Source organism: Molossus molossus, unplaced genomic scaffold (genome assembly GCF_014108415.1).
Source record: "Molossus molossus isolate mMolMol1 unplaced genomic scaffold, mMolMol1.p scaffold_m16_p_1, whole genome shotgun sequence".
Lineage (NCBI taxonomy): Eukaryota > Metazoa > Chordata > Mammalia > Chiroptera > Molossidae > Molossus > Molossus molossus.
Window position 1 is genome coordinate 55924787 of NW_023425344.1, and position 60948 is coordinate 55985734.

A 60948-nucleotide genomic window follows, 5' to 3' on the forward strand; every position below is an offset into this window, starting at 1 on the left:
TTTAAATAAATAGTTTAAGATCATGCCTCATTATTATTTCATTTGGGGGAATGTTAGTCTTTAAAGTTGTCTAGTGGATGATTTAAAGAGTAAAATTAAATTAAGATAAATTTTATTTTAGGGAAATCGTTTTAAAAATATGATTTGAAGCTATTTATAGTAGATAAAATAAAGGGGAACATTGTGGGGAGCCTCTATTGTATGCCAGGGACAGTGGTAGGCACTCTCATGTCTTCCTTCCTCTACAGTAACCCTGTCATCAAGGTACTATTATCCCCATTTACATTTGTAAAAAACAGGGTGAGGCTCAGATTAAATCGTTTGCCCCAAGATCACAAAGCTAGTAACTAAACAGATATAGATTCCCACTTAGGGGCTCAGAAGTTGAGAAAAAAGAAAGTGGTTTTCAGTGCTGGCCTGTTTGCTCAGCGGTTAGAGCATCGACCCTCAGACCAATGAGTTTCGGTTTTAATTCCGGTCAAGGGCACGTCCCTTGGTTGCGGTTCGGCCTGGGCCCTGGTTGGGTCATGTGGGAGGTAACCTATCCATGTGTTTTGTTTCTCTCACATCGATGTTTCTCTTTCCCTTCCTCCTTCTTCCTCCCTCCCATTCTATCTGATGATACATGTAAAAATATCCTTGGGTGAGGATTAAAAAAAAGTGTTTTTCATTTTTATATGATTACCACATCCTGCTGTTTCACAAAGCTGGTTTGAGAATCTCAGATGCACTGATCACTGAAATTCATTGAATTGTTCTATTTAGAATCCCCATTTCTGATGTCCTCTAAGTTACAGTCTTAATAAATCCTGGGAGCTTGACTACCTTAGCCACTGTTGTAAGAGCTTTACACGTGCGAACTCAATCCTCACAAAACCCTATGAGGCAAGTGCTTTATTTTTCTCATTTTTACCAATGAAGACACCGGGACAGAGATTGGCTGATGCCCTGAGGCAGTACAGCTAGTAAACTGTAGAGCCAATCCGGACCTCCTGGAGCCAAAGTTCATGCTCCCCCCACCCCTCCTATTGGCTCTGACACCGAAACAAAGGGGAATAATCAGTTTGAATTTTGCATATATATGAAGTGGTTTAGAGAAGCTTAAAGAACATTTAAGCAATTGTCCCCCACCAACAGAAACCTGTCAGCCTGACTACTCAGGTTTAATTTACTCTATAGTTATCACAAGAATTTTAAAGAAAAATAATGAAAACAGACAGATATTAAATGATCCACCCCAGTATATGCACAATTATCTAGGTATTTTTGCTTCTATAGTCACTGAGATGTCTTACGACCTTGACAAAGTCTGGAACTTTTCTTGTCAAATTTATTTCATTGAGATGATCAAAAGTGATGTCTGAAGAACACATTTTAGGTAAACGTTGGCTTGATTTGGTATGAAGAGCAGTAAAAGTATGATACAGGGTTAATTTGAATCCTGTTTGTCTGTCTCAGTCCTGTGTCATATATTATCAGGACCACAGAAAGAGAAGTCCAACCATTCTGGATCTGGGTCTGTGGATGAGTCTGGTGTGTGTCCTCCAATTCCAGAGACTGAACATAAATTCAGCCAACATTTGGATAGCTCCTTGTAAACTACCACGCTAGGAGCAAAGACCTATAGTAAATGATTTCTTGCCCTCCAATGGCTTAAATTCAATGATAGACTCAACCTACAGAAGGCAGGGTTCCTAGCTCCACCCATTCACTACCAGGAGTTCAGCAGGTTAAGGACAACTGTCAAGCCAGCAGGGAGCAGACACAAAAGAGGCTAAATCAAATGAATGTATTGCACCTGTTCAGGCTGATTCCCAAAGACGCCTAGGAGGATGTGATGGGAAGGAGCGTGCTCACCCAGGTCAGGTTTAAAGGAGTAAGGTTTCATAATTTTGACTCCAGATGTATTCCAGGGGTAGCAGGAGCACATTAAACATCTTACCCAGCCAAATGCAATTTGCTCACTGGGACAAAAATCCTGTGAAATGCTTTATGGAGGCTACACTCTTCATCTTAGTTCTCAGGGGAACACCCTCATTGGAAAAGCACCAGGGTGAACAACTCACTACTCATGTCAGAAGGAAAAATGGGGGCCATCTCATTTTCTGAAGTAAACAGGACAAGAATAACAGAAATGGAGAAAGCATGTGACCTCTATATGACTTCAAACTTGTGTTTGTAACAAATATTTTTTATGCTTAGAATAGAGTAAGGAGTGCAACCAACTTATGGATAAACCAGGCAGTTTCTGAACCAATATTCCTCTCACGCTTCCTTTGTTCTAGGCATTTGACTAAATATTTAATACTTGTCTTGTCCAATAAGGTAGCCACCAGCCAGAAATGGCTAATGAGCAGCTGAAATGTGGCCAGTCCAAATTGAGATGTGCTTAAATTTCAGACTTAGTATATATATGTTAAAGAATGTAAAATATCCCATTAATACTTTTATGTCAATTACATGTTATAATAATGTTTTCATACATTGGGTTAAATCATATACATTATTAAAATTAATTTTAATGTTCCTTTTTACTTTGCAAAATATAACTACTAGAAAATTTAAAATTATATATATGGCTCACATTTGTGGCTTGCATTATATTTTGATTGGAGAGCATAGCTTTAGATTATCTCCGTACTGCATCCCCATAACAACCTATTTTTATAACCTTATAACAGCCTATTTTTAGGTCTGTTTTATTGAAACTGCTGAGGTGTAGAGACTGCAAGTGACTTGCTAGCCTTATTAGGTGGTGGGGTTGTCATTCAAACTCAGGTTGGTCCTAGCCAGTATATTATATTGCCTGTTCAGCTTGTTGTGAGTCAATATTTTTTCTCAGTGACTCAAGCATAGAACTCTGGACCAGAATGTGGTTTTCTTAATAACTGTTTGATGAGCTTGAGTGATTGCTTTAATCTCCTCATGTCATTAGACATGAGCCTAACAAGTCTAATAAGTCAATAACACATTATTGTTTTATTTGAATCGGGTCTTTGGCTTCACAATCTATGGAAACAAAGATTCAGTACAACTTAATGTTTCTTTAGCACACTATGTACAATGGGGAAAAAAAAAGCCCAAATAAACACAATCAAATGTTAATTCCTGAGAGGGAGTTCATTATGTTTGGAGTAACACCAGAATTAATGAACAAAACACACTTTAACTTCTCCATTTGTAAAATGAGAAGAGCAATGTTCACTTTTAGCTTAATGGATAACAGATACAATATAATTTCTAAATGATATTTATTATATTGAGGGCTCTACATATGATTATTTTTCAAGTAGTCTTACAAACTTTTCCACAAAGAACCTTCCAGAACTTGAATGATTTTGGATCAAGAAACTCATACCAACTCTAACTATAAAAACAAAGTAAAATAAAACCTGGTGCCTGGCTGGTGTGGTTCATTGGACTGACCTTTGTCCCATGGCCTGAGAGGTCCTGGTTCAATTCCCGGTGGCGGGGGGTGGTGCGTGCAGGAGGCAGCCGATAGATATACCTCTCTCATATCGATGTTTCTCTCTCCCTAACTCTTTCTCTAAAAATATCAATAAAAATATATTTTAAAAAAAAACACACACAAAACCCAAACTGGTGCCATGGTTAAGCATTTCTTTGCTGTTGCCTTATTTCAATTTTAATTCTCACACTGGTGAGAATGCAAGTCATTGTTTTCCAAATGCTCCTTGTTTCTAATTTTTTAGTGCATATATTGATTATAGTCTGAGCCCCATTTTAGAAAGCAGCTTGCCCTTTGAGGACATAGTTGACCTTTAAAATCATGAAGCAGGGTTTTTTGCTATCACTTATATTCAGTTGTGAGACTACAAGTCATAATCTCAGCTCATATCTGAGTGCAACTGACAAGAACATCAGAGGAACTAGAATCCTCTTCAACGTGGCTCACGTAAAACTGCCACAGAACGTCAAAACACCCCTGCTCCGTCCAGTACCCGTCATTAGCTCTGGCTCCTTGCCTCCCCATCTGCCCCATGTTCTTGTTACTACTGCAAACTAACTTGGTTGGCTTTGGGGCAGTCTTGTTTCATAATCCACAGTGTGTTCTTTGAAATTATGTCTCAGTGCCATGTAGTAGTTATTTTTCTGGCAACTTTTTTTTCAACTTCAGATACAGCACACTGGTTAGCCTGATTCTTGAATTCATGGCACTCCATTATCCATTGGGTGTACAAGGCCCCTGGTTATTCATTCATTTATGCAATGCTTTCATCTCCTCCTCTACTTCTATTCCTCTGCCTTCTCCACAGGCAATCATTTTCAAGTGTTCTCTGCATGAGTTCTCGTAAAATATATATTTTTGTTTGTATGCATGCATTTTTAAAAATGTATCTTTATGTTGAAAATATTGCAGATGTCCCTCCTTTTCCCCCCCATTGACATCCTCCTCCCTGCCCCCCCGCCACCTTCATTGCACTGTTGTCGGTGTCCATTAGTTATACACATATGCATAAGGTTCTTTGGTTTATCTCTTCCTGTTCCCCCAACCCCCTTTCCCTCTGAGGTTTGTCAGTCTGTTCCCTACTTTCATGTCTCTGGATCTATTTTTTTCATCGGCTTATTTTGTTCATTATACTCCACAAATAAGTGAGAGCATGTGATACTTGTCTTTCTCTGATTGGTTTATTTTGCTTAGCATAATACTTTCCAGGTCCCTCAACATCGTCTCAACAGGTAAAAGATTTTTCTTTATTGTAGCCGCATAGTGTTCCATTGTGTACATGTACCATAACTTTTTTATCCACTCATCTACTGATGGACACTTGGGCTGTTTCCAGATCTTAGCTTTTGTCAATAGCATTGCTGTGAACACAGGGGTGCATATATTCTTTCTGATTGGTGTTTCAGGTATGTATGCATTTTTAATTTATGCAAATCATATTATTGCAAAAATCTTATTCTGTTTCTTCACTCAGCACTGCATTTTAAAAACTCTAACCATGTTTCTGAGTATATATCTAGACTGTTGCTTCTAATGGATGACTAGTAATCCACCCATTTTTACCTATGCACATCACAGAAATGGACATGCACACTGTCTTCAACTCACCAATACTACTAATAATACTGCTACAAACATCTATATTACATCTTTCCTTATGGGTGAGAATTCCTCTGGATTCCTTTGCCAGGCAGTAGAAATGCTGGGTCATAAGTAACATGAATCAATCAAGCTCCTACCTAGAAAACAAAAGCCACTCTGTACAACTGAGGGGCTTTAATGCAGGGAATAGGTTACAGATGATGGAAGAGCTGAAAGCAAACAGGGGAGCTGAGGTAACTGAGAGATCAGCAATAGCAGGAAAGCTCTACCACATCAAAACTGCAGGAATTAGCTGTAGCAGGAGCCCGAGTCTGATGCAAGCTGGAATCGTGTGGGGGCTGCCTGATGGGAAAAGAAAGAGAAGAAAGAAATATAGATATCCCTATAGAAAGAGAGGGAGAAAGAGAAATACCCTGACTTTTCCCTTCCCCTATCCCCCGTTTCTATTGGGGCCTCTGGTAGCTGAACCCACCCTCCAACGCAGCCTACAGGCTTCAGGGCTTTCCTTTGGGCTTACTTGGCTATTTTTCTAATTTGTTAAGTTGGATTCTTAGCTCATTAATTTTCAACTTTTTTTTTACAACTATTAAAAATTGTGGCAAAATACATACAACATAAATTTGCCATTTTTATCATTTAAGGGTACAATTCAGTGGCATTAATACTTATAATGTTATGCAACCATTACCACTATCTATTTCCAAAAATGTTCATTATTCCAAAGGTAAACTCTGTATCCATTAAGCAGTATCTCCCTCTTCCTTCTCCCCCAAGTTCCTAGTCACATCTAACTTATTTTCTGTTTCAATTAATTTGCCTAATCTAGTTATTTCAGATAAGTGGAGTCATACTTGTTCTTTTGCATTTGGCTTATTTCACTTAAAATGTTTTCAGATTTCATCATGTTGTAGCATGTATCCCAATTTCATTCCTTTTATGGCTGATTAATATTCCCTTATATACATATATATTTTTTGTTTATCCATTTGTCTGTTGATGAACACTTGGGTTGTTGCCATCTTTTGGTTATTATGAATAATGCTGATATTAACATTGATGAACAAATATTTGAGCCTCTACATTTTGACATATTCTTAGAAGTGGAGTTGCGGGGCCATATGTTAAATCTATTTTTAGCTTTTGAGGACTGACAGACTTTTTCACAGCAGTTCTATCATTTTACATGTCCACCAGCAGTGCACAAGGGTTCCAATTTCTCCAAATCATCACCAATCCTTGTTGTTTTGTTTATTATAGTCATCCTAGTTGGTGTATATCCATTCTGTGGTTTTAATTTGCATGTTCATTATTCCAGAACTAGTGACTAATGCTATTGAGCATCTTTCAATATGCTTACTGGTCATTTGTATATCTCCTTTGGAGAAATGTTTATTCAAGTCTTTTGCCTATTTTTTTAACTGCATTGTTCAGTATATCTAATATACTGACTGGTTGAGTCAGTATATCACTTTGAATAGTATTGTCATTTTAATATTAAGTCTTCTAATCTCTGAACATAGGCTGCATTTCCATTTATTTAGATCTTAATCTTTCTTCTTTTATAGTTTAATGATTTAAGGTCAATTCATTCTAAGTATCATTTTAGCTGCATCTCACAATAATTTATATTTTTAAATTTATTTATTTATTTATTTATTTATTTATTTATTTATTTTCATCCTCACCAGAGGACATTTTTTCCATTTTTTGCACAGATAGAGTGGGAGGGAGAGAGAGGAAGAGAGAGAGAGAGAGAAACATCGACGTGAAAGGGACACATCGAGTGGCTGCCACCCGCACGACCAACCAGGGCCGGGGACAAACTGCAACCGAGGTACGTGCCCTTAGTGGGAACTGAACCCGGGTCTCTCCGGACCGCAGGCCGACGCTCTAACCGCTGAGCCAAACCGGCCAGGGCTTTTCCATTTTTTGTTTTTGTTTGTTCAGGTAGAGTGGGAGGGAGAGAGAGAGAGAGAGAAACATCGATGTGAAAGGGACACATCGAGTGGCTGCCACCCGCACGACCAACCAGGGCCGGGGACAAACTGCAACCGAGGTACGTGCCCTTAGCGGGAACCGAACCCGGGTCTTTCGGGACCACAGGCCGATGCTCTAACCGCTGAGCAAACCGGCCAGGACTTAAATTTATTTTTTAATTTCCATTTTGATATCTTCCTGAGCCACAAATTATTTGTGTTTTGTTTTATTTTCAAATAAATGCTTTTAAGTATATTACTGATATTTAACTTAATTGCATTGCGATCAGGGTGTGTGAGTTAAATGATACCAGTTAAGATGTGCTGAAACTTGTTTCATGAACTTGCAAATATAATTTTCTACATGGTCTTGCAAAGAATGTGTTTTCTGTAATTGTTGGATGCAAAGTTCTACATATATCCATTAGCTCAAGCTTTAAATCCTTGATCCTTACTGATTATTTTGATTGTTTGATATGTTACTAAGAGTTGTATGAAAATATTCCTATTAGAATAATGTATTAATCAATTTCTCTATGTGGATTTATCAACTTTTAAAAAATATATTAATATATGTTATTAGGTGCATATAAGTTTAGAATTGTATATCTCTGGGTAGTGTTAATGCATGTGTGTGTGAATTAAACCTCTTACCATTAGTCACACTAATTTTTTTTTCTCCAGAAAAGGCCTTCCTGAGGAGTCATCAGAGCATTGATCCGAGAGGGTGATGTGCTGATATCAGAGGGAAGAGTGTTTTAGGCAGAGGGAACAACAAATACATGCACCTGGGCCTGGCCAGGTGGCTCAGTTGGTTGGAGCATCATCCCATACACCAAAAGGAGGCAGGTTCAATTCTGAGTCAGGGCACATACCCAGGTTATATATGCTTACGCTCGACCCCAGGTGGGGGCACATACAAGAGGCAAACAATTGATGTTTATCTTTCTCTCTGTTTCTCTCTCCCCAAAATTCAGTTTACAAAAAATGCATGGGCATGGGCCTGTAATGGACACTCTCATGGTTTTGCCCATATGCCTCAGGTTACCATTTTATTTATTTTAATTAATTAATTAATTGATTGATTTTTATTACAGATGTTTCTCCTTTTTCCCCCATTGATATACCCTCCTCCCCACTCCCAGCTGCCCCCCTCACAGTACTGTTGTCTATGTCCATTTGTTATGCATATATGCATATAAGTTCTTTGATTTATCTCTTTCTACCCTCCCCCCACTTCCTCTGAGGTTTGTCAGTCTGATTTCTACTTACTTCTATGTCTCTGGGTCTATTTTGTTCATTATACTCCATAAATAAGTGAGATCATGTGATACTTTTCTTTTTCTGATTGGCTTATTTTGCTTAGCAAAATACTCTCCATGTCCCTCTATATCATCTCAAAGGATAAGAGATCTTTCTTTCTTACAGCTGCATAGTGTTCCATTGTGTACATGTACCATAACTTTTTTATCCACTCATCTACTGATGGACACTTGGGCTGTTTCCAGATCTTAGCTATTGTAAATAGCACTGCTATGAACATAGGGGTGCATATATTCTTTTTATTGGTATTTTATGCTTCTTAGGATATATTCCTAGAAGTGGGATCATTGGGTCAAATGGTAGTTCAATTTTTAATTTTTTCAGGAAATTCTATATTGTTTTCCATAGTGGTTGCATAGTCTGTGTTCCCACAAACAGTGTGGAGTCCCCTTTTCTCCACACCCTCTCCAGCACATAATAATCTTTAATGATGTTTATATATCTCTAGTGTTTTTTTTGCCATAAATTTTATTCTGTCTGATATTAATATAGCTATATCAGGTTTCTTTTGGTTAATATCTGCCTGGTACATCTTCTCTTATACTTCTCTAATCAATATATTTATCCTCTTCTCAATTAAATAAAATATTCAGCATTTCAGAAAATTACTTTGTTAATTTCCACTAATTAGATGTTATTATTAGTTTATATAATCCACTTTTTAAAAGAATACTTATATATTTACAATTTTCCTTTTTTCAACATTCTATTGTATTTTATAATACTTATTTTTTCCCTTTTACCTGAAGTGCAACCTTAAGAATTTTCTCTACTTTTGTTCTGTTGATGATAAATCCTGCCATTTTTGTTTTTTTGTCTGAAAATATTTTTGAGCCCTATTATTGAAAGATAATTTTTCTAAATATACAATTCTAAAATGATGGTTCTTTTCATTCAAACCTTGATTACTATACTGTGTTTGGCTTTATCATTGATTTAGACATTAGCTTTTAGTCTATTTACTTGTTCCTTTATAAGTAATTTATCTTTTCTGTTGGCTACTTTTTTTTTTTTTTTTTTTTTGGTACATGCCCCTAGTGGGAACTGAACCCAGGACCCTCTGGCCCGAAGGCTGATGCTCCAACCGCTGAGCCAAACTGGCCAGGGCTGTTTGGCTACTTTTAATGTCAGTTATTTGTCTCTCGTATTCATGGTGAAATGCTATATGATATTTTACTCTTATTTTATCTTTTTTTGTGGTCCATTGTTCTTCCTGAAACTGAAAATTTCTACCTTTAATGAAGTCTGGAAAATTATCAGCCATTGTATTTGAAATTATTGCCTCTCTCCCATTCTCTCTGCCACCTTTTTGTGGAAATCTGATTAGACGTATGTTAGACTTTCTTACTCTTTCTTCCATATCTTCATATTTCTTATCTTCCATATTTTTTATTTCATTACTTATTTTGCTGTATTGCAGGCATTTATTCAGAGCTATCTGTGTTTACTAATTTTCTACTGAGCTAATTTAATCTATTGTAAACCAGTCCACAAAGTCTTTAACTGCAATGATTATATTTTTTATTTCTATAAATTCTATGTAGTTCTTTTTCAAATCTATCTTTAAAAAATAATTTCTTATACTTTGCTTACATTTTCAATTCCCTCTAATATTTCTTTTTTTTTTTTGTACAGACAGAGTGGGAGGGAGAGAGAGGAAGAGAGAGAGGGAAACATCGATGTGAAAGGGACACATCGAGTGGCTGCCACCCGCACGACCAACCAGGGCCGGGGACGAACTGCAACCGAGGTAAATGCCCTTAGCGGGAACCGAACCCGGGTCTCTCCGGACCACAGGCGGACGCTCTAACCACTGAGCCAAACCGGCCAGGGCTCCCTCTAATATTTCTTAAACACATTAAGCATGTTTTGCCCTGGCCAGTTTGGCTCTGCAGTAAAGCATCAGCCCACGGACCAATGAGTCTTGGGTTTGATTTCAGCCAAGGGCACGTACCTCGGTTGCGGTTTGTCCCCTGCCCTGGTCAGGGTTGTGTGGGAGGCAACCAGTCAATGTGACCCTCTCCCGTCAATGTTCTTCTCTCTCTCCTTTTCTCTCCCTCTTTTTCCCTCCCACCCACTCTATCTGAAGATAAATAGAAAAATATCCTCAGATGAGTATTAAAAAACAACAACACGCCCTGGCCGGTTTGGCTCAGCGGTTGGAGCGTCGGCCTGCGGTACAGAGAGACCCGGGTTCGGTTCCCGCTAAGGGCACGTACCTCGGTTGCAGTTTGTCCCTGGCCCTGGTTGGTCGTGCGGGTGGCAGCCACTCGATGTGTCCCTTCACGTCGATGTTTCTCTCTCTCTCTCTCTTCCTCTCTCTCCCTCCTGCTCTATCTGAACAAAAAATGGAAAAATGTCCTCGGGTGGAGATAAAAAAACAAACAAACAACAACACGTTAAGCATGTTTATTTTATGTATGCAAGCATATATGCTTATATGTAACTAATCACATGTATTTATATTCTGCATCTGAACATTCCAATACTTAAAGTTTCTATAATCTAATTTTGTTTTTTGTTGTTTCTACTGACTCTTAGTTATTGTGTCGTTTCCTCATGGATTTTGTTATTTTTCTTGGCAAGTTCATGCCAGTTTGAATTTATCAGTAGAAATTCTGTGAGAACTGGGTTGAAGGTAAGATTGTCTAGGCTCGCCTTGGCCGGTTTGGCTCAGCAGTTAGAGCATCGGCCTGCGGTCCAGAGAGACCCGGGTTCGGTTCTCGCTAAGGGCATGTACCTCGGCTGCAATTTGTCCCCGGCCCTGGCTGGGGTTGTGCGGGTGGCAGCCACTCGATGTATCTCTCTCACATCGATGTTTTTTTCTCTCTCTTTTCCTCTCCCTCCCTCCCACTATACCTGAACAAAAATGGAAAAGTGTCCTTGGGTGAGGATAAAAGATTGTCTAGGCTCAGTGTAGTCCCGCAGGGAGGATTGATCACACTTTGTCTGGATGCCAAGGGTTTCTACCAATGCAAGACCACTTTATAATTTCTCAGTTTAAAGTTCTGTTGTTTTTGTTGTTCAAATGCTTTTTTTTTTTGGAAAATACTGTGTACTAAGTATTGTGGAGTATGTTATGAAAGTTACAGAGAGAGTAATTAGTCCTTGAGTGGGAAAGATGCAGTAATAGTTTTCGGCAACCCTGTTATAGGTATTTGAGTAATCTTATTTGGAAATGAAATGGTCACATTACTTGTCAATAATGCTAGAAAAACAACTGGAACATCCTCCTCCTCACTATTTGACATCTACTCATTAGATTACATGTAACACATTTTACCTTTGTGTTGTAAGAGAGAGAAAGAGAGAGAGAGAGAGAGAGAGAATGAATGAAAGACTCTATGGGTAATGACTATAATTAAGGTATGGAATGTGGTAAAATAAAAATAATGTTAGTTGTCTCCTACCAGATATAGAGACAAAATTACTACATGGAGCAAATATTAACTTGTGAGAATGCAAAAGTCATGAAAATAGGTGTGTCCTTCTTAATCCATGCAAATTAAGTACCAAGATGACAAGAACCAAGTCTGTTTACTCTCCATTGCCTAGCATCTCGAGTGCCTCACATGGTCATAACAGACAATGGTTGTTGAATGAGTACCTACTGCGTGCCAGGCACAGTACTAGGAGCAAGATGGACATGATCCTAACCCTCAGTCTTAAGGAGAAATCCTACTTCCTCAAAGTAATTAAGCTTGAATTTGCAATCAATCAAACTATATCAAAGATATTATCAAAGATAATAAAAACAGCCCTGGCTGGTTTGGTTTAGCGGTTGGAGCATCGGCCTGCAGACCAGAGAGTCCTGGGTTCGGTTCCAGCTAGGGGCAGGTACCAAAAAAAAAAAAAAAGAAAGAAAGATAATAAAAAGAAGTAATTGGGCTCCTTATAATGGTTACATTTATACCTTTCTCTGTTAACTGACTCCTGTAACAACTCTATGAAGTAGGCAGGGCAAATACACCTATTCCCAGTTCACAGCTGAGACAATAATAATATTTAGCAGGGATTCAATATTGCCAGCATTGAATCCCCCAATACCACTATAGACAGACACTATTATTTTCCCAATTTTCAGGCTAGGAAATCAATGAAGCTTAAAAATGTTTTAAGTGACTGTGCCCAGGAGTGCACGATTACTAAGTGGCAGAACGAGGACTCACCTAAGGGGGGGAACTCCAGGGCTCTCCACTGTGCACAGAGAAAGCAGCTGAAAACACACAAGTGAAGATGCTGAAACTATTACCACTCGAGGCACTTTTAATACTATCCAGATATTTAATAGATTCCCAAGGGTAGACCTCATTTATTCCCAGAGAGTGTGAAAATGAGAAGACATCTTTAAATGACTACAAAATTATTCTCCCATAACAGACATAATTTAACTACTGCAATAATTTTGAGACAGGAGAATTCCTTGCTATTTTCTCTGGAAGCAATACTTAATAGTTAAATCAGAAACACTTCAGAAGTAGCAAGAGAAGTTAGCAAAACCAAAACATCCTCATGCAACCCATATATACATGGGCATCTGCCTACCAGGGCTAACTGGATGGTAACTTCACTGCTGGAAGTGGGTCAAAGCAACAGAATCAAATAACACACAGGCTGGAATGGATTCTGGAAATCAGCTGGCGACTAGGCACACAGCCCACAGCTACAGAGGCTGTGATATCCAGGCAGTTCCAAGACCTCCAAGAAAACATTTCATGCTAAAAAGCCTTCTCACCATTAGACATCAGTCTATTCCTTTCCCTCTCTTTCCATTCTCTTTCTCTTGCTATCTTTCCAGCTGCCTTCTTCCTTTCTTTCCTTCAACAAACATTATTTTTTAAAAGCATTGAGAGCCCTGGCCGGTTTGGCTCAGCAGTTAGAGTGTTGGCCTGCGGTCCAGAGACACCAGGGTTCGGTTCCTGCCAAGGGCACGTACCTCAGTTGCAGTTTGTCCCCAGCCCTGGTTGGTCGTGCGGGTGGCAGCCACTTGATGTGTCCCTTTCATGTTGATGTTTCTCTCTCTCTTTTTTTCTCTCTTCCTCCCACTCTATCTGAACAAAAAATGGAAAAATGTCCTCAAGTGAGGATTAAAAATAAATAAATAAAAGCAGTGAGAAAAACAGACATGGCCCAGCTTACAGTAAATTTCAGTGGGAAGATGGAAACATCTTCCCAACAGATTAAAACAATGAAACCAATGCCACTTCTGATAAGGGGTTAATTTCCAAAATATACAAAGAACTTATACAACTTAACAAGAGGAAGACAAACAATCCAACAAAAAAAATGGGCAAAAGGCCTGAATAGACACTTTTCCAAAGATAACATAAAGATGGCCAATAGACATATGAAAAAATGCTCAATGTCACTAATTATCAGAGAGATGCAAATAATAACCACATTGAGGTATCATCTTACATTTGTCAGAATGGCTACCATCAATAAATCAACAAACAGGTGCTGGCAAGGATGTGGAAAAAAGGGAATGCAGACTGATGCAGCCACTGTGGAAAACAGTATGGAGTTTCCTCAAAAAATTAAAAATGAAACTGCTGTTTGACCCAGCAACTCCACTTCTGGGAATATATACCAAGAATTCCAAAACACCAGTCAGAAAGAATATATGCAGCCCTATGTTTATAGCAGTATTATTTACAATAGCTAAAATCTGGAAACAGCCCAAGTGCCCATCAGTATATGAGTGGATAAAAAAGCTATGATAGTCCAGCTGGTGTGGCTCAGTGGCTGAGTGTCAACCCATGCACCAAGAGGTCGCCAGTTTGATTCCCAATTAGGACACATGCCCAGGTTGTGGGCCAGATCCCCAGTGGGGAGCATGTGGGAGGTGGCCAAGCAATGTTCTCTCTCATTGATGTTTCTATCTCTCTCTCCCTTTCCCTTCCTCTCTCTCTAAAAATCAATAAAGGAAAAAAAAAAAAAAGCTGTGATAGGGGGATTCCAAAATGGCCATGGAGTGAATGAAAACTACAAAGACCAAACTGGAATTACAACTAAAATAAAGACAAATCATCAGGAAAAACCAACAGAAAAGCAACTGGAGAGGACCCATATAACCACAGTCAGAAAGAGGACACTAAATCGAGCCTGGTAAGAACTGCAGAGGTGTGAGAAGGTGGGCTGGGAGCCCACGGATAGCAGTTATTTTTGCTGTGAGCCACTTTCTTGGGGTTAAAATCCCAAGCCGGCTCCACAGTGCAGAGGGCTGGCACAGAGCACAAAGTTAGCTACAGCCACTCACCTTGGGCTCTAGCAGAGGGAGAGAAGACTAGACAGGAACTCTGTGGAGAGACTCGGGAGCTTGGACAGCAGGGATGGCAATGGGAGTTTTGTGCTGAATCACTCCCTCACAGGACAGTAGCCATATTACTCAAAGAGCACCTTCCTGGAGCCCTGGGGAGAAGCAGCAGCCCCTCCTTCAGGAATTTAACACCACCCTGCCAGGCCAGAGAAATGCAAATTGAAGCTCCTTAACAGCCAGCAAGCATCTGCCCCACCCACTGCAAATCTTCTTACCCTGAACACGTGAGGGATTTTTCATTCAGGGCTGAGGCTAATTAAGTAACTGTCACTAAGTAGCTTCCAGGCAAAAAGCTAGAGGATAACTGAACCTTTCCTGGGCTTGCAAATCTACCCAGGAAAGTAAGATTTGACAGTGGTGTTTAACATGGGTCCTCTCATACTCATTCAAACCGAGTAGAGGGAGCCACACACAGAAGAACACCAACACCCACAAGGAATATTTGGCAGGCTCCAAAACCCACTGAGATAGCCAAAATGGTGAAACAAAGAAACAAATCTCAAACAAAAGAACAAGAGAACTCTATTGAAGATGAGATAAATGAAATGCAGCTAAGCAAGTTATCAGAGGTAGAGTTCAGAGCTATGATCTTGAGGAAGCTCAACAGCATGAGTAAAGATATAGAAGCATTGAAAACCAACCAATTGGAAATGAAGAATGACATTGCAGAAATAAAGAACACATTGGAAGGAATAACCAGCAGAGTAGAGGAGGCCGAGAATCAGATCACTGAATTAGAAGAGAAGGTAGAAAAACTAAACTGCAGAACAACCATCATTCAAAACTGCCTGAAATCAAGCTGAATGGAAGTTCTATAACCACAAAATTAAAGAAGCAGCCACATGGAGACTGGTAGGAGGGGCGGAGGGGTGGAGGGGAGGAGGAGTGGAGGCATGGATGGGCTGGTCCCATACCCACGTGTGGTGAATAAATATCAGGAGGACACCTCGGCGGGGAAGGTCCTACCTGAGGAGTGAGAGGTCCTCGTCCAACACCAGGCCACCAGCTCAGGGTTCCAGTGCCAGGAAGAGAAGTCCCCATAACTTCTGGCTGTAAAAACCAGCGGAAACTGAGGTGGAGGAGGCTGAGGCTGCTGAAGCCCCAGGCAGCTCCTCTTAAAGGGCCCATGTGCAGACTTACTCGGACTCGCACCCTCCAGGCTCCAGTGTGAGGGAGGCAGCTCGAAAGGTACTAGAGACATCCGGGGAAGAACTGAGTTGTTTGACATTGGGACAAGGGCTGGAGAGGCAGCTTTCTCCTGGACAGACGTGCTGTCAGAGGCCTTTGTTTCTTCGATGAGCCCTTCCTCCACAGGGCAGGCAAATGGCCACCATATCTGGGATTCCAGCAACCTGGCTCACACTATTTGCCCCACTCTGGTGATTCCCTGAGGCCCTGTCCCAACCAACTTCCCCGCCGAGGTGTCCTCCTGATATTTATTCACCACACGTGGGTATGGGACCAGCCCATCCATGCCTCCACTCCTCCTCCCCTCCACCCCTCCGCCCCTCCTACCAGCTAAGTAAAACCCTCTCACTGAGGTGCCAACAGCAAGCAAGATTCAATTACAACAGAAAGGTGTAAAGTCCACATGAGGGGTGCACCTCGAGGGCCCAGCTGGGAGATCAGGGAGGCTGTGTCATTGGATCCACAGGACACCTACCTACTACAATAGGCCACCCTAGGAAGCCCCGGAGACATAGCAGCTCTACCTTATACATAGAAACAAACACAGCGAGGCAGCCAAAATGAGGAGACAAAAAGACAGTTCCAAAATGAAAGAACAGAACAAAACTCCAGGAAAAGAACTAAGTGAAATGGAGATAAGCAACCTAACAGATGCAGAGTTCAAAACACTGCTTATGATGATGCTCAATGAACTTAGTGAGAACTTCAGTGAACTTAGTGAGGACCTCAAGAGCATAAAAAAGGACCAGTCAGAAATGATGGAGGCACTAACTGAAATAAAGAATAATTTATACATATTCAATAGTACAGTAGGTAAAGCCAAGAAGCAAACCATTGATTTGGAATAAAAGGAAGCAAAAAACACCCAATCAGAACAGCAAAAAAGAGAAAAGAATCCAAAAAAATGAAGATAATGTAAGGAGCCTCTGGGACAACTTCAAGTGTGCCAACATTCACATCTTGGGGGTGCCAGAAAGAGAAGAGAGAGAACAAGAAATCGAAAACCTATTTGAAACAATAACGGCAGAACCTTTCCTAACTTGGTGAAGGAAAAAGACACACAATCCCACGAAGCACAGAGAGTCCCAATCAAGATGAACCCCAAGAGGCCCACACCAAGACACATCATCATCAAAATGCAAAAGTTTCAAGACAAAGAGAGAATCTTAAAAGCAGCAAGAGAAGAGCAGTTAGTTACCTACAAGGGAGCTCCCATAAGACTGTCAGTTGATTTCTCAAAAGAAACTTTGCAGGCCAGAAGAGAGTGGCAAGAAATATTCAGAGTGATGGAAAGCAACAACCTACAACTAAGATTACTCTATCCTGCAAAGATATCATTTAGAATCAGCCATATGAAGAGTTTCCCAGGCAAGAAAAAGCTAAAGGAGTTCATCACCACCAAACCATTATTATATGAAACATTAAGGGTCTTCTTGAAGAAAAAGAAGATAAAAAATGTGAACAAACAAAATGGCAATAAATACATATCTATCAGCAATTGAATCTACAAACAAAATGAACAAGCAGAACAGAAATATTCCCATAGATACAGAGATCATTCGGTTAGTTTGCAGATGGAAGGGGGGTTGGGGGAATGGGTGGAAAAGGTGAAGGGATTAAGAAGTACAAATTGGTTGTTAGACTGACAAAACTCAAAGGGAAGAGGGGTGAGGGGGTGGGAAGAAATAAACCAAAAAGTTTATATGCATATATGCATAACCAATGGCCACAGACAACAGTGTGGGGAAAGGCAGGAGGGTGCGAGATTGAGGAAGAGGGGATCAATAGGAAAAAAAGAAGAAACATCTGTAATATATTCAACAATAAAGATAAGTTAAAAAAAAAAAAAAAGCATGACTCATTGATATGTTGTTTACAAGAGACCCACCTCATAACAAAAGACTCATATTGGTTGAAAGTTAAAGGATGGAAAAAAATCTTCCAAGCAAATTAAAAGGATAAAAGAGCTGGAGTAGCAATATAGACTTCAAAATGAAGGCCATAACTAGAGACAAAAAAGGCCACTACATAATATTGAAAGGATCTATCCACCAGGAAGATATAACCTTGGTAAACATAAATGCACCCAACATAGGCGCACCAAAATATATTTTTAAACTTCCGGAGGACTTCAAAGGAGAAAAACAGATAAAGACACTACAAAGAAAGAAAACTACAGGCCAGTATCCCTGATGAACATAGATGCCAAAATCTTTAACTAAATATTAGCAAATTGGATCCAGCAATACACCAAAAAAATTATTCACCGTGACCAAGAGGGATTCATCCCAGGTATGTAAGGCTGGTACAATATTCACATATCAATAAATGTGATACACCACATAAACAAAATAAAAGATAAAAAACATATTATATCAATAAATGCTGAAAAGCATTTGACAAAATCCAGCACCCATTTCTCATAAAAATGCTCAGCAATGTGGGAACAGAGGGATCATATCTCGACATAATAAGGTCATATATGAAAAACCTACAGCCAACATCATACTCAATGGTTAAAAACTACAAGCATTTCCATTAAGAACAGAAACAAAACAGGGATGACCACTTTGGCACTCTTATTTAACATAGTACTGGAAGTCTTAGCCACAGCAATTAGACATGCAGAAAAAAAAAAAAGGGATCCAAATTGTAAAGGAGGAAGTGAAACTGTCTTTATTTGCAGATGACATGATATTGTACATAGAAAACCCTAAAGACTACATAAAAAATCTACTAGGTTTAATAAACAAATTTGGCAAAGTAGCAGGATATAAAATTAACATCAAGATATCGATGGCATTCTTATACACCAATAATGAACTCACAGAAAGAGAAACTAAAAAAGCAATCCCAGCCCTGGCTGGTATGGCTCAGCGGTTAGAGCATTGGCCAGTGGACCAGAGAGTCCTGGGTTAGGTTCCTACTAAAAGCACATATCTTGGTTGCAGTTTGCTCCTGGCCCCGGTTGGGGTCTTGTGGGTGGTGGCCACTCGATATGTCTCTCTCATGTTGATGTTTCTCTTTCTCTCTTCCTCCCTCTCTCCTTCCTGCTCTATCTGAAGATAAATGCAAAAAAAAAAAAAAAAAGTCCTTGGTTGAAGATAAAAAAAAAAATTCCATTTACCATTGAGGCAAGGAAATTAAGATACCTAGGAATAACCTTAACCAAAGAAGTAAAGGACCTATTTGCAGAAAACTACAGGACATTGAAAAAAGGAATAGAAGAAGATAAAAAAGTGGAAGAATATACCTTGTTCATGAATTGGAAGAATTAACTTCATTAAAATGTCTATATTACCCAAAGCAATCTGTAGATTCAATGCAATCTCCATTAAAATACCAAAGATATATTTCACAGAACTAGAACAAATACTTCAAAAGTTCATAGGGAACCAAAAAAGACTCCAAATAGCCACAGCAATCTTGAAAATGAAGGACAGAGTAGGAGGGATCACAATACCGAATTTCAGGTTATACTACAAAGCCATTGTAATCAAAACAGGCTGGTACTGGCACAAGAACAGGCATATAGATCAATGAAACAGAACAGAGAACCCAGAAATTGACCCAAGACTTTATGCTCAATAATATTTGACAAAGGTGGCAAGAGCATACGATGGAGTAAAGACAGCCTCTTTAATAAATGGTGTTGGGAAAATTAGACAGCTACATGCAAAAAAATCAAACTAGACCACCAGCTTATAGCATACACAAGAATAAACTCAAAATGGATAAAATACTTAAATGTAACTCATGAATCCATAAAAATCACAGAAGAAAATGTAGGCAACAAAATTTCAGGCATCATACACAGCAGAATTTTCACTGATATAACAACTAAGGCGACAGAAACAAAGGAGAAAATGAACACGTAGGACTACATCAAATTAAAAAGCTTCTGCACAGTAAAAGAAACGCACATTGAAATGGAAAGGGAACCCACCATATGGGACAGCATAACTGCCAATGATACATCAGATAAGGGGTAATTACCAAAATGTATAGAGTACTTATACAACTCAACAAAAAGAAGACAAAAAACCCAATTAAAAAAGGGGCAGAGGACCTAGACACCTCTCCAAACTGGACATATAAATGGCCAATAGAGATATAAAAAAATGTTCAATGTCACTAATAATCAGAGATTCAAATTAAAACAACTATGAGGTATCACCTCACACCTGTCAGAATGGCTCCCATCAACAAGTCATCAAACAACAAGTGCTGGCCAGGGTGTGGAGAAAAGGGGACTCTAGTACACTGCTTGTGGGAATGCAGACTGGTGCAGTCACTATGGACAACAATATGGTGTTTCCTCAAAAAATTAAAAATTGAACTTCCATTTGACCCAGTGATCCCACTTGTAGGAATATATCCTAAGAAACCTGAAACACCAATCAGAAAGAATATATGTACCCTATGTTCATAGCAGCACTATTTACAATCACTAAGATCTGAAAACAGCCCAAGTGTCCATAAATACATGAGATAAAAAAAGCTGTGGGACACATACACAATGGAACACTATGCAGCTGGAAGAAAGATCTCCTATCCTTTGGAAAGACATGGGGGGACATGGAGAGTATTATGCTAAATAAAATAAGCCAATCAGAGAACGATAAATACCATATGATCTCACTTATGTGTGGAATATAATGAACAAAAAAAAAAAGCTGATGAACAAAACCTAGAGACATAAAAGGAGTATGAAAGGTTCATACTGACAAACCTCAGAGGAGGGGAGCCCAGGGGAGGGAAGAGATAAACCAAAGAACTTAATGCATGTATAGGTAACCAATGAACATAGACGACAATGCTTGAGGTCAGGGCATGATAATAAGGAGGGTGCCTGCGGGGGTGGGGAGGGCAGGGAGGGGCAGGGAGGAGAAACATCTGTAACAAAAATAAAGCTGTAATAAAGAAGGATCTCTTACCCTTTGAAACAGTATGGATGGACCTGGGAATTGCTCTGCTAAGCGAAATAAGCCAGTCATAGAAAGACAAATATCACTTATTTGTGGAATGTAATGCACATCATAAACTGAGGAACAAAATAGGTCCAGAGGCATTAAAGCATGGAACAGAGCGACACATCTCAGAGGGAAGGAGGAAGGAGAGCAGGAAGAGATTAACCAAAGAATTTATCGCATACCCCTTGGACACAGACAACAGTGAGGTGAAGGCCTGGGCTGTGGCGGAGCCCGGTGGAGGGAGGCAAAGTGGGGAAAATGGGAGACATCTGTAGTGCTCTCAACAATAAAAGTAAGTTAAAAAACAAACACAAACCAAGCACATGGCCCTCTCCCTTCCCTAGCCAAGGTCCCCAACACCTTGGCCTCCGGGACCCCTGGCGAGCAGGGGTATGAGCTGTGCAGGGGCGCGTTCCAGGGAAACGCAGGACTTCGCGGGGGGCGCCTGGGCTCGCGCCGGGGTGGAATCGAAGCGCGCGTGGCTCCGTGGTCTCCTAGCGACCCCAGACGCCAGACCGCAGAATCGCCAACGGCTCAGCGGTCACCGCTGCGAAAGTGAGACGATGGCGAACGACAGGCGTCTGTTCAGGCCTAAAGAGCTGACCGGGGTTGGCAGGAACTGCAGGCCCCGGTAAGCGCCGGGTGCCGCATGGGGGCGCCTGGAACCCGTTCTTGCTGGGCTGGGGCAGGGGCTGGGGCTGGGGCTGGGGTGGGGCAGGGGCTGGGGCTGGGGCTGGGGCTGGGCAAGGGCTGGAGCTGCTGGTGGGGGTGGCCGATGGCAACCCAGGGCTGGGCTGCAGGACCACCTACCTTTCCCCTTCAAGGTGCCCAGCACCTAAAAGATTATAACATAAAATAACCAGCGCTCAACGCTGCTCATTGCAAAGGACACCTTTTTTTTCTATAATCCTTACAACTCCCCGGGGATGCAGATTAAAAGAACTATTCCAGATGGGAAACTGACGGCCACAGAGTCCTCTGTGGAGACTGGTTTAGTCTAGGACTCACCCTTCTCCGAGTTAGCCAACTGGACCCCTGCACCCCCTGTGAGGGGTCTGCTGCACCTTGAGCCATTGGCCATTTAGCGGGTGACTGTGGGCAAGCTGAGCCTGTGTTTGGGGACTGCCTGGCCTATGGGGGCAGTGTCACAGCCACAGGGCAGGAATCCAAGGCTGGTTGCCCTTGCTGATTCCTTGAGCCTTAGTGAGAATGGAATTCTGCTCTCTAGGAGGCTGGACTGATGTGTGGTGGTAAAGATAACCAAGTCTAGAATCAGAAAGGCTGGAGTCAAGGCCAGTATGCCTCTCGCCTCTCTCTTGCAAGGTGACCTTAGGCAAGTTCGTGGGCTCAGTTTTCTTTCTTTCTTTCCTTCTTCTTTCTTTCTTTTTCTTTCTTTCTTCTTTCTTTTCTTTTCTTTCTTTCTTTTTTCTTTCTTCTTTCTTTCTTTCTTTATCTCTTCTTTCTTCCTTTCTTCCTTCTCCTCCTCCTTCCTTCCTTCCTTCCTTCCTTCCTTCCTTCCTTCCTTCCTTCCTTCCTTCCTTCCTTCCTTCCTTCCTCTCTCTTTCTTTCTTTTTTGAAAATCCTCACCCAGAAGATACTTTTACATTTATCTCCAGATAGAGCAAGAGGGAGAGAGGGAGAAGGAAGAGGGGGGTGGAGAGAGAGAGAAACGTGGATGTGAGAGAGACATATGGATGGGTTGCCATGGGCACGATTGGACGAATGGTAACTGAGGTACCTGCCCTTGGCCAGAATTGAAACGTGGACACTTTAGTCTGCGGGCCAACTCTCTAACGGCTGAGCCAAACCCGCCAGGGCTGGGCTCAGTTTTCTTAACTGAAAAATAGAGACAATAAACACAATCGTTTTATGAGATTATTGTGAGGATTAACCGACATAGTACATGTGAAGCAGTTACTGGCATATAGTATGATTATGCACTGTATACGTGTTAACAAGTATGAGCTCTTTGTGAATCCCCTATTTCGCCCATTTTCAAACTTTTTTTTTCTTTTTTTTCTTGTTAAGCTTTCTATTTTGAAGTAATTGTAGACTCACAAGAAGTTGCAAAAATAGTGCAGAAGGCCCGTGTACCCTTCCCCCTGCAGCTTCTAGTGCTACCATCTTACATAACTATAATACATTGCCAAAGCAGGAAATCTACATTGACACAATGTATTAGACTATAGACCTTACTTTCATTTTACCAGTTTTTACTTGCATTCCTGTGTGTATAGTTCTGTAAAATTTTGTCATATGTATACATCAAGATACAAAACTGTTTTGTCATTTCAGAGGAGACCCCTTTAGATGTGCTACCCCACCCTTTTCTTTTTATGCTCACCCGAGTACATTTTCCCATTTTTTGTTTAGATAGAGTGGGAGGGGGAGAGAGGAAGAGAGAGAGAGAGAAACATTAACGTGAAAGGTACACATTGAGTGGCTGCCACCCAAACGACCCAACCATGGCAGGGGACAAACTGCAACTGAGTTACCTGCCCTTAGCGGGAACTGAACCTGAATCTCTCTGCACCGCAGGCCGGCGCTCTAACCGCTGAGCCAAACCGGCCAGGGCACATATGCTACCCCTTTAAATCATCATTTCTTTCCCCACCCCCAACCCTTGGCAATCACTAATGTGTTCTGCATTGCTTTGGTATTGTTCTTTTCAGGATGTTAGATAAATAAAATAAAATGGTGTATAATCTTTTGAGATTGTCTTTTTTATTCAGTATAAAGCCCAAGATCCATCCAAGATGTAGTGTGTATCGACAGTTTGTTCATTTTTATTGCTGAATAGTATTCCATGGAATGAATATATCACAATTTGTTTATCCATTTACCTATTGAAGGACATTCATATTGTTTCCCTTTTTTGGCTATATGTATAAAGTTGCTATGAACATTTGTGTATAGGTTTTTGAGTGAACATAGTGTTTTCACTTCTTTAGGATGAATGCCCAATACTCTTGCAATTCTTAACGATGGAAATATCCATGTATCATATACTAATGGCTGTGAAGACAGTAAATGTTTAGAAAAGATAATTTCAGGTCAAGAGAATTTTTCATGAACTCAACAAAATGCAAAGAGGTCGGTTTATTAGCTGTGAGGGACACAGTGAGGTGGTGTGCAGCCCTGCCTCAACACTGGCTACCTTGTTCCCCGCTCAGAGCGCAGTTTCCTCACTGAAAAGTGAGGAAGGTGGACAACATTTCTTTCAGGTTTCTGCCAGCTCGAATGTTCCATGCGGCTTGAAGTGTATGACTGTGCTTAAGCAAAAATGTTGGTTATCAGATTTGATTTCATGAAGCGCTTGGATGTTGGAGTTAGCTGTAAACATATGGAAAATAAACTTTGTAGAGATATTTAATACCATGGTGGATTATTTGTTAGTAGATCATAATGAATGGGTGTGTCATCACATCTCAAGATTAGGTATAATTTCAACACTCCCACCAGGTTCCTATCTCAAAGTGATGTATTAATTGCAAAGAGCAACTTTTTGTAAACTCATCTTTTTGAGTCCTTTCATCTAGATCATCATAGTAGAGCAAGATTAAGCCTTTAAAATACAGCTGAACATGCACAGCAAGCAAGAAGTTTCTAGGACTCACAAGAAAAGAATGGGGATCAAGCTGGAATCTCTTAAAAATGCTTTGTGCCTATAGGATAAGTGCAGCTAGAAGTAGATTTGGTATAAAGAGCCATTATAGATGAAAGGCGCTTAGACGTAGAGGAGGCTTCAGGAAAAAACACAATACAATAGAACGAGCTGGCAGTGTGATGTGTTAGGAGAATGAGAGACCAGCTGTTAAGCTGCTCAGGTTCCATATTCTGAGTGGCAATGGCTGGATATATTAGATTATCCAGGAACTGGTCTTATTTTTCCTCCTATTTGTCCGTTTCTCTTCTCCAAATGGTCTTTATGCTTTAACTACTCAGTACAAATAGGGGCTTGTTGGGTAAGGAAACTGAGGGAAGCAGGCTGGGTATGAGGCGTGGGGAGGGCTGACACTGGGAATAAGACAGCAGAGGGCTTGTCCAGAGAGGCCGCCGTCATACCAGGACTAGATACGCGGAAGGTAGACCCAGTGTTCCCAGCACTCCCAATTTTAGTTCCAAATTATTTATGGAGAGTTGTTTTTATGTCAGAAGCTCTGGTGTAGAGGATAAACACCTTTGTCCGAGTCACACTGCCTGGATTAAAATCCCAGCTTTCCTACTTATTAGCAGTGGGACCTTTGATAAATGTTTTTGTTTTGTTTTGTTGTTTTTTTTAACTTCCTTGTGTCTCAGTTTCCTTATCTGTAAATGGAAACGATACTGGTACCTACTTCATAGGGTCATTATATGATTTAAATTAGTTAATATATGTAAAGCACTTAAAATAGTGCCTGTTATATAAAAGGTTCTTGATAAATATTAGCCATTGTGATTCTTATGAAAACAATAAGGGGACCAAGTGATATGTTCGTAGGCCCAAGGCACCCCATGGGCTGCCCGTTTGCAAACGTTGACCCCCTAAGTTTTAAAGGAAAACCCAGGTCCACAGAGGTTAAACAAAGTGCCAAGGTCACTCAGCTAGAGGAGGGCAGTTGTCACTGAGATGTAGGTGTTCCCCACTGTACTGAGTCCTTTTAAAGGATAAGAAAGAGTCCTAAACGAGGCTGCCACTGTGAGTGTCCTTCACAAAGAGAATGGATAAACGAACTGTGGTGGCAGCAGGTGATGATAATGGATTAGACTTACACATAGTGACATGGATAGGCCTTTATACTATTGTGCTTGGTAAACAAATAAGAAACAGAACAGTAGCATGTATGGCAATGAAATACAGGCACACAAAAGGATCATGCAGACATTATCAGGATGTGCAGGAACAAAGGGTGCAGTGCAAATCTGTCGGAGCGGGTTCCCCTCTGCGGGCGAGCGCAACGAGAGCGGGATGTGGAGATGACATAGAATAAAGACAGCCGGAGAGGGCCTCGCACAGACCAGTGATACTGTGCCATGAACTAGCAGTGTGAAGAACTCAACCTTCTCCATTGCAACCCTTCTCCCCACACCTCTTCTCCACAAAGCCTCCTCACAACCTCCTCCTACCCCAGTCCTTGTGGTCCTGACAAGCAGGCATGTTGTCTTTCAGGTATAGAGAGAAGGTGCCTTCCCAGTGTTTCACGAATGCTGAGGCCAGGCCACCGTACCCCACCACCATGAACGCGAAGCGGTGGGTATTTGTGAGAAATGGACTAGACGACTTCAGGACAGGCTGCCCTCCCTGCGAAGAAGGCATGATCCTTCGGGGCCTTGAGGAGAACAGACCTCCCCGACGTTCCAAGGAGCAGAATGAGCTGCTCCAGGCAGTGAAGTTTTCCAAGCTCTCAGCAGCGCAGCTGGCACGGAAGGCTTTCGTGGCCGACATTGAAGCCCAGCTGACCCCACACCCCCTGGCTCGGTTCCCAAACCTGAGAGAAGATATGCCGCCAGAGGTGATCTCCAGTCCTCCCTCGGGTGTGGGAGGGCTTCCCGGGGCCTAGGACAATCCTCCTCAGAGAGCTGGGGTGTTCCCTCTGAGGGTCAACATGCCTACAAGGTCGAGAGGAGGAGGAGGGGTGTCTCCCCAGGGTGAGAGTTGTGGTGGGGGTCGGGGCAGCTTCTTCCAGCACCATTTTCCTTTGCTTCCTGTGAGGGGCACCACTGATCAGATCCAGCAACTGGAAACACTCGACTTCCTTTCCCCTGAAGGGCTGCCAGTCTACTTTGCCTGTCACTCTTTCAGCGGGGACACGACGGGGCAGGTGTGTTGTTCAGACTTACTTCTGTCACTTAAACCTGGTCTTAGGACGTGTCCATAAGTACTTACTAAGCGATGGTTATGGGGCATATGAGAACCGGAAGGGTCACAGGAAATATTCACCAAATTGTCAGGCGAGGATTGGGCAGCAGCTCCGTTATGTCACCATGGTCCCAGGCATCTTTGACTTCCAGCTCCATCATCCTCAGCCTCTGTCCCTAGTTCTTGTATCTCAGAAAGGTTTCCACACCTCCAGGCATGCAGTCTTTCAAAGAAGAAGGGGGAAGGGGCAAAGGTTAAAGGATCCTTGCCAGCTGACTCTGTCCTTTAACAAAGCAAATACACTTGACCTTTGAACTGAATCAAACTCCCCAGGTTCACTTATGTGGTGGTTTTTCAACCAATACAGTTGGCCCTCCCTAGCTATGGGTTTTGCCTGCACAGATTCAAGCAACTGCATATAGAAAACAGTATATTCACATTTTTAACCAAGGATCTAAAATCCTGTTTTGATCTGAGGTTGGTTGAATCCATGGATGCTAAGGGCCAACTATGAAGTCAAAAGTTCTACGTGGATTTTGGACTGTGCAGGGGTCGGTACCCCTTACATCCTAGTTGATCAGGGGTCAACGGTGATAGCTTCTCCTGGGAATAGGTCATTCATCTAACCACTCCTACATGTTGGGAGTCTAGAAAATTTAGTTTGTTGGTTGGCCTTGCAATGTTGTGCACGATACAGAACGAAATCATTAGATTTCAAGAAAAAGAGCAGAATGGACATTGGGCAGTAAGTAGTAGTGCCTACCACCCCGCCCCACCCTTGCAGTCTGTTCCCTACGCAGTGAGCATGACAGCTCAGACAGTTGAACTCCTCTGCAAAGCCCCCCAGCGACCCATCCTCACCCCGCTGTCCCTGCTGTTGTCTGAAAGGCCCTGCGTGTTCTGCCCTCCACCCCACCTGCCTTCTGCTCCCCGTCCCACCTCACCACCTGCTGCTCTGCTCGCACTGGCTGCAGCCACTCTGGCCTCCTGCCTGCTGTTTCTGTGAGCATGAGAAACATTTCCAGTTCAGTTCTCTGTTCCTGTGTCTGGGACACTTGCCTCGCATGTCCGCCGAGCTCACTCCTTCACTTCCGTTCGATCTTTGCTGGAATATCTCCTACTTTGAGAGACCGTGTAAATAACATTTCTCTTCCACCCGCATTCTCTATCCCTTACCATCATCTGTTTTTCAACATAGCACTTGTCACCACTGGGCTCCTCACTAGAATAAGTGAGGAGGGCTTTGTGTCTTTTACTGTGTACCACCAACACCTGACATATGGCAGATGCTCAGTAACTGTCCACGCACAGTACAGAAGTGGTCAGTGGCCGAGATGTGTATAGAAAGGACAACCGCAATGTCTAAGCAGTTATTTTCCACCTGAGTCTTTCCTGCGCTGCCTCCTGCAGGTGAGCGCCTGGGAGCCAGTGACAGACAGACTGTTTGTACATACCCTCAGGGGCACATAGATTGTGCCCTTATTTCTGTGTTCAACTAGGAGTGTTGGCTTTTTTCTGAGGCCAGATCACTTTTTATGGTGCTACGATGACCACCAGCAGCTCTAGATATAAATCTAGCCAGGAAGAGAACATTTATTTTTGCATGGTGTCAGCAAAATTCCATACCTTAATCCCTACGGGTCCAACCTGGGTTATGTGCCTGTTCTGGAAGAGTGGCTGGTTTAGGTTGTGATAGGACTGTCCTGCCTGTGGCCTGAGAATGGGTCAGGCCAATGAAGGCCACGAGGATTAAGAATGGAGGGAGACATGGTTCTCCAAAGAAAAATCTAGACACTGTCATTCGCAGGGAGAAGGGATGCTGCACAGTCCAAAACCACAGAACTCCTTTCGAAGTACTCAGTGGGCCCGCTGGGACCGCGGCAGACCCACAGGCACCCTCCACCCGAGGAGATGGCCTTTTAGCACAAAGGCTGCCCACCTGAGGTGTAGGTGATGGAAATGTACCCAGCACCCAGCTGGGATCTGCACAGGGACTGATGACTGCACTGACCAACTGAAGGAAAAGCGAAGGGGCGAGGTGATCTGTTCTGTTTCAGGATCAAGGGGCCCATTCCCAGCACATTATTCTTCCCTCCCACCAAATCTATTTTCCGTGTGTAGCTCCTATTGAAGGTGCTGAAAGTGCTGGATCCTGACAGGAAGCTGGCGGATGCGTGGGCTCGTTGTGAAGGCATCGAGCAAAAACCAAAGGAACCCGAAAAGCTGTTGAAAAAACGTCCCACCCAAGAGCACCCGGGACTGTGAGTATTGTTCTCAACCCCTTGTTTGTCCTGTCACCTGATGACACGTTCCGGGAGGTACCTTCTCAAAGCGCCTCATCTTTAGAATACTCGACAGAAGCAAAAGTAACAGTTACCAAGGAGGAGGCAAGGAGCCTGGAGTCCTGCTCTAAATGGTAGTTTTTGTTTTTTTTTATCCTCACCCGAGGACATTTTTCTATTCCTTGCTCAGATAGAGTGGGAGGGAGAGAGAGGAACGGAGAGAGAGAGAGAAACATCGATGTAAGGAACACATCGAGTGGCTGCCACCCGCACGACCTACCAGGGCCCGGGACAAACTGCAATCGAGGTACGTGCCCTTAGCGGGAACCGAACCCGGGTCTCTCAGGACCGCAGGCCGACGCTCTAACCGCTGAGCCAAACCGGCCAGGGCTCTAAATAGTAGTTTTGAATTAAGGGATGTGAATCATCCAGTAGTGAAGCAAACACAGGCCTGTGGCCACGACTATGAGAACCACGAGAAAAGAGGAAAACCTCAGAAAACCTGATTGATTGGCCCACAGTGGCTCTTTGAATTAGTTATGGAGAAGCCCTTTGATTCACATGATTGGGACCAGTAGTTGGTTGGATCAAAAAATAAAAGTTAATACAGGGAATTGTAAAAAATGACACTTAAGAACTTAAAACATGTTATTTTACCCCAGAATGTAATGTACACTCATTCCCATGCTGGCCTTTTAATGTAAAACCAAGTTTTGAGTGTGGGTTGCGTGGAAACAACTCTCTTTTGGACCCCACCTTGTTTTCCCAACTCATGTAAGATTTCATTTAAAATGAAACTGCCATGAAATGATAAGTGTACTTGACATAAATAGATTTGGGATGTGCATTTGACTTTTGAAACTAAGTGGTGTCCCTGGCAGGCACTGAAGAGTGTGGGTGTGCTAGAGAGAAGCCCACCCACAGCCCCCAGACCACCCACGGACGGCCCAGAGCCACGGTCAGGGTGTTTGGAAGGGGTCATAGAAAGCTTTGCCAGTCATATAAGTTAACTGCGTGGAGGTGAACTGAGAGAAAATCCACTGTATGAAATGATACATGTTTGTTAGGGGGAGACGCAGGGTGACAGGAGCTCCGATGTCCCCTGAGTGTGAATGTGGGGAGCACATCCGAGCATGCTCATCTCAGCTCTGCCCTCCTTTCCCTGGGAAGCACGATGGCCCATGGGATGCACAAGTTCTCTGTTCCTCCTTCCTGGAGGGGAGGCCTGCTCTGGTCCACCCTGCAGGGGCCAGGCTTAAACAGTCTGCCCATTGCTGGGTTTCATGACCAAGTCCTCTTGGACCTGCTGTCAGTAAGAAAGGCAACATGTTGGTTTTCATCTTTGCCCTTTGCATCATTTTTCAAGTTGCTCAGAACCCGGGTGGGGAAGAGGGAGCAGTGCTGTATGAAGGGATCCCCTTGGAGACCCCAACATGTGAGTCAGTGTGGCCTTGGGAGCATCTTTACACTCTTGACCCTCAGCGAGCTATTAGCGAGTTACTATGGTATGTGAATTGATCTCAGTTCTGAAAGAGAAGCTATTGAAGAGAGTTTAGTCGAGGATGGAGGGTGACTGCATTTGATATGATAAGATTTATATTTTGAAAGGACCATTTTGGTTGCAGTTTAGAGAATGGGTTAGGGATTAAGGGTTGGGGATGCTAAGGGACTTTTCAGAGGCACCCCGAGGAGCCTTTTGCAGCAGACCAGAGAAGAAGGCGGAATTAAAATCTCTCAGACTAATTAATAGGCCAGATTTTAGGGACGAGGGACAGAGAGGTCAAGGACGTCTCCTACTCATCAAGGTTTTCTGAGTCCTCCGCAGACTCCCAAACACAGTAACTTACACTTTTACCTGGCGCATGTCTTAGTAACTGGTACTCATCACCTTAAAAGTCACCTTATAATGGTAAAGTGCTATATAAGTTTTTTTTTCACTCCTCACCCAAGTGCATTTTTCTATTTTTTTTCAGATAGAGTGGGAAGGAGGGAAGAGAAGGAGAGAGAGTGACACTGATGTGAGAGAGACACATCGACTGGTTGCCTCCCACACGACCCCCCACCAGGGCCGGGTCAAACTGCAACTGAGGTACGTACCCTTGACCGTACTGGAAACTGCGACTCATTGGTCCACGGGCTGACGCTCTAACTGCTGAGCCGAACCAGCCAGGGCAAAGTTTTAATTGTTATAATTAATCATAGTATACTTGTCTTTATGTTATTGATAATACTAATAGAATCTTTGAAAATTAAAATAATTAGTATGAGCTTGCAAGAAACTGTTGGAAATACTTGTTTTATGATTTCCTTTCCTTCAAGTTACTGTTGGAAATTCACTTGAATTAATGGTGGCTCACATTGTAATACTTTGATGATCCCATTATCTTTAGTCTCAAGAAGACTCCTCAGCCACCTCCAGTGCAGTCACTTAAAAAAGCGAAGCCAAAGGAAAAGGATTTGCTCCATGAAGATGCTCCAGATCCTTATGAAAGAGCACGTAAAGCAGTCAGTGACCTCTGCAACTGGGCTACTGAGATTGTAAGATAGTAGTAATACGACCTTTAAAGTCATGCTCAACGTTACTTTTGTTTAAAAACAGCGTTTGGCTATAATCTAAGTCAAATAAAGTCATAAAGAAATCTTTATGCCTCTCCCACCATTTATAATAGAAATGTTTCTTGTAGACGAATCCCTGGAAACTTTTCAAGTTTGCAGCCAATTTGAATGCTTATTGCTTATGTCTCCCATCATTGTTGCTGTTTCACATTTTTTGAGTGGCTGTCTTTTCTTCTCCCAGCTCTCTTGAGAGATACTTGACATATAACATTGTGTAGTTTAAGGTGTACAGTGTGATGATTTGATACACGGATATGTTGCAAAATGATGACCACAATAGGGCTAGTTACCACATTCATCACTTCACATAACTACCTTTTTCGTGGGTGTGTGCTGAAAACATTTAAGATCTATTCACTTAGCTACTTTCAAGTATATAATGCAGTAGTGTTAAATATAGTCTGTGTAGCCCTGGCCGGTTTGGTTCAGCGGTTAGAGCGTCGGCCTGCGGTCCGGAGAGACCCGGGTTCGGTTCCCGCTAAGGGCATGTACCTCGGTTGCAGTTTGTCCCCGGCCCTGGTTGGTCGTGTGGGTGGCGGCCACTCGATGTGTCCCTTTCACATAGATGTTTCCCTCTTTCTCTCTCTTCCTCTCTCTCCCTCCCACTCTATCTGTGCAAAAAATGTCCTCGGGTGAGGATTAAAAGAAAAAATTTTAAATATAGTCTGTGTAGTACATTCCCAGAACCTATTCATTTTATAACTGCGGTTATACCCTTTGGACAAAATTCCATTTTCCCTGCCTTTTGTTTTACATTTTTATTTTCCATTTCAATGTCAGGATCTTCTTTTCCCTTCTTCCTTCACTCCTTAAACTCATTTTTTCTGTTATATTAATTGGTCAGCTATGCTTGACTACAACTTTTAGCAAAAGTTCTTCTGACATAAAGAGAGTTTTGACTCAGTTATCAAGGCCATTCCTTGCCCTCCTTTCAAGAACCTATTTAGTTACATATTTCTGTTCTCAGGTCTCTGTAGATGTCTAGATCCCCGATGCTTTTCCTGGATTTGAGACCTCCTAGGGTTAGAGAGCTCCCTTACTCAGTTTTTGAGTGTATTAATTAGTCCTAGTGAATGTGTTATTTAGGATCATTTCATTGGCAAGTGACTGGAATATAATTCAGACTGGATTAAGGAAGTAAAGAGAACCATGCAGACGTCTTAGGAGCTGCAGGCATGGCTGGATCTAGGTGCTAACACGGTCTTTCCCTATCTCTTGGATGCTCTCCCCTACGTGACTCCATTTTCTAGCAGCCTTTCCCCAAGAGATGACAGCGTAGCCACTACAGCTTATATCTTACCATGTAGCAACCTATGTGGGAAAAGAGCAGCCAGGGCTCACTCTCACTGGACTAACCTGGGTCACATACCTTGTGCCTGAATTATGCACAATGAGTTCGGAAATGAAATATGCTTATTGGTTAGGCCAGGTCACGTGTTTAATCCTGAAGCCAAGAGCTGGGTGTGTCCAACCCAACTGCAACAGACTGGCTGAGAGTAGGAGGGGAGGCTCCCTGCAGGGTGACTGGAGTGAGGACGCTGGTGGAGACAGATGATGCTCACTCTACCTGGAGCTTGTCCGTCATCTGCGGGACTGGATTACCTGAATCCCATCCCTTCTACTTCTCCCATTCTACTGCCAGAGACTACTATGTCTAAGCAGGAAACGTAGGAATGTAGGATAGTGATTCAGCTGCTCTGGTGACAAGCCTTATTCTCAGTGCCTTATGGCCAAGGTCTCACATTTCCTTCAGTTATCCTACCTAGGTCCCTGTCACATCACTCTGCGGTGTTTTCTCCACAGCATTAGCTTTTCTATCCTTCCATGCTGTTCATTCTTACCTCATTGACTCTGCTTGCTCTGCTTCTGCTTCATGGTTATTTCAGCCTGGTTTTCACTCTACTCTTCCCTGTATGTGTCTGACTGTATTCCATGACTCCTCGCTATGAATGTCTCCAACATCAGACTGTTGCTAACGACCTTCTTTTCTATGTGTTCCCCAATTTATATTTTCCAACGTGGGATTGTGTTGAGTTCCAAGGTCTGTCTGGGGCTTCTATAACAGGTTAACAAGAGAAACATAAGCAGAAGTTTATTAACCCCTGTTAGCATACATACATGGGAAATACCCAGGGAAGAATGAGTAACTCTCCCAGGTGGCTTAGAATACAGGCTTAAACACCATCTTCAGCCAAAGGAAAAAGAAAGCAGTGTGGGGGAGCCAGTTATAAGGAGGTGACCGGGAAAAAGAGGTAAACAAGGGTAAGTAGGTGCGTTCTCCATGATGAGCATTACTTACGACTTAGAGTCTTCCTTCTCTACCCGGCACAGGCAGTGAGACACCCTTATACATGGAGATTCTTTCATAAATGTACATTTCTCTTACAATAGGGTGACTTCTACCGTGTTTCCAAAGCTTTTTCTATTTAGTCTGCTGTTTCTCAAAATCATCATGTCAAAATGATTCTTATGCCAGAGGCATACTGTGGTAAGGAAGATTCTGTCCCCTGCAAGTCTAGGCTGTTTTTTAGCCACATCAGAAGTCAAGGGTCAGCCTGCCGGTTAGCGGCTGTTAGTGTGCTTGCCCCACCCTCACTGGCCGTGGCGGGGGAAGGCGTGAGGGGTGGTTCTCTGCACAGAATATGGTTGACTCCAATCACCTTCTTCAGCAGGAGCCTGATGGGGCAGCTTCTCTCAGCAGGGTCTGCGAGCAGAACGAGTACATTTCTGGACATGTCTGGAAAATACCTCTAGAGACGTCACCGCTCTAAAGGGTTCGAGAAGATTGCGTTCAGTCAAACAGCCTAAATTTTTCCAGGTCCACCCATTCCCTCAGGAACTCACTGCTTTTGTAGGTCCTACATAGTCTCTTAAGGCACTAAGTCCTCCTGACCCCACATACAGCTGACCTGGAACAAGATGGTGTGCACTGTGCTGGCCCACTTATACGCAGATTTTAAAAAATATATGCCCAGCCCTGCCAGTGTTGCTCAGCGGTTAGAGCATCGGCCTGCTATTCAGAGAGACCCATGTTTGGTACCTGCTAAGGGCATGTGCCTCAGTTGCAGTTTGTCCCCAGCCTTGTTGGGTCATGTGGGTGGCAACCACTCGATGTGTCCCTTTCACATTGATGTTTCTCTCTCTGTCTCTCTCCCTCCCACTCTATCTGAATGAAAAGTGGAAAAACGTCCTCAAGTGAAGATAAAATACACACACACACACACACACACACACACACCTATCTATTTATCTATGTATCTATCTATGTATCTATCTATGTATCTATCTATGTATCTATCTATGTATCTATCTATGTATCTATCTATATATCTATCTATGTATCTATGTATCTATGTATCTATGTATCTATCTATCTATCTATCTATCTATCTATCTATCTATCTATCCACCTACCCATACTGTTTTCAGTCCACAGTTGGGAGCCCAGGTGCGGAGGGCCGGCTGTATCATCAATCTACACCATTTTATAAATGAGACTTGAGCATCTCAGGGGGGTGGGGTAAAATGGGGGAAGTGTAAACGTGTAGGGGAGGATGTCGTGGGAGGATCCTGGAACCAATCCCTCCCCCAGGCTTACGTCACCATGTAAATACCAAGGGTAGTTAGGTTTTGGGGGAATCAAGAGTTATACAGAATTTTCAGCTGTGCTGGAGATGAGCACCGCTAATTAACCCCCTCATTGTTCAAGGGTCAGCTGTACTTCTTGTCTTCATGAATACTGAGCGAGCTTTTTCTACTACTTCAAACTACCTTTTCCCCAGCCATGGTCAAACCTTTTCCATAGATTAAAGAAGAAAGCAAGGAGCATTTCACCATTTGTCCTTGACTTATGCCATATGACATTCTTCCAGGGATGTTCAAAGATTGATGAGGAGTACATCATGAAACAATTTGAACTTGACTATCAGTGCGAACCAAGCCATGACCAGGTCCGCATAGTGAACCTTGACCAGGTTCCCTCAGAACTGAAGAAGAAGTTGGGAATCACGAAGAAGCAGCAGTCAACATTTTTCCCGGATCTAGGGCGGAAACCTCAGGTAACTGCAAAAGTGGAGAAGACTGAAAATCAAAGACAATTTTGTATTAAAATCTTAAATGTTCTTGAACTTTGGTACTACAAGGGGCACAAGTCTGTTTTAGTAGTATTCTTGAATTTTTTTTTTTTTTATTCTCACCCGAGGACATTTTTCCATTTTTTGTTCAGGTAGAGTGGGAGGGAGAGAGAGGAACAGAGAGAGAGAGAGAAACATCGATGTGAAAGGAACACATCGAGTGGCTGCCACCTGCACGACCGACCAGGGCCGGGGACAAACTGCAACCGAGGTACGTGCCCTTAGCGGGAACCCAACCCGGGTCTCTCAGGACCACAGGCCGACGCTCTAACCGCTGAGCCAAACCGGCCAGGGCTTGAATTTTTTAATGTTTAATGTTTGTTAAATGAATTAATATTTAATACATATAACAGTCAATTATACAATCAGGGCACTTATATGCAGAATAAAAAAAAAAATGTCCATACTGGTTTCCAGCCACGGCTGGGAGGCCCGCTGCAGAGGGCTGACTGGATGCATTTATCCACACCGTTAACAATAATGTCCGGTGGCGTTAGTGTTAATATTCAAAGAGTCATAGTTATTCTAAGTGTTTTCTATGTTGAGATAATATCTCTATGCATTTCATATGTCAAAACACATCTTTTTGTTTTTATATGTTGAAATTGTAACTGACAGTGGAAATATCTGTGAATGTTTATTATTGCAACAGTAAAATGCTGCAATTAATGATTGTGAACACTGTCCATTTTACATCCAAAGAATTCTTCAAATTTTAGGGGAATCTAACTGAGCACACACCATCTTTCCTGATCGCATGCTTGCCTGATCATTAATAACTTGCTCGGTTTCCAATGCTGATTTGCTGTGACGACAGAACAAGGTAACAGAGAGGGGAAACACACATTATGTTCCAAAGGGCCCCTAAGTACTTTTCCACTTTTTCACACAATGTGTTATTGCAAATATATACACAAGTCAAATGTGCCAATCCAACAAAGACCTGAGTGCCTAAATGGGAATTGGGAGTGGGGGTGGGGAGTTTCTTTCTCTGAAAGGGAAAGACATAGATTATCTTCAGTTACTCTCTGCATTTCACACCTAATTTTTGATACTATATTTTCAACAGTTTGGACATATTAACCTTGTCCTTTCCAATCAAACACAATCGACTGACCTATTTTTACATACATGATGCTTTCTGTCCCTGACTCTGTTGCATAAGGTTTATGAAAACTATGCATTCCATCACTAATATCAGCTCTATAAATTTTCTCTTTTCCTCTCATCTTTCTAAAGGGTAAAATGCAAACTGTTGCTGGACAAAAGAATTATGTCCACCACACCTGGCCCCCGAAACACTGCTTGTCCTGAACCTGGCTGAATGAAATTGCTCAATTCCTTGAACTTACAAATAATTGCACAAATGCTTCATTTTAAACCATCATGGTTATTGCCACAATGGAACCTTTGACTGGCAGGTGGAGGGTCACTATGCAAAAGTTCAAAATATGTTTCCACATGGTCCTCTGCCTGAAGGACTTCCTTTAACACTCCTTCTAGTGTAGATATGCTGGTGATGAGTTCCTTCAGCTTCTGTTTGTCTGAAAACATCTTTAGTCTCCCTTAATTTTTCAAGATATTTTTGTGGATATATAATTTCATGTTCACAGTGTTCAGTTTGTTCTCAGAACTTTATTTATTTTAATTTTTTTAAACATACTGTTTTTTATCTTTATATTTATTATTATTGTTATTATTCTTATTTTAATCTTCACCTAACGATAGTTTTCCCATTGATTTTCACATAGAGTGGGAGCGAGGAAGGGAGTGGGAGAGACAGAGACATATCAAGTGGTTGCCTCCTTCATGACCCTGACCTGGGCCAGGGATCAGACTGAAACCAAGGTACATGCCCTTGACTGGAATCGAACCCACGACTCTCTGGTCTGTAAGCCGACACTCTAACCACTGAAACAAACCAGCCAGGGCTGTTTCAGAACTTTAAAGATGTCCCCTGACTGTCTTCTTGGCTGAGTTGTGTCTGACGAGAAATCTTCTGTCACCCTTGTCTTTGTTTTTCTGGATGTGTTTTATTCCTTTTCTGCTTTGAACATTTTCTTTTTGTCACTGGTTTTCAGTAATATTATAATTACATGCTTGGGTGTATATTTCTTCATGTTTCTTGAGCATGGGGTTTGCTGAACCTCTTTGATCCATGGGTTTATAGTTTTCATCAAATTTGGAAAATTTTGAGCATTATTTCTTCAAACACTTTTGGTCTCTCAAACCCACTACCAGGACTGTAATTACATGTAATCCGGTTGCATAAAGTTGTGTCACCGCTCATTGCTGCTTTCTTCAGTTTTTAATTTTCTTTTCTCTCTATTTCTATAGCTCTGTTTCTGAATTCTCAAATGTTTTTTTTTTCTCCTGCAATGTCTAGTCTGTTCTTAATCCCACCCAATGAATTTTTCATCTCATACATTATGATTTTCATCTTAAGAAGCAGAACATGGGTTTTTAAAAATACATATCTTCTGTGTCTCTACTTAATCTTTTGAACATATAGAATATAATCAGAATGCTTTTGACGTTCTTGTCCGCTCAGTCTAACATCTCTGCTGTTCTGTGTGAGTTGCCCTTGACGGACTCACTTCCTCATGCTTCCTTGCCTCTCTGCGTGCCTGGCGACATTCGAGTGGATGCCACACATTATGAATTTTACCTTATTGGGAGCTGGATAGTTTTGTGTTCATATAAACTTGAGTTTTGTTCTGGGATGTAGTTAACGTTACTTGGAAAAGTTTGATCCTTTGGATTCTTGCCTTTAAGATCTGTTGGGAAGGCCCAAGAAATGTTTAGTCTCGGGCTGATTCCCTGCTGCCGAGGCAAGACCCTTCGGTGTATTCCCGCCAGTGTCCTGTGAATCATGAGGTTTCTCAGGTGGGAATGGGCACTGTCCCTGGCCCTGTCTGCTTGCTGGGCACTGTTCCCCCTAATCCTTTTGGTTGCTCTCTTCCCAGACCTCTGGTAGTTTCCTCCACCCAGGCGCAGAGAGCTAGAAAGGAATGGCATCTTGTTTTCACCCCTTACTTCTAATTCAAGAGGCAAGAAATTGGTGTTCGGTAGCACTTTGATCAAAAAGCAGTGTAGCATTCACAAGGTTGAGCACAGCGCTGGGTTAATAACATCATTTAGGTTGACCAAATACTGTTTAAGGTCATTACCCTTGAAATATGTAGCCCTGGCCGGTTTGACACAGCAGTTGGAGTGTCGGCCTGCGGACCAGAGAGTCCCAGGTTTGGTGCCCACTAGGGGCACGTACCAAAAAAAAAAAAAAAAAGAAATATGTAATTTTTACATGAATACTAGCTGCTTTACAAAATTCTCTTTGTTAATCTTCTCAACAACCCTATGAGGTGGATACTGCTATCTTAATTTACAGGTGAAGAATTTAAGTGACTTTCCCATGAACTTTAATATCTGCTACGTGAAGGAGGATGGATTTTAACCCAGATCTTTCTAAATCCAAAGACCATGCTTAACCATCACATTATTTCTTTAATCTTGACCTTTTCATGTTACTTTTGTAAATCAAGGCACACTGAAACTTTATAAACTACTCTGGCAAGGATCAGTCACAAATTCAAAATAAATGATACTGCTTTCATAAGCTAAATTTTTTTTTATCAAAATGAAAACCAAAACAAACAAAATACCCCTGATGAAATCAGGAATCGTGTTATTTTCTATAGAATTCTTCTAAACCAAAGTACGTGAAGATGAGATATGGAGCATGGTATCTGAACCCCAAGCTGTGGAAATGGCAACCAGCAGATGAACCTTTGGTTGACCCCAAGCTCTTATGTAAAGATCAAGATGAGAATTTAAAAAAGATGTTGCAGAAAGAGGTATGTGTATGTGTTGTGATTTTATCCTCTGAATTAACATTATCACAGTGCAACTGCTACCTCATATAGAAGCCAGAGTCTCGGGAATAATGCAGAGTTTCCCAAAAGTCTTATAGCTTCCATATTGAATCCGGCAAAGAGAAAGGCAAGTCATTAGATGGGGAGTGTGTAATAAGCAAGACTTGAAATCTTCTGACTTCCTGGTAGACATAATGTCTCCAAAGATAAGCAACCACTCATTCTACTCCTACCATTGTTGGTTTGGTTCCATGGGTAAACTGGCTGTGCACAGGGTGGTGTGACCTGGTAGGACCACTTCAGCATTCAGAATAGGTGTCATGTCATGGGTTCTCTTTGAGTAATTACATGTAAGGCTTATTTATTTACTTTTATCAGCAATGAATAAATGTTACAGAATTTCAAAATGCAACCAGGAAGCTTCTTTATGCAAGTGAGTAGAGTTGCAGAATCCGAGAGGAAAGGAATAAAGGCTGATATCACAATGCAACAAACACACACAACAAACATGTGCTCTGATTCTACTGCACACAAACTTTGTCGCTGCTCTCTGGTGTACACCTCTCCAATGGAATGATCCTCATTGCAGTCCTGAAAACACGCAGATGTTGATGCAACACTGGCACAGGACTCTAATGAGAATACTTGTGAAACACTTTTTTTTTTCCCCAACAGTTTCAAAACTTCTCCCAGATCTCAATGTGAAAATACTTTGAAAAAGTGAAATGCTATACAAATTTGGCTACTTGTTCATTCCTAAATTACTCATCTGCCTCCTTTAGACTGGAGGAAGGATGGTCATGTTTATCTTTGCTAGTACTGGGTATGAAATTCTTATTTTGAGATGTGACATGACACAAATTTATGACTACCAGATGCTTATAGTAAATAAACCTCAAAATAATGTAAATAATATTTAGCATAATTTCTTGGTGTATGGTTGGTTATTGGAGCTGCTTATCTAAATTTATGTGAGTATAACACATAACATTAAACTATTTTGTTTGCACGTTTTAAAAATAACTAAACATTCTGAAATATTTTGGGGGAAAATGGTTATAAAACTTTTGGTTTAAGGTGTCTAGAAGTTCTCCTTTTATTTATTTATTATTTTTTTTAGGGTCAGGATGAGGCTTTATTGATATCTTAACAGTATGCTAAGAAAATTCCAAAATGCTTGCTTCATCCCTAATCTCAATTCATCAGAGTGGGCACTTGAAGTTGTTTTTCTTTTTTTAAAAATTTTTATTAATTTATTTTTGTTACAGGTATTTCTCTTTTTTCCCCATTGACACCCTCCTTCCCATCCCACCCGCCTTATACCCAACTTTGGTGTCTGTGTCCATTGGTTATGCATACATGCATATAAGTTCTGTAGTTTATATCTCTTCCCTCCTCCCACCAACCCTTCTTCTGGGGGTTGTCAGTCTGTACTCTACTTCTACTTCTCTGGGTCTACCCAATTTCTCAGACTGTTATGTTCATTATATTCCACAAATAAATGAGATCATGTGATATTTGTCTTTCTCTGCTTGACTTGTTTCGCTGAGCATAATTCTTACTAGGTCCCTCCATGTCATCTCAAAGGATAAGAGATCTTTCTTTCTTATAGCTGCATAGTACTCCATTGTGTATATGTACCATGGCTTTTTTATCCATTAGTCTACTGATGGACACTTGGGCTGTTTCCTGATCTTAGCTATTGTAAATAGTGTTGCTATAAAAATGGGGGTACATATATTCTTTCTGATTGGTGTTTCAGGCTTCTTAGGGTATATTCCTAGAAATGGGATCATTAGGTCAAATAGCAATTTAATTTTTAATTTTTTGAGGTAACACCATAGCGTTTTCCACAGTGGCTGTACCAGTCTGCATTCCCACCAGCCGTGTACTAGAGTCCCCTTTTCTCCACACCCTCGCCAACACATTGTTTGATAGAAGTTCTCCTTTTAGAAATACATTCTTAAAGACTAATTGTTAAAGACAAATAATTTTCCAAAAATATTTTATTTTGACAGAAAAATTAATACAGAAGTTTGCCAAAATAATTGCAATCAGCTCATAAAAAAGAAGTGATATTTAAACTTTGGAAATATGGCCTATATAACTATTAGTGTAAAAGATGGTTTATCAGGCAGGTTAGACATAGGAAGGATTCAAAACAATGGAGTTGTTCTATATTGATTTTTATAGATCATACTCTTGTAATATATGAAGATTGATTTACCTGTGCACTTTGGGTGGTGTCACTTGGCTGTGGCACCTCAATTCACAAGACACGGGGACAATGGTGTGCTAGGAAGGGACAGTCACAATGATGACATGGCTGTCTGTCTGGTAACACATGAGTTTTGACTCTTATTGATTTTGTCTGTCTGGAAGGTGAAATAGTTTAAAGAAGTCAATTACAATGATATAATTTGATACATCCAATTTTCAAATTCAGATAAATGAATGGAAAAACCAAATGAATTCATGGATACCACAAAGATATTGGGGTTGGATCAAGTCTTTTTTTTTTTTAACCATGCCTGTTGGATCTAAGGTCTAAAATGTGTGAATATAGTGTTGAGTAGAAAAACACTCCTGTTTCTTACTCTAGCACTCTCAGTTCTGGTCACCAAATGTGTCAGGGTTTTTGTCCTCCCAAACTTGAAGACATTCTCTGATTCTCTGGGCACCGTCTGGGTGTCCTACAACTTACCTCAATTCTGCCATTATCTACCTGGAGATGGAGTCAGATCCCACAGTTAAGGGCTCAGGCCCATGAGACGCCCTCACTTCAGATGCCAAGCTGACGTCCAGGTTGTCATTGTGCTTCTGCCCAACTGGCTCATACATCTCAGGTTCCACAGCCCCCTCCTCGGGTTTGATCACCCGCTAGAGCCGCTCACAGAACTCAGAAAAACCGTTTCCTTACTAGATTACCATTTTATTAAAAAAGTGCACATTCAGGAGCAGCCAGAGGGAAGAGATGCGCAGGGCAAGGCACGTGGGAGGGGCGTGCGTGGAGCTTCTGTGCCCTCTGTAGGAGCGCCACCCTCCCAGCTGCCACACGTGTACCAGCCTGGGAGCTTTCCACACCTCATCCTTCCGGGGTTTTATGGAGGCTTCATTGCAGAGGCATGATTGATTGTTGGCCACTGAGAGACGGAGCTGAGAGTGTCAACCCTCTCATCACGTGGTTGGTTCTTCTGCAACCCAGCCCCCATCATGTATCCACCTCTGGGCTCACCAAAGTCACCTCATTAGCATAAACTCCTGTGTGCTTGAAAGGGGCTCGAGATGGATCACAAAAGGCTCTCCTACACCTTTGTGGCTCTTATCACTTAGGACATTCACGGGTTTTAGGAGCTCTGTGCCAGTTTTAGGAAGTATATATATATATATATAATTACATATATATAATATCATTATACACATATAATTATATATACTACATACAATTACATATATAATATTATACATATATAATTATATACACTTATACATAACATTTATTGGGGTGACATTAGTTAATAAAATTTATAGGTTTCAGATGTATAAATTTATAATACATCATCTGTACATTGTACTGTGTGTTTACCACCCAATGTCGTCTTCTTCTATCACCATATATTTGACCTCCCTGACCCTTTACTACCTCCACCCCCTTTCCTTCTTATAACCACCATATTGTTGTCTGTGTCTATGAGTTTTTGTTTGTTTGTCTTGTTTGTTCATTTGTTGTTTTCAGTTTTATAGTCCACGTATGAGTGAAATCATATGGTTCTTGACTTTTTCTGTCTGACTTATTTTATGTAGCATGATATTCTCAACCTCCATTCATGTTGTCATAAATGGCAATATTTCATCTTTTCTTATGGCTGAGTAGTATTCCGTTGTATATATGTACCAAGCTTCTTTGTTCAATCATTTATCAAAAGACACTTTGATTGTGTTTGTGTTTGGTCACTGTGAATAATGCTGCAATGAACATAGGCCTACATATATCTTTGTGAATAACATAAATCATGGTATCATAATTATTATTCTTAAATCGATTAGATTCCAGACATTTTAGGTCAATTATTGTCTAATTGCTAAAAGGTATGGCTTATCCTTAATATAAGGGTTAGAGAAAGGGTAGGGAAAGGAGACGAAGTTGTACATTGTTTGAAAGCCTTTGTATTCATTAACTTGTTAATGTAACATACACACATCTTTTCAAATGAGAAAATCGTTTAAAGTGAAGCATTTTATAAAGAATCAAATGCTTCTAATTAGGACAAATACGGAATAAGCTTCTTACTGCTGTTTTTTTTTGTTTGTTTGTTTTTAATGTGGACCCTGTTTTAGGAGGAGGAGTTTGCAAAACTTCACGGCCCCTTTGCCTTTAAGGAGTTCATTCTAAGGAAGGGCTACAGGATGCCAAGCGTGAGTAAAGGGCTGTTTCAGAAAGATATGCTGAAGGGCTCACAGCTGTTCATGGGAAGGTGTCAGCACCCTGACAAAATCACAACAATTCTCTGACAGGCAAACACAGGGACTCGGGCCCCTGGAAGGAAGGGTACACTTTTCCCCAGACAGGGGCCAAGGGTTAGGATTTGGCATTTTTCTCTTTTTATTTTGCCTATTCAGTTTCTGCTGTCAGAGGAGCTGTCTCCCTGCTGATGTACCTGCCTTGGGTTTGGCCTTAATGGGACCAAAGTAAAAGGGGACTATGTACAAGGCAAACGGCTTGCAAACTCTGACTGCTACTAAAACACTCACAATTCTGCAGGAAGTATTTAACTTTCCCTGGCTTCCATATCTGAGGGCAAAGAACTGTGGTTTGCATCAGGACAAATTGGAATTGGGATTGACAATATCATCATTGTCAGTCACATGTGGAAACAGACCAGAGAAGGAGTTCACTTCCTGGGGGCACACCAGTGTCTTCTGTCTCCTTCCCATTTTCTCTTTATGCCCTTCTCATTCCCCTCCCCTAACTTGTAACGCTGGCCCCAGCTGCCTGCCACGTGGAGTAGCCCTTGGAAGGCAGCAGGGAACGGGTGGAGGGGAGGTTGGCAGAGCACCAGTTAGCAGGAAGTTCTGCACCCAGACCAGCCATAGCAGGAGCTAGTATTAAGTCAGGTGTTTGCCCAGTGTCCTCTGTGTGCACACCCTGTGCAGCCTTTGAGGCTATGTGCCCAAGATGGTCAAAGTTCCTGGACATGGAATACAATATTTCTTTTTCTTTCCAAGAGTTAACAATAGCTTATACTTGCCCTGGCCGGTTTGGCTCAGCGGTTAGAGCATCAGCCTGTGGTCCTGAGAGACCCGGGTTTGGTTCCCGCAAAGGCATGTACCTCGGTTGAAGTTTGTCCCTGGCCCTGGTTGGGTTGTGTATGTGGCAGCCACTCGATGTGTCCCTTTCACGTCAATGTTTCTTTCTGTCTCTCTTCCTCTCTCTCCCTCCTAGTCTATCTGAACAAAAAATGGAAAAATATCCTCGGTGAGGATACAAAAAACAAAACAAAACAAAAAGAATAGCTTATATTTACTGGCAAATAAATACATTGACCGACCTCAGATTTAGACTGGTTTCAAAGTTAAATTGGGCAAGGTGAGGGGATGTCTAGAGTATGTGTAGGTAGAGATGAGGGTGAAAGATTCCATTACATAATCCCAGTGAAATTAGTCCTTTAGCTTTCAGCATCAATAATAGGTCTGCCAGATATATTTCATATACTTATATACATTTATATACTTATAATAACTACCTAATCTATATATAAGATCACATATGCATGTTCATATATATTTATAGTATGATATATAAATATGCTTATATAATTATACAATTGTATATATGATTATGTATTTATATATGTAAATACACTTAAGCATAAATATAATTAAGTCATATATAAATGTCTATATATACATATATATTCCTCTTGCCATGACTATGTATCTATATCTATATAGATGTATATTTATATATATCTATATATACTCTACTTACATAATACATTATTTGCTCTTGATTTTGTAATGATTCATCGTTCTATCTTAGCATTTTTAGTAGCAAAACACTTTTTTATTTTGAAATCTATTTTATCAGATATGAGAATTGCTACCCCAGCTTTTTTTTGCTTTCCATTTGCTTGGAAAATTTTTTTCCATCCCTTCACTTTCAACCTATGTGAGTCTTTTGTTGAGAGGTGGGTCTCTTGTAAACAACATATAGATGAGTCATGCTTTCTTATCCAATCAGCTACTCTGTGTCTTTTTATGGGAGCATTCAATCCATTTACGTTTAAGGTGATTATTGATATGTACTTATTTATTGCCATTTTTGTTTAGTGTGGTTCTATTTTCTTCCCATTTCTACTGCTAATTACAGCAGTCCTTTTAACATTTCTTGCAGTGCTGGTTTGGTGCTAATGTATTCCCTTAGCTTTTTTTTGTCTGGGAAGCTCTTTATTTGATCTTCTATTTTGAATGATAGCCTTGCTGGGTAGAGTAGTCTTGGATTCAGATTCTTGTTTTTCATGACTTTGATTACTTCATGCCATTCTCTTCTGGCCTGTAGTGTTTCTTGTGAGAAGTCAGCTGAGAGCCTTATGGGGTTCCCTTTGTAGGTAACCTGTTGCTTATCTCTTGCTGCTTTTAGGATTCTCTCTTTGTCTTTAATTTGTGGCATTTTAATTACTATGTGTCTTGGTGTGGGCCTGTTTGGGTTCTTCTTACTTGGGACTCTCTGTGCTTCTTGAACTTGAATGCCTTCTTCCTTCACCAAATTAGGGAAGTTTTCTCTCACTATTTTTTTGAATATATTCTCTATCCCTTGCTCCTTTTCTTCTTCTTCGGGGACTCCTATGATGCGAATATTATTACGTTTCCAGGTGTCCCATAGTTCTCTTAAGCTGTCTTCCTGTTTTTTAATAGTTTTTTCCTTTTGTTTTTCTGATTGGTTGATTTTTTCTACCCTGTCTTCTAATTCACTGATCCGGTCCTCAGCTTCCCCTACTCTGCTTTTTAAACCTTCCAATGTGTTTTTCATTTCGGATATGTCATTTTTTATCTCTTCTTGTTGGTTTTAATTTCCATTTGGCTTATTTTCAGTGTCTCTATGTCCTTACTCATGCTGTTCAGCTTCCTCAAGATCATGGCTCTGAATTCTAGCTCTGTTAACATGCCTAATTGCTCCACATTGATCTCATCTTCGGTGGAGGTGTCTTGCTCTTTCATTTGGCTTCTGTTTCTGTGTTTCACCATTTTAGCTATCACTGTGGGCTTTGGAGCCTGTCAAGTTCTCCCTGTGGGTGTTGGTGTTCTGCTGTTTGTGGCTCCCTCTCCTATGTTTAGATGAGCGAGGGAGGACCCGCGTTGAACACCACTGTCAAGTCTTACTTTCCTGGTTAAAGTTGCCAGCCCAGGAAACGTACTGTTATCCTCTAGCTTTTTGCCTGGTGGCTAGCAGTCTAGGTTAATTGATCAGTTTTGGGTTGTCAGTTGATTGAAAAACTCCCTCTGGTGTTCAGCCAAGGGGCTTTCAGGAGGGTGGGGCAGATGCTGGTTGTTAGTGAGCCTCAATTAGCACTTCAATGGCCCACAGGGTGGGGTTGGATCTCCCAGGGAGGGGCTGCTGCCTCTCTCAGAGCCCTGGGAAGGAGCAATGTGGCCACCGTCCTGAGTGGCTGCACTCAGCCAAAGCTCTGGGCGCCCTCCAAACCCCGAGTGTCCCGACACAGTTCCAGTCCAGTCCGCCCTCCCTCCGCCGGAGCCCAAGGTGAGTGGCTGTGGCTGTTTCAGCCTCTGTCCCGGCTGCGCTGCGGGGCCGCCTGGGAGTGTAACCCGCGGGCGCCGCTTATAGCTAAGGCCGCTGCCGAGCTGCCGACCGTGCGCTCCCAGCCCCGTCTCGCGCCTTCGCAAGCCTACCGGGATGGAGTCAGTGTCCCTCGTTGTATGGTCCTCGCAAGCTGCTTTTCTGTTGGTTTTTCCCGTCGATTTGTCTGTGTTATAGTTGTAATTCCAGTTTGGTTCTGGGAGACGGTCTGTGTAGCTCCGTTCACTCCGCCGCCATTTTTCGGTCCTATGTACAAAACACTTTTTTAAAATTTTGATTTGTCCCCTCTTGGTTTCGTCCATTCTGTTGATGAACATTTAGCTCAATTTTTGGAAAAAAGGAGCCTGATTGATACACTGGCTGTAGCCCTTTAGCTGCGTTAACTAAAGATGATGCTCCTGGCTGCATCGGAGTCCTCTGAGAACACCGCCACTCAAAACCCTTTATTCTTACCTGCTATATTCTGGATTTTATCACTAATATTTTGACTAAAAGAGAGGAGTGAATCTATTATAAGTTTTTATGTATACAGACACACGTGTAAATATACACACGCACACACATACACATACACACAAACTATCATTACTTATTTAAATTTATGTGAACATTCATTCTCTTTTAACCCCTACAATGTCTATGCACAGTATGTATATACACATTCATATCTGCTACATGAGCACATATACTTATGAATACATTCCAGCATCAGCTGCTGGATTTTCTGCTCTATGCACCACCCGTAGCTTCTTTACGTCTGCTACACAGATGAGAGGCAGCCTTTCGATAGCACGGATGAGCAGTAAAAGGCTGTGCTGAGCTGGGCTGGTCTGGATGTGGGCACCAAACAAATGTGAATTAGATCTAGGTATTTCTGATGTTGTGCAACTGCCTTCCAAAGTTCACCATCGATCATGGTATAATTATCAACATGAGATTTTGAGTACTGTGAGGATATATGTTCTAGAGTGTGAGACTGTAGATTTGGATATGGTTGTGGTTGCGGACAGGACTGTACAATTTTTGCTTGTCAATCTAATTAAACTTCTCTCGTTCTTCTATTTTTTAGTTCCTTGAGAAGATAGATATCAATAAGGGATGTCAATGTGGTTGCAATAAGACTGCTGGAGAATAAGTCAACACAGAAGAATTTAGGAAAATAATTAGATAGATTTTATTTACTGTATAGATTAGTATTTGGCTATTTTTCTCTCTCATTAAACTTTAAACAAAATGTATGAGGAGTGTCTCCCCATGGATGTACACCTTGGACTTGACCGCATCCATAAATTTTATACCTAATACTTGTGAATATTTCACAAAGGCCTTCTGCTTTTGTTAGTCAATATATTCTATATTTTTGCCGACTGTGAGGTCACTATTCCCATACAGTCTTCTCATATATTTGTAGCATTGTAAATATAACATAGTTATAGCAACTACTTGTAAAAATAAATAAATTCATAAATAAAAGTAGAGTTATTCTATTGCTTTTTCCTAGAGTATTATTTTTCCTGGTTTTGAGTGAATATTTGCTTTATTCTTTCTTTACAATGTAATTTTCTCTCATTTTGAATTAAGGTTACTGAGACCCCCTCCCCCTTTTTAGGTGTGTTAGTCTTGATAATAAATGTGTATTATAACATAAGGTCATAGATCATAAAGTGCAATGTAAACTCAAGATGACATATTTTAAAATAATTTTTTAGAATTATTTTTATTAAAAATGTCAATGCTCTGGGGAGGATGGGATGAAAGATGGCAAAGAGAACAGCCTGTGAACATATATGCACAGCCCATGGGCACAGACGACAACATGGTGCGAACCAGAGGGGGGAGGGTGGGGTCTGGGTGGAGGGGGTTATCTGTTATAATGTCAATGATATAAACAAAATCTAATTAATAAAAACATATTAATGCTCGTGTTAAGAAAATATAGACTAACAAAAAGAATGTGTAAGATACAAATAATTCCTATGGAGTCAACAATAATCACTCTTCACTCATTGGAATATATCTTTCTAGAACTTTCTGTATGAAACTCACTCTGGATACTTTAATCAAAAAGGAATTTATTTAAATGATATTGGGTCCCCAAGTTGTGTTGGTTATTGCACCTGTCTTCAAATACGAAATTTCTGGGTGATGACCTTTCATTCTCCTGGTCTGTTATGATCCCATTTCAGTGATCGATGTGCTGGACTGACTACATTACAGATAGTTCTGGAAGGGAGTCTTTGCTCACTCTCTCTGAGGCCAGACCATGTTAAGGTGTTGGAGCCCATGATAGAAGCAGAGAGCCCCACAGTGTGAGCCTACTGCTGTGAAATTCATTTCTTAGCAAGAACCAATGTTGGGTGGAATACACGGTGGTGAATAAGCTTCCCAGAAGCCTGTGAACGTTGGTGTGTGCAGAAGTGTGTTCAACAGGAGAGCAAATCCAAGTCCAGAATACGATGCTGTTCTAGTAAGGCCACTTTCTTCAGACTCTCTGATGTTTCAACCCACCACATGCTCCTGTGTTTGGTACCCACAGGAGCCACAGGGAGAGCTGCTGCTCCTGCAAGCCCAAGGCATCTTGTTCTACCAGGCAAGCTGGTCAGGATCGTGGCCTTCAGCCCCAGGATTCGGACACGTACGTGCTGAGCAGAAGATGGTACTGGCAGTGGTGGTTCGGAGAGAATCCATTTCTTCCCCTTGTTCCATTGTTCCAGGCTTTGTTACATTCGAGCCTAATTCATAGCAGGAACTCAAGTTTGGTTTTAATTGCTGGACAACTAAATATTCAACAGAAACTGTAGCCAGATCCCCAGTTGGTGAGGAGAAATCCAAATTGTTGAAGCCACATGCAGCCTGCATTTCTGCTTCCATGCCCACTGTGTTCGTGAGATCACTGGGCGATGTTGGAGTGCCCGAGAAAGAAGCAAGGCTGACTTGCAGAGGATGGGCCAACCTCTTCACCAGATTATTGAGTGCTTCCTCCACAGTGGAGGCCTTTTGGTTGTTATTCACAGAAAATCCTATATCCTCATACTCTGGATCCATTCTGAGAGATCCCCTGCATGCCTCTTCTCCCTAATATGCTTATTACCAGCCCTAACTCTTGATCCTTCTCAGTGCTTGCTGAGCTAAACCATCAGCTACAGATATACACCTCAGACTGGTTCTCCTTTCAGACCAAGTGAAATACTTTAAACTATTTAAAGTATTTCAACATGGTGAAATACTTTAAAATGTCTATGGGAAAGATTCCCTTCTCAGTTGTTTGTCAGGGCCACCCTGAGTTGGGCTGCAGTGTGGTGGCCACTTGTGCTGGTGCCAGCATGTCGCGCCAGCTGTCCATTCAGTCTCCTGGACTTTGAGAACGTCCCTAGGTCACATGTGTCGGCTGAAGAATGGCAGTGTGGGAGGAGCCGGCACACCATGCAATTTCTTGCATCTTCAGTTTCTGATCAAGCCCAGTCCTCAACTGAAAACTTCCACTCGATCATGAGAAGCAATATAATTTGGCAATTAAACATGGATTTGGACCTAAAGGGCCTGGATTCAAAGCCCTGGCTGGTTTGGCTCAGCGGTTAGAGCGTCCGCCTGCGGTCCGGAGAGACCCGGGTTCGGTTCCCGCTAAGGGCACGTACCTCGGTTGCAGTTTGTCCCCGGCCCTGGTTGGTTGTGCGGGTGGCAGCCACTCGATGTATTCCTTTCACATCGATGTTTCCCTCTCTCTCTCTTCCTCTCTCCCTCCCACTTTATCTGTACAAAAAATGGAAAAATGTCCTCGGGTGAGGATAAAAACAAACAAACAAACAAACAAAAAAAACGAAAGCAAGCTCTGCTACTTATGAGCTATATGATTATGGGGCAAATTGTGTATCCCTTCTCAGCTTTAGTTTTCTAAAGTAGGAATTGTAGTAATAACAGTCCAGTCTTCCAGAGTCGTGGGGAGAATTAAAGGCAACGTTACAAGGGAAGTGCTCAGAACAGAGCCTGGCACACTGTGCACAATCACAAACTGCTAGCTGACTTCAAGACTTGGTGGATCAGGTAACCCTCAGGTTATAAAGAGCTTGGTTACCTAGGGGCTCATAATCGAAGCGCTGGTTTACTAGTGCCACACCACACACCGAGACTGGTTTCTCAAATGGAACACAGTTGTATGCCACAGAACTCTTGGCTTGGCTGCAAAGCCCTGTGCTCTGATTCGCTCCCTGAATGTGCCAAAGCAGCCTGTGTGGCACAGGTACTTAGAGCCCTCTGGGCTCACGGGACCAGAGGGCAGAGCTTCTGGAGCAGCTAAAAGCCTTCTCTTGCTTCAGGCTGCCCTCAAAGCTGGCAAGCCCTCAGGTCACCACAGACAGAGCTGAAAGAGCGCTTGTAGATCTGGCCTCCAAACCCAAAGAGCAGCGCCAGCCCTACACCATGGCGTTGTTTCCCACTCCCAGGTATTAGAGATGTAGCAACCTCCAGAGTACAGGTAATGGAAAGTCATATTAACTAGGAAGTGGTGAGTTTCTATTATCTTTGGTTTTGATATGATTTATTTAACTAAGTATAATTTAATAATGACTGTGTTTGCCAACCATCTTACAAATTCCTGAACATTTAACAGCTGGCTCTTGTGACATGATCCAAGCTGTCTCAGCACATTCCTGATGGTAGGATTCAAGGCAATGAGGAGGGTTGGGGGTAAAGAATGAAGAGAACTGGCTTCCCCAGCCTCCTGCCAGGTTATTTTCAGGAAGGTCCTGGCAGTGTTCACTCAGGGTGGGGAGAGCCTCCTATCACAGGGGAGGAGGGAGAGTTTCTCTGACAAGGAAGGCTGCGTTAGGTTGGGTCTATGATGAAAGGAATGGCAATATGGGATTAGGCTTTCAACAGGCTCCCTGGGGGAGGGAGCAGGAGAAGATAAGAAGAGCCATTAGGTCATGATGCATGTGTGATCCCTGTGCAAGGAGAGAGGGAGGGAGGGAGGGTTGGAAGAATCTTAGGCTGCAGCACAACTCAACTAAAGGATTGGCCAGGCCAGTGGCGGGTGCTCAAGTCAAAGCTGCCAGGAGAAGGATTCTCACCTGTTGCCAGCGTGGGCCTGCCTTAGTACTTCTCCAAGCTCAGTCATTGGCTACGAACAGCCCAAGGGAGCAGGACCTCAGTGTCTTGTGTGTGGGGAAGATCCAGAGGGGCAGCAGCTGGATCCAGAGTCAATTACAGTCCTTGCAGCAGGAGGTCTGAGCGGCATATTTTTGTAGGATCAGGGGTTTAGGGAACTTGAAGTGATCTGAATCTTCCCACGTCTTCCATTTTAATATTCACAGTCTCATTCTAGTCAATGTTCTATCTTCACATTAAAAATCCGGCAAAGCTGTGAATTGAAATGATTATTAATTCACTTCAGCCTATTTCCCTCCCTTTCTTTCTTAGTTCAACAGCTACAAGAAAAGAGGTAGCTTTAAAGTGTCCTGAAAAATTCCTGATTTGGGAGAGGGAGAGTCCTTGTTTATTTTTTTAAACATCCACAAATTATTTGGTACTCCTTTCTTTAAAATTTGGTGTCTAATCCCTTCACCTTGATTATGGAATGTATCTACACTTGATTTTAAGAAAGAAGAATATGGGAAAAATAAAAATAAAATAAAACAGCAGTAGCAACTACAACAAAAATAAGAATGTGAAAGAAGAGATGAGGAATGATTTCTGAGACGAAATCAGAAAAGACATTGTGGCTTCCTCCCTGTTCTCACTTGGATTGTTTGCATGGGGAGGGACGGGGTGCCGTGTTGTGAAGACAGTCAAGCTGCCTACAGAGGCCAGCATGGGGCGGAACTGAAGCCTTCTGCAAACAGCCATGTGAGGAAGCCATCCTGGAAGGGGATGCTCCAGCCCTAGGTAAGCCTTCGGATGGGACTGCAACCCCTGCTAGCATCTAACTGCAACCCTGTGGGAGATCTTGAGCCAGGACCACCCAGCTAATTGTTTCTGAATTCTTGAGCCACGTACTTTGAAACCAGTCAGTTCAAGGATTATTTGTTATGCTGAACCAGATAACTAATATAGATTTTTGTGTCTGTAAGTGGGATGTTGCTAAAATGTGGAAGGGAGAAGGGGAACTGGGTCGTGGGTTGAATCGGGAAGAACTTTGAGGAGAGAGTTAGTGAAAGATTAAGGAACTTTGAAGAAACTCAGCAGAAGCCTCATGGATTTTGAGTGAGCTCTGAGTGCAGTCTTGCAGGAAAGTGAGATAAACGCTATTGCAGGTTGGGCGAAATGGTCTCTTGATGTAACAATGGGAAGTTTAGCCACACTGTCACATGAAGTAACATGGAAAGTAGAAAAGGTACCTAATGTACTGGGTGATGTAACTAAGGAGATTTTCATTTCAACCAAGGTACTGCCTGGTTTCTTTTATCTGCTTATAATAAATTGCAAAAAAGGATAGATAAGCTGGATAGTTTTAAAAATTCCTAGCCTCTCAGATGACAAGTGATGTTTAAGAAATGATTTGGAGACAAGATAAAATCCAAAGGGACACTTCCAGGAAGACATGGTCTTGTTTTAGTTTGCTTTCATTGATTTTAGAGAGGAAGGAAAGGAAGAGAGAAAGTGAAGCATCCATTGGTTGCCTCCCATACGTGCTCTGACCAGGGATTCAACCCACAACCTGGATATGTGTCCTGATTGGGAATTGAACCCGAAATGTTTTTGTGTACAGAGTAATGTTCCAATGAGCTGAGCCACCCAGCAAGGGCACGAAAACGTGGTTTAAATATGAATCCAAGGATGTCAATGTTAAACCCATTGATAAGACCTCAGAAAGGTCAGAGTACCATTCAGTCAAGTCCTACCAAACTTTGGAAAGTGTGCCTTACAGGCTCTCAAAAGTAAACAATCAAGCTCCTAGGAAACTGAGGGATGTTCTTCAGCAGACTCTCAAGGTAGAAAAAGGCTTATCTTGAAGAGATTTGTGGGTTTGCATTTTGAATAATGGTATAGATCCCATAAGATTCATAGGAGATCTGAAAAGTTTTTTGAAGAATTATACTGGAATAAACACTGCCGGATTGACAAAAAGAAAGAGTGTAGTAAAGGGATACGTGTGTTTTGCCTATGAGTGGGATGTAAATAATTTATATTTGGAGGACAACCTGTGCAAATCTTCAAATATGTCCACAAATTGTTTGTCACTCTTTCTTTGAAAGGTGAGAGAGAGTATTGTTTTATAAAGCTTTGGATATATAGTGTGAAATTGCTCTCCAAAAGGTGTGTCTCTTTTTCCACTTTCACAGGTTGAATATGAGTGCCTTTTCCTTAGCTTCCTTGCCAATGTTGAGTCTCATCTTTAAAAACATCAATGCCACTCTGGCCGGTTTGGCTCAGCAGTTAGAGAGTCCTGCTGTGGACTGGAGAGTCCTGGGTTCAGTTCCCACTAAGGGCACATACCTCGGTTGCAGTTTGTCCCTACCCTGTTTTGGGTCATGTGGGTTGCAGACAGTTGATGTGTCTCTCTCACATCGATGTTTCTCTCTCTCTGTTCCTCCCTGTCTCCATCCCGCTCTATCTGAAGATAAAATGCTGAAATATCCTCAGGTGAAGATAAAAAAAGAAAATCAATGCCAATTTGATAGATAAAAATTTGTATCTTGTTTTAACTTGTATATCTTTTTTGTTATTAGTGAATTTGACCATTTATGAAATGATTTTGGTCTGTTGCATTTCTTTTTTTTCTTTTTTTATCCTCACTCAAGGACATTTTTTTATTTTTTGTTCAGATAGAAAGAGTGAGAGGGAGAGAGAGGAAGAGAGAGCGAGAGAACCTCGACGACAAAGGGACACATCGAGTGGCAGCCACCTGATGACCAAACAGGGCCGGAGACAGCCTGCAACCGAGGTACGCACCCTTAGCGGGAACCGAATCCGAGTCTCTCGGGACTGCAGGCCGATGCTCTAACCGCTGAGCCAAACCGGCCAGGGCTGGTCTGATGTATTTCTTTGTGACTTGGCCCATTTTTGCCCTGGGGCAGGAGCAATGGGACCCTCCAGGGCCCAGTACTCTGCCAGCAGAACCGATAGTGCTGCAGGTTCTGGTGTGGAGAGCTGGACAAGACTTGCTCTCTTCAGTCCTCCTCCCAGGCAGGCGCCCATGTCTGAAGTTCTTCCCTTAGAAACCTATTCTTTCAGTTCTCTCTCTAGATTTACTTTAAAATATCAAGCAAACTTCCTAAGTTGTTGGTGACTCATCAACTTTTTTTGACATGTTACAACAATACCTCACTAAGTCAGGTGGGTGGGAGAGATCAGGAAATAGTTAAAGAATAATATTCAAAAGAGAAAAAAGACAAGAAATAGGGGATAAAGGGCACCCAAACTTTGTCCTCATAATAATTTTGTTTATGTCTGTTCTTTTCTAATGGTCCTCACTCCACCCTAAGAAAATAACTCAATTTTTAAAGATTTTTTTTTTCCCAACCAGTTTGGCTCAGTGAATTGAGCATCGTCCCATGGACAGAGCGGCCCTGGTCAGATTCCTGCTCAGGGCACATGCCTGGGATGGGTGTTCCATATCCGGGGGGGGCGTGTAGGAGGCAGCCAATTGATTGTATTTCTCTCACATCAATGTTTTTATCTCCACCTTCCTCTCTCTCTCTCTCTCAAAAACAAACAAACAAACAAACAAACAAACAAACAAAAAACCAATAAAAACATATTAAAAATAGAAATAAATTTAAAAAACACAACTTTTTCTAGATATTTGTCGCCTATGATTTGTTAATACATTTTAGTGCGTCGCCATTCCTGATATTCATTCATTCATTCATTCATTCAATACATTTTTCAAGCCCCTACTATGTAGGACTCTAGGCATGCTGTAGAACACCAGGAAAAACCTGTAAATTCCCTGCCCTAATGAACTTATACTCCAGTGAGGCAAACACACCATCAATGAGTGATCAAAGATGGTAACATGGTGAGTGATGTGAGGTATAACAACCATCAACAGGGTGCAAGGTAGAGAATAACGGGGCAGGCAGCTGGACGTGGAGGTGAAGGGATGGCTTTGGGTAGAGGGATTGGGGAAGACCTCTCTCAGCAGAACTCTGACCTACATTCCCTTCAGTAACAGTTTGCACCTGGTGAGAACGGGGAGTCTTTTGTTCTTTACTACAATGATTTGAATTGTTTCTACTTGGGTGAAGAGTTAGAGTGTGTGGCATGGCCTGGTACGACGGACTCCCAGAAGCAGAGTGAGCTCGATCACCCACGGGCTCTTCCCTTTGTGTGTTCTAGACCCACTGCCTCTGCTCCGGAGGCCGTGACACCACCCCTAAATGAGTTCTGTTTTCCCCTTGCTGACCCCCACCCTTCCTCTTTAAACCTTTCAGATCTGAGTTGACCTTATTTCTAGTGACCTTGCTACTTAAAGGGAAGTCCACAGATCAGCAGTATCAACTGGCAGCTTATTGGAGAAGCAGCAATCCAGGCCCCACCGCAGGCCTACTGAATAGGAATCTGTAGTTAGAAACATCTCCAATGCTTCCTCTGCCCCTTTCAATTCGAGAAGCCCTAGTTGAGAGCTATTCCCTTCATGGTCTCAGTGAGGCCCTTCTCTGGCTATTTATTCATCCCCCTTTTCCAATGCCCAGTTCTGGCCTTTTGCCCACTGAAGACAATCTCTAATCTGTTTAAGAACTTGCCTTAGCCCTGGCCAGTTTGGGTCAGTGGATAGAGTTTCGACCTGCAGTCCAGAGAGACCCGGGTTCAGTTCCTGCTAAGGTCATGTACCTCGGTTGCAGTTTGTCCCCGGCCCTGGTTGGGTCGTGCGGGTGGCGGCCTCTTGATGTGTCCCTTTCACGTCAATGTTTCCCTCTCTCTCGCTCCCTCCCCACGCTATCTGAATAAAAAATGGAAAAATGTCCCCAGGTGAGGATAAAAAAAAAAAAAAAGACTTTGCCTTAAATATGGATGCATGTCTCTTTGACACTTAAGAGGGGTTATTTTAAATGTATATGTTTTTTCAATTTACATAAATACTAATAATCTTATTGTTTCTTACTTTATAGTCACCATTACTATTTCAGATTTAATTAATTACTACGTGTAGATCTGATCATTGTTCCCACTACTGCACAGTATTTCATAGGCCTCTGCCTTGTTTATGTAGCTATTTCCAGATAGGCAGCCAGGGGCCTTGAACTTACGGTTGCTCAGGACAGCATCATGTTTTCTTCTTACTTCTTGTGCAAAATTTTCTCTGGGCCATACATGTTCGGGAGTGGGATTGCTAGTCATAAGGTATATACATACCTAATTTCACAAAATTCTTCCAATTGTTCCTCAGATTGTTTGCTGCTGTTTACTCTCCGCCAGTAGCATCGTGTCTTCTTTCTAATATTTGCCTTTCTGATGGATGTAGAATGCTGTATGTCATTGTTTTAATTTGCATTTATCTGATTACCAATGAATTTGAACAATTTCTTCATCTTCTTGCCAACTATTCATTTATTCAACCAAAAATGACTCTGTCTGTTAGGTTCCAGACATCATTTGAGGCACCAAGGAAAAGCGCTCCCGGTTCAATTTTATTGGAGCTCATGTCTTCTTCTTTTTGTTGTCAGTTTATAATCTTTCATTGTATATCTACACACTAATCACTTGTCAGGTATAATAACACTAAAAACACTAAAATCTCCCCCTGTGGATCTACATCCTCCATTGACCAGATAGCGTTACCTAGATGATGTCACAACCTTTTTTGACCTCTTATGTTATACAATGTCACAGTGATTGTTTCCTGGAAGTTGTCCTATTACCTTTGTAGTTTGCCATTTACACTTAGGACTCTATTCTGTCTGGAGCCCACCATTTGATGTGGTACAGTATAGTAATCTGACTGTGCTTTTCTCTGTAAAATGAGCAACTTCTCCCAGCACAGATTTTGCTTTTCTCTACAGGTTTCATCATTTAGCACAAGGGATCTCAGCCTTGAGCCTATTCTGGAACTGAGATGAGTCAGAGGTTTGCAAGCAGTTGCAGTAGAAAATGTCTCTGTGAAATCTGAAGCGGGGCAGCTCCATGTGACTTTGCAGAAAGGTTTAACTTGTGGTTAAGGAATAGAACTAACAGGAGCCAGAGGCTTGACAGCAGCAGACAGGTGCTGGTGGTGGTCAGTACTTTCCCTAATGAGGCCTGGCGCCAGGTATCATTCAGAGAGGAATTACAAATCAAAAGTAAAGCTGAAATTCACCATACATCTTGGAATACTACCAGTCATTCATTCAGATGTGCACACTCATTTTCAAAATTTATGCTTTGAAATTTGATTTAATAATCATTAAACTTCAGTATAATTACAGCTTGAAGCATGGGTCCTGGGAGGACAGAATACAGGGTTTAAATCCCAGCTTGGTTACTAGTTAGTCGTATAACGTTGGGCCGATTACTGCGGTCAGGATATTACATGTGATAATCCCTATACAATACTTGACCTAGTGCCAGCATATCTTAGGTATTCAGCACAGATATTAAAAAGGCCTATTAAAAATAGCCTTTGTAGTTCAGAGAATACAATGAATAAACAAACTCTGGCCTTCAAGGAATTTATAATCTAATATGGGGCTCAGATGAACTACAAAAAAAACTATATTGTAAGAGAATATCTATTTTGCTCTAAGAGAGTTATAATATATAGTCAGAGTTAAAAAAACAAAACAATGACATATCAATTTCAGGTCTAGGAGCCACGGGGTGGGATTGGAGGCTGGGGAAAATTTCATAGAAGAAAGTTTCATAGAAGAAAGTGGCTTTTAAAAAATGTCCAGAGTCTAGACCAATGAGTGAAGATTCCAGAGAGAGAGTCCCACTTTGGCTGGAGGGCAGACAATGGGAAGAGAAAGGCCTGGAGAGGTTGTTGGGCAATAGCATATGTACCTTGAAAGCAAATATGGGGATGAATGTGGTCTGCTTGAGGCGAGGAGATCCCAGCCAGAGGGGAGGGAGGTGCAGAGGTGAATCGGGAAGCCATTGCACAGTCTGCACAGTCTGGGGACCTTCATGGGGTGAGGGCTCTGGTGATGACAGAGATTGGGGCAATGCAAGAGGCCCATGATTAAGAACCAACAAGACTCCGTGAGGAAGAGGTCTCCCCATGGGCTGTTTCCTACCTCTTCTGCTTTCCTTAAAACCTCAACCCGACTGAATTTCTCCTCTCCTCTCCTTCTTTCATCTGAGGCCAACTCTTCCACTCGTGTGCTTGACTCATTGCTTCCTCTCCCTATGGAATTCCCGGGATGTATGTCCTCTCTTGTCACATCTTCAGGCTCTGTCTCCACTGGCTCTTGCCCACCTACAGACATGCCCATGACATTTGCTCTCCCTCTGAAACAACTTCCCTGGGGCCTTGTTCTATTCTTCAGCAACACTTCAATTCCTATCCTACCTTTTGTCTCCAAATTTGTCAAGAAAGAACTAACTCGCCCAGTCGGTGTGGCTCTGTTGGTTGAGCATCGTCTCACGCACCAGGTCACTGGTTCTATTCCCAGTCAGGGCACATGCCCAGCTGTGGGTTCAGTCGAGGTAGCTGACCAATGTTTCTCTCTCACTGATGTTTCTATTTCTCTCCCCCTCTCCCCTCCTCTCTCTGAAATCAGTACAAATATTTTCTTTTCTTTTAAAGAAAGGGCTCAGTGTTAATCCTTTCACCACATTTATACCTCAGCCTTCCTGACTTGAACTCCCACCCCTACCAACACTGCAGTTACCAGTGACCTCTTTTATGTTAAATCCCAATCTCTCAGTCCTCAATCTACTGAAACACTGCTGAGTGACAGCCCGTTTCCCACTCCCCACCACCTTCTGAACTTGACTTTGGAAACAATTGTTCCAACTCTCTCTCTTCCTCAGCTCTTCCTTCTCGCCCTCTTTAATGCCATGCCCTGCAAACAAAGCTGCTTTTTATTGTTTTGTCCTCATCACCCTACATCAGAAGTGAGCAATCTTTTCTTGCATGAGGTTCAAGAAGAATATATATATACACACACATACATGTAAATATAAAACTGAAAAATATCCATCCATATCTATACCTATTTATTTATACTCTATTTAATAGCATAATAATCACTTCGAACATGGCACTACCTTATGCTCTCTAAAATATTACATCAAGACATAATTGCAATATAACTAGCAATATGGAAGCATCTTTCCAATCTTTTTGAAATTACGTGAAGGGCTGAAGTTATACTTGTTCTCGATTTCCTTTCAGAACATTAATCTCGATTATGGATCTTATTGCCAACTGTCTATGAAGAATTTTCAGTATCTCTTCTTAAGCTACAGAACCTCAGTTTCAGCCTTTTCTTTCTTAGTGCCTCAAATTGAACCCATCCCACAGAACTCACCATCTTTTTCCCTCATCCCTACTGAATCTGCCTTCCTTGGCTCAAAGGTCTTCTATACAGAGCAAAGAACATTATTTTGCATTTTTATAGTGATAAACACAGTATTGTTAGTGCTGTAAAAATGCTTTTATAATATTTGGCAATAGACTTTT

General features: G+C 41.9%; 1 protein-coding gene across 1 annotated transcript; it reads left to right on the forward strand.

Moving 5' to 3' along the window:
- The first annotated feature begins 25985 nt into the window (after window positions 1-25985).
- Window positions 25986-48543, forward strand: LOC118626588 (protein FAM47E-like). Its single transcript, XM_036256551.1, has 7 exons — window positions 25986-26342; window positions 28811-28950; window positions 31362-31509; window positions 35460-35645; window positions 39419-39574; window positions 43931-44008; window positions 48478-48543. Exons 1-7 carry the CDS (start codon window positions 25986-25988, stop codon window positions 48541-48543), a joined length of 1131 nt encoding a protein of 376 aa, XP_036112444.1.
- The last annotated feature ends 12405 nt before the right edge of the window (window positions 48544-60948 follow it).

Coding starts and splice junctions, on each gene's coding strand:
- LOC118626588 (XM_036256551.1), top strand. CDS start 25,986: ATGTTGTCTTTCAGGTATAGAGAGAAGGTGCCTTCCCAGTGTTTCACG. Junction 35,646..39,418: donor ATCTAGGGCGGAAACCTCAG/GTAACTGCAAAA, acceptor TATTTTCTATAG/AATTCTTCTAAACCAAAGTA. Junction 39,575..43,930: donor AAAAGATGTTGCAGAAAGAG/GTATGTGTATGT, acceptor ACCCTGTTTTAG/GAGGAGGAGTTTGCAAAACT.